The following is a 72089-nucleotide window of genomic DNA, read 5'->3' as shown; positions in this document are numbered from 1 at the left end:
ATGCAAAATCCTCAGCCACTCATAAATTACTTCAAGATAAACACCAGGCATTGAAGTGAAGTGCTGCCAGATTAATGAACAGTTCCAGAATCTAATAAGAGGTTGCTAACGTCTGGAGAGCCTCCTCTAAGGAGAATTCTCCAGTACTGGGGATAGGCCTGTTGTTCAGCCATTCGTGCACAGCACTGAGTTTCAAGCCAGCTGGTGAGAGTCAGTGAGGCAATCTGAGGACTTGGACAGATTTCTTCATGTGCAGAGCTAATTGGCTCATATGGAAACTAAACTGATGACCTTGATTTCCTTAGCCCCGCAGCCTAACCAGCTGAGCTAATCATCTTGACCACCTGAATGGACTCAGAGCCTTCCAGAGAAGAAGCATAGCACAGCAAGCCATGATGAAACAGAATTAAGAAGAAAGAAAATTCTGGAATAACATCCTTGATACTTCGCTTCCTGTCACAATAATAGCTTCGGGCTTCAAAGTAACCATCTTCTTCCTTACCCCACCCAAGCCCTGACCCTTGAGTGTATGGCAGCAGAGAGCCATAAAGGTCATGTCCTCAAGTGTCTTGCAAGATCGCTGGCACAGACATCAAGAACTCATCCAGATTTTTTACTATGATATATTTTTCTTTTGCCAGCTTCAGATGAGCTTTGCTTTTGATCCACCCAAAAGAATATAGGAGAACCGGGGTTCACGTCCTCTACTCCTCCTAAGGAAAGCCCTTCCTGACCGGATGCAGGGACTCTCCTGGGCTCTGATATGCTCCAAGGGAGATGGATTTACAGAGAGCTTTGAATGAACCAGAAATAGTACTGGGTGTTTTACGTGTTATTTAACTTAATTCAAAGGTATGGGCATTTAAAAGCTATTTAAAACACTTTCCTTCCTTTAAAACACTTTCTTCTTCTCCTTCAAGAGAAGGAGAAATATTGTATGACATCCCTTATATGTGGACTCTAAAAAGAAATGATACAAATGAACTTACTTACAAAACAGAAACAGACTTTGAGAATGAGCTTCTGGTTGCCAGGGGGAAGGACTGGGAGAAGAAATAGGGAATTTGGGGATGGGCATGTACATACTGCTATATTTTAAATGGATAGCCAACAAGGACATACTGTATAGCACAGGGAACTCTGCTCAATGTTATATGGCAGCCTGGATGGGAGAAGAATTTAAGGGAAAGTGGATATATGTGTATGTGTGACTGAGTCCCATTACTGTCCACCTGAAACAATCACAGCATTGTTTGTCAACTGACTATACCCTAATACAAAATAAAAGTTGTTTTTTTTTTTAAGAAATAAAACTCTTTCCTTCTAACCTGTCTTTAAAATTAGTCCTCAAATTTAAAGAATATGTGAGCTGGATACAATCATAAGTGATGAGAATGAGTAAGTTAATAGAATAATATATTTGCTACATAATTCTTACTAGAGATTGATTTATCAGGCTAGGCCATTGTCACTCCTGCCATGCAGGAAAAATGGTCAATGGGATACTGAGATTTTAGGGCTTTATTTATTGATATAGTTGGGCCAGCAATGTACTTAGTACTACTGGAAGCATAATAAATTTTGAAGTTGACGGGACTAGATGAGAGTTCTGGGAACCATGCCACCAGTGAGATGTCATTAGACGGGGTGATAAGAGGGCACGAAATAGGGTGACCAAAATTTCCCAGGCTGCCCAGAACAGCCTTAGTGATGCTGGCTGTCCCAGCATAATTATTCACTGTGTCCCAGTTTGTATGATCGTGGGTCAGAAGTCTCACTGTTGCTAAGATGTCAATTCTCCTGAAACTGATGTATTGAATCAACAACATTTTTGCAGGTAAAGCCTGCAAAAAAAAAAGCAGGCTTTTTTGCAAACTGTCAGGCTGACTCTAAAATGCGTACAGCAATACTAAGGGCCTAGAAAAGCTAAAATGACTTCAAAAAAGAACAAAGTGGGAGGACTAATACTACCTTAGTTCCAGACTTATTGTAAACCTATAAAACAATGTGATATTGATATAAATATAAATTTAAAATCAACAAAATAGTCCAGAAACAAACCCATCAATATGTGGACAACTGCTTTTTTTTAATTTTATTTTATTTTTTAACTTTACAATATTGTATTGGTTTTGAAATGGACAACTGCTTTTTGACAAAAGTGCAAAAGCACTTTTTAATGGAGAAAAATAGTCTTTTCAGCAAATGGTTCTGAAACAGTTGACAGTTTATATGCTAAAGAATTAAACTTTGATCCATACCACATACAAAAAGTGATTCAAAATGAATCATACACGGAAGGATAAACCTAAAACTCTATAACTTCTATAAGAAAACATAAGAGAAAAACCTGACTTTGGATTACACCTGAAAGTAAACTGATAAATCCGATTTCATCAAAACTTTAAACTTTTTTCTCTATGAAACACACTGATAAAGAATTAAAAGATCAACCACAGAAATGGAGAAAATATATACAATCATATATCTGATAAGGAGCTAGTTATTAGGGACATTAAAAAAAAAACTCTGAAAAACAAAAGTTTTTAATAGGTACTTTATATAAGAAGATATATGATGGCAAATATGCACATGAAAAGATGTTCATCCTCATTAGTCATGAGCAAAAAATTAATTAGATATTATCTCACACCTACTAGAATGTCTACAATTAAAAATATTGACCATATCAAGTGTTGAAGAAGATGTGGAAGAGTTAGAACTCTCATACACTACTCATTAGAATTTAGAATGTAAAAATAGTTCAGAAAATAATTTGGCAGTTTCTTAAAATGTTAAACATACACCTACCATAATATCCAACCATTCTACTCCTGGATATTTACCCAAGAGAAAAGAAGACATATATCTATGCAAAGAATTATACATGTATGGTCATAACAGCTTTATTTGCAAGAGCCAAAAAGTCAGAAACAACCTAAATATCTATCAACAAGTGAATAGATAAGCAAGCTAAGATATAGCCATACAACAAGGGACAACTGCTTGACAAGGGACAACTCACCAATAACAAGGAATAAAAAGATATGAACTACTGATACAACACACGGGCTTCCCAGGAGGCTCAGTGGTAAAGAATCTGCCTGCCAATGTGGGAGGAGTAACAGACTTGGGTTCGATTCCTGGTTGGGAAGATCCCCTGGAGAAGAAAACAGCAACCTGCTCCAGTATTCTTGCCTGAAAAATTCCATGGACAGAGGAGCCTGTTGGGCTAACAGTCCATGGAATTGCAAAGAGTTGAACACAGCTGAGCACTCATGCAACACTGGTACAACACAGAATGAACCTCAGAAGAATTATGCAGAGAGAAAGAAGTCAAACCAAAAAGAGTACCTACTGCATGATTTGATCTGTATAAATCTCTAGAAAATGCAAACTAATCTATAGTGACAGAAACAACAGTGGTTGCTTGTGGAGTAGGGCAGAGGACAGGGTCCAGGGAGGAGTGGTAAGGAGATGATTAGGAAAGGCAGGAATTGGGGGGTGGGGAGTATATAGGTATATTATCTCAATTGTAGTGATAGTTTCTTGCCTTCATGGGTATATACACACATCAAAACTTAAAAATTACACACTGCTATGGAGCAAGCAGGCTGCATAGCCCAGTGATTAGAGTGTTGGTCTTGTAAACTAGGGGTTGTAAGTTTGATCCTCTCTGGGACCTCTTACTCTTTCCTACTTTTTGGTTTCCCATGTGGCTGAGAAGGTAAAGAATCTGCCTGCAACGGGGGAGACCTGAGTTCGATCCCTGGGTTGGGAAGATTCCCTGGAGAAAGAAATGGCTGCCTACTCCAGTATTCTTGCCTGGAGAATTCCATGGACAGAGGAGCCTGGTGGGCTGGCTACAGGTCCATGGGGTGACAAAGAGTCAGACGTGACTGAGAGACTTTCACTTTCACTTATATAAAATAGATTAAAAAACAAGGACCTACTGCATAGCAAAGGGAACAATATTCAATATCTTGTAATAACCTATAACGGAAAAGAATCTGAAAAGAATATATACAACAAAATTTTAAAAAATTAAACCTCAAAAGTTATTCATTGTTAAACCTTAAAAAAAAACTTAAAATTATACATATTAAATATATACAGTTTATTGTATGACAATCGTTCTGTAACCAGGCTGTTAAGAAAATTTATGAGTGACTTATGCTAGTAAGTGATGGAGTTGAGATTTGATCTGAGGGCTCTGGCTCCAGAGTCCACGTTCTTAACAGTCTTAAGCCACTTAGCAGAGTCACTCAGTATACAGCAAAGTGTGGCTGTTACTGTTATTATTGTTATTTTTATCCAGTCCTAAACTTCTCCTTTAGAGATACTGGTACTGGCCCCATAGAAGCCAAAGGACTTGTCAATGTTCCTTGACACATAAGCACCAAATTTGAGACTGTCCCCTATGCTCTGACTCCCATGCCAAAGCCCTAGCCCCTTCCTCTCTGCCATGAAGTCCCTGCCAAAATCAGTAGACAGGGGTGGGGTGCAGTAAGAAAGCACCACTTCAAACCCTGGCAGCACCAGCTGAGTGACTTTGGTGTGCTTATGTGAATTCTTAGTTTTCTCATTAGTATCTGGGAAATACCCTGATGATAAGTTATAAGATCACTTGAGCATAATTTGACCCTGGGGCATAGAAGATCACCAAAAAGGAGTAGAAGACATTAAAAGGAGAGGACCCTCAAGGACCAGCGCTACCACTTCGGGACTTTACTCGGCCTGCACTCTGTGTTGCAGCAGTGAGGGGCCATGACTGCCTGTCTACCTGTCCAAATACACTTCTGGAATCCCACCACGGTGCTTAGAAATGTGATGCTCCAGTCATTCCAGATTTCACATTGACTACCCAGGAGTGGACCCACCACAGAAAGCCTTTGGGACTTCAGGGAGACAATATTTTCATAATAAGATCCAAGCTTTAGATCTTTAACAACATGGTACAGGAGAAAGCCTTTCTGGCATCTCAAGGACTCTCCTCTTCCCTCACTCGTGTTCTTTTCACTTTTACACCTTACACAGTTCTACAAATGGAGATAGTACACGGGTCTCTATTATGCTCTCTCCCAAATCTCTAGGATGCTCTCCCCTCCCCCACTGCCCCTCCCCTCCACCGCATACTCACATAGAATGAGAACTATTCCAGTAACTTTCTATTTTAGTTTGGAGCTCCCTCTTTTGAACATCTTAAGCCATGAATTCAAGGGTAAACAACTTGTTGGAGAGGGAATCCCAAGAAAAACTGCCAAGGGTATGGGGAAGTAAGATGAAGAAAGGAAGAGTAGACAGCCAATAATATGTTTGTTATCAAACAAGACACCACTGTGGATAAATGGAGCTTAATCCTGCTGATGCCTCTAAGAGTTAGTGTAGAAAATGCATCTCAGGGTTGTGTCACCTGAGTAGGGAAGGATCCAAGGTATTTATACACCAACTCCCATCAGTTACTGATTGAGTGGATGCTCCCTTGGACAAGCTTAGTCCAGAGGAGGAGACAGAATTTTAAACAGTACAAACTCCCTGATGGTTGCTATATGTCTTATTCAACTTTGAAGCTCAGCCTAACCTAAGATAGTTTCCTAGCGCTGACAGCCTCCTATGCTAAGCAAAGCAGGAGGCTAGTGCAAAACTTCAGCATCCAAAGATAGACTTCAAACCAAGAAATGCAGATGTTGGCATTTGGAAATTCACCAGCAGGCACTAAAGAGGTAAGAGTGAGGGAGGGATGTCAACAGTTGCTTTCCTCGGGTAGTACAGTATCATTTAGCAAGCACTGACGTGACATAGCTAGAGCGGCATGCTCACCAAATATTCAAGGGCTCACCCACATTTCCCAGCCATGGAATCAAAAGACTGAACAGAGGTGATATGCATCATTTCCAGGCAAAAACAAGTCAATGTACAACCCTTCCACCTTCTCTTCCCCGAGAGCCACAACCATCAGATAGCTACGGGATGTAGCCAGACTGGATCGTCGTGTTCCATTGGGAAAGGAACTGATCTGGAAAGCTGCAAGACCCACAGTCAACTCTGTGGAAAAGAGAAATAAACCTATACATGTTCAGCCACTGAGATTTCCAGATTTGTCTGTTACTGCAGCACAGCTTAACTTAATCTATCTGATAGGTAAGATCTTTGGTTCTTATGAGCTCAATTTTCATATATTCTTTCAAATAGTTACAAGTAATTCAACATATAATTACTACACCCCAGACAATATCTTTGGAACTGGAAGCAGTGAACGAAAGGACATAAAAATGCCTACCTTGGGCAGCAATGGAGATGCAGACATAGAAGACAGACTTATGGACACGGACGTGGGAAAGGAAGGAGAGGGTGGGATGAATGGAGAGAATAGCATGGAAGTATATACATTACCGTATGTAAAATAGAGAGCCAGTGGGAATTTGCTGTATGACTCGGGGAACTCAAATCAGGGCCCCTTAACAACACAGAGTGGTGGGAAGGGCTGGGAGGTGGGCTGGAGGTTCAGGAGGGAGGGCACGTATGTGCACCTATGCCTGATTCACGTTGATGTATGGCAGAAATCAATGCCACATTGTAAAGCAATTATCCTTTGATTAAAAATAAATACTTTTTTTTAAAAAAATGCCTGTCTCTGTGGGTCATAACACATACTTTTGGGAAGTAACCATCACCATGAAGGGGGAAAGTTTGTTTCTCTTCACAGCTTGTAAGAAGCCAATGGGAAATAAGCTTGCTACAGGCAAAGCTCTTCTGGTATTTGGAGGGGAGGCAGTCAGTCAGTTGATATATGTGAGGTGAGAGAAAAGGAAAGAAATGTCAATGCAAGTTTCTCTTGGCACATCATTTCAACATGTGTTGAATACCCACTTTGGACCAGGCTCTACACTAGAAGACAGAGATCAGAAGGTAAATAAGAATTCTGCTGTACTTTACATGCCAACTCTACTGAGCCGAGCAAAATGGAAACTAAATATAAATTCCGTCATGGCTGGTCTGTGTCTTATCTAACTCTGAATCTCAGCCTGACACAGATGCCCATAAGTGTTTTTAGAATGTACTAATAATTGCACATAATTGTTTCACACCATCTGAAATGAAAAAAAAAAATGTTAAAAAGGAACAAATCAATCTGTCACCCTACACGTGTTCCCCTCAGCAACTAGGGTTTTGCATTTGTGCCAAAGGAGGAGACCAGAGCTATGACCTCCTGTACCACTCCCAGAGTGGACATACACAGCTCTGCAATGAGCAGTCAACTGAAAGATTGGGCTCTGGGGAGATGAGCATCAAAGGCCTAACAGCTGCTCAGAGCTCAACTTGAACTTGAGAGCTGCATAGAAGAATCTATAAAATAGAATGTTAGCCCTAGGGACTAAAATTCAGTCATCAACCTTCCATTTGAAGCACGTCCAGTCTACACAGATCACTGAAAATCCCTGCTGTCTATTTCAAGGACTTGTGAGCATTTCAAGAAACTCTCATATTGCCCCCCCTTTTTAAAAAAAAATCCTTTGGTCACGTGGGATCTTACTTCCCTGACCAGGGATCGAACCTAGCAGCATTGGCAGCATGGAGTCTTAACCACTGGACCACCAGGGAAGACCCTACCCTTTTTTTTGTTTGTTTTCGAAGTGAAGGCACGCTGTGCATCCAGAAAAGAAGTCAAACTGGTACACTTGTTATGTCTTGAGGTCTCTGGTTAGCATACTATCACTTCAGTGCTGCTCTCAGCCATCCACATGCCTCTATCCTGCTGGGACTCTTGAGTCCTGTAATAAGTAAGCAGAGCCTAGGAAAAGTCCTTGACAGAGTCTGTTTGGAGGAAACTGACAAACTAAGACATCCTTCATGAATGACCACAGTCAAAATAAACCCAAGATGTAGAAATGTATCAACATTTACATTCACATGACCTAGAGCAAGGTCGTTCTTACCCAGAAAACAGGGCACCTTCAGCCTCTTCACTTTTTCAGATAATATTAGATGTTCGGGAAATCACTGCTTTGACAGTCACCCATCCAGGGGTCTCTGGAGAAGGCAGAGCACTAATTCCCCCAATAGGACCACCCCTTCACTGGTAAGGTGTCCCCTCTGTCCGCCCACACTGCACTCACTGGCTCTGATTTCATAATGACCATTCCATTGCTGGTAGATTAGCACTAATTAAAATATAGAATATCTGAAAGGTACCAGCCCCTTTTATCCCCTGGCAAATTCCACTTACTTAGCTCACAGCTTTGTCTGGCCAGCAAAGAGCTCTGTGAAATCTAATCCACTACGATGCTAGTCATCACTTTCTTTTAGATATATAGCCTACACTGTATCTTACCCCAACAGTTGGAAATGATATTAAATGACCCTCTGATAAGCATCAGAAACCAGTTGCTTCTCACTACTAATCATCTATTTTGGGAACTAACTGCAAAGCCAGCATATGCTCAGTCATAGCTCTGACTCTTTCAAACAATGTCTGCTGATCTTTCATCTTTCCCCATTGCTTGATTCGCTTTCTTGTCCATCCTCTCCCCTACCCATCACTTTAGCCCTAAGGAAAAAATCACGAGATTGTTTTTTTTTTTTTCAACCCCCTCCCCACCCCAAATCTCACCCTTGTAGAACAGCAAACCACATCTTACCTATGTGGAATGCAGAAGAAATGTTTTCCTTTTGATATTAAAGAGTCCTCCCACCAATTAAGTAAACACTGGCCACACCGCAGAGCTGGTATGTTATTGCAGAGCACAGGAGAGCAGAGTTTTTTTTCAGAGTTGTGTCAAAAGGAACCTCAGGCTTTGGCCTCAACTCCAGGAAAGAGATGAAAACATCATGCACGTGTCAGAATGCCAACTGCGACTGTATGCACGGATTGCTGCGGTGTCAGAGGACATGATGGAACAACAGGACCCTCTTTACAAATAGCTTGTGGGATTCCCTCTCCTTCCCCCAAGCAGGAACCAGGCTGAGATCAAACACTGTGTTCTGGGAGGTTCCACTCCATCAACAACGGGCTGACTTTTGAACGGTGTTGTCAACAGGGCATCTTCACAGTCCAGTGCTTCAGGAATTACTAAACAAAAGGCGGAGGGCCAGACTATGCCACAGGGATCAGCCAAGCTCATATCTTTCCCAAATTCTTAGAATTGTGACATTCTCAACCAGAATATGAAACAAGAAAGTGGAACCAGGGAACATTGAAATGATTCTTTTCAGCACACCTGCGTTTCAATATGGACAAATTGTGATTATTTAAGATGAAGCTTCAACATTCAGAAATGCATCACTGAGCAATGTGGTTCATTCCAAGGCTTCAGTGAGGGAATGTGGCACGCTGCTCCCATTCTGTGTTTGATTTGCCTAATAGTAATAGGAGAGTCATTTCAATTCTCTTTCTCCATTTTCCCATCCCTTAAAAGAGAAACAATTTTGATTCTTAAATAGAGCATCTAAGAGGACTAAGAAATAATAAGGTCCCCATGTGAAAAGTCCCCCAGTATAGCCATAAGGAGTAAGCCAATTATTAATAAAAACACTCCAACCAAGGTTTGCATCTTTCTCTTGATTCTGAGTATGTGGTTACTTTTGTCCATGGCATCCTAGGGCAAGTTAATTTTATTAAGAACATTTTTAGAAAGCTAGAATGTCAGAAGTTGACACTGCTCTCTTTCCAGCCCTCTATTCTTGGTAACATCATGAAGTATTGGCTGGCCCCAAAAGTGAGTTGCACCTTTTTTCAATCTAACAGCCATTCTGTGGATAGCATTTGTTTTCCATTGCTGCCAAGGAGACAATCTGGCTCTCATTTCCTTTGAAGAAGAGCCCATTATGATGAGTCAGGTCTACAGTGGGAATAATTAGGTCAAATAAATGAGCCCTTCCAGCTGCCTGTGGCATCACTCAACACCCCCATGTTGCAGATAAAGGAGACAACACTGGAGCAAAAGCAGAGTTTATCTCTTGTGAGTTCCCCTTATCTCTGGCCCAAGGGATATTATCAAAATGTACACAAGGTAATCACGGCTCCTCTCTTTGCATCTGGAGAAGTCAAAACTGGTCCATAGAATTGTGTGGTGGTCCCAGTGCCGGTCCACTCTATGAAAGACAGCTCCTGTCCCAGCTGGCAGGCTCAAGACAGCCCCTGTGATCTCCCAGTCACCTTATCCTGGGCTGTCATGTCCACTAGCAAGAGAAAAAGGAAATTCAAAGAGGTGGGGGTCATATGCTAACTCTTGTTCCTATGCAATCGAAGTTGATATCTGCGGCTCATCCTTCAAGCGAGACTCTCCGGTAGTTTGTTCAACACCTCATACACACAGGAGGAGACCAGGGTCAATCTAGAGATGCCAACCTGCTACCCAGATTGAAGAGCTCCCCTCCCCTGCGGGAAATGGGGGGTGCAGAGAGAAACAATTATAAAATAAGCTAGCCTTTCTTTCAAGAGTCTCATTACTCAGAAAAAGAATCTTTAGTTTTGTTTCTTTCTAATCTTTTTTTCTTACTTTATTAAAACATTCAGAAATTACTATAACATAAGAGCTCTCAAAAGTCACAACATCAATTTAGGATTTCTTCCCTGATGTTGGCATGGGTCACAGACCTCATCCAAAGGCTAAAGACGCATCTCACTCTACATTAGGCTGACCAAACGAGATGCTTGTTCCAAACAATACGCCGTTCTCAAGATGCTTCCACTCACTCGTTAAACCTAAACCACCATCTGAAGGCTCTCATGTAAGTGGATTCTCTTGAGTTGTAGTTGCTTTATTTCCCCCAGGGATTCCATTGGTTTGGGTTATTCCAGCAGCACAGGAAATAAGAAATCTCCTATCTTTTAAAAATTAGAGGAATTTGGCTTACATTGAAGTAATAGGTAGGAACCAAAACACTGCTCACCAGTCCTTCCTTCAAGTTGTATACAGTAATTGCTACATCTCACACTTGATGCCTGAGTAGAACTTTGGGAAGGAGGTAATAAACATGAGCCTCAAAAATTAGCACATTTTCAATGATTCTGGGGTAATAAACCGTCAAACAAAATTTATCAAAAAATGTCTTTCACACACTCATTAATTAATTAAAATATTTATTATATGGGCTTCCCTGGTGGCTCAGACAGTAAAGAATTGCCTATAGTGCAGGAGACCTGGGTTCAATCCCTGGGTTAGGAAGATCCCCTGGAGAAGGAAATAGCAACCTACTCTAGTATTCTTGCCTGGCAATTCCATGGACAGAGGAGGCTAGTAGGCAATCGTCCATGGGGTCCCAAAGAGTTGGACATGTCTGAGGGACTAACATTTGAATCCACTGTATTATTTATTATATATTTAATTTATTAGTTATAGCTAACTCAATCATTATCTATTTCTATCATCATATCTATTTCTGACATTGAAGTTATTAATTATATTAATGAATTAATTACTGAGTAACTGCGAGACATGAGGCACTTTTCTTTCCCTGCCCCACCTGCAGATGTGAACACCAGCCCTGCTGTCCATCTGTTGCACAGTAAACCCTGAATCCAAGCAGCCTCTTCTCCTCAGGCACCAGGATAAATCACAAGTGTGGGAGGTGAGGAAGGTTTGCCTTGGGAGACCCAATGTAAAATGGCAATGCTGACTGACAGTTCAGCTCCTACACGAATGCCCCCCAGTTCTGATTTCCTCCAACATTGCCTGTGGGTTTACCCAGGGAAAAGGACATCATAGCCCCAAACTAAGAACAATTAAAATTCTTAATATCTTTACAGCCTTAAAACAATTATATTCGCTCGTCTTACTCTAACCTAACTTTCTCTCTTAGGATATGCTCTCTCCTAAGTTGTAAGAAATGCTGGCATCATCACACCTTCGACTTGTGATTCCAGCACTTCCATTTCATGAGCAAAGCACAACTGTTCTCAAATGAAGCTGTATTTCACCTCCCCCAGGAGGCTGGATCCAAGCATAGTACACATTGAGAAGAGTGAATAGATGTGGGGAAGGAAGGCAGGAAGATCCGTTCACTGGGGCAGAGAAATGACTTCAGGTCCCCTGCCCCCTGTGGAGGAACGCAGCTAGATTGGCTCTGACAGCCAGTGCTGGAGAAACAGCTTATTTCTCACATGCACCAAGTTCAGTACATGTTTTGGGCCAAGGGTGGGAGTGGATGTGCTCATGCCTGCAGTCACTGAAGCCCAGTGCTGTGCTCAGTAATTCGAGGATGGGGAAGCCGAGGTCTAGCAGGACCTGTTCATTCATATGAGTGTTGTCCTAGTTGGCTGGACTGGAAATGAATTCACAGCAGAGTGGCCTCATGGCCCCTGCTGTTATAATCAGGGCGAGAACTGCAAAGAGTTTTAAGCTGAAACTCCAATACTTTGGCCACCTGATGCAAAGAACTGACTCATTTGAAAAGACCCTGATGCTGGGAAAGACTGAAGGCAGAAGGAGGAGGGGACTATAGAGGATGAGATGGTAGGATGGCTTCAATGACTCGATGGACATGAGTTTGAGTCAACTCAGGGAGTTGGTGATGGACAGGGAAGCCTGGCATGCTGCAGTCCATAGGGTCCCAAAAAGTCAGTGAATTGAACTGAATATAAATGGAACAAAATTTTAAAATACAACTTTCTCCTCTTATTCCCCTATTCTGCATCTTTAACCTGTGATTGAAAGGATATGAAGATCTTGAGTGTACCACCAGTACAGAAGAGAAGAAGGAAAATCCTGTGATGTGAAACATTCTCGAGTGAAAAAAGGGATCAGAGAGACCTGGAAAACCACTACAGCGATTTTGCCCTTTTCTTCATTTCTCTCATGCTCTCTCCAAAAGTTCTCCCCAGGACAAAGTAAACAAGGTGGTGGTTAGGAGTGCATGTTTTTACTGGCATGGAAAGGAAAAGAAAGATGTCAAAAGAAAGCAGAATGAACCCCCCTTTCCACCTGAAGTAGGACAAGATCCGTGGCTACCATCACTTGGCCTGAAGCACCAGCTTGAGGTGGAGCTGGGTGTTGCTGATAAGGTCTCAGCAAATCCCCTGTTTGCAGGATCTGAAACTCCTTAGCCTGACAATGGATGGATAAGTTCTCTTTTGTGAGACAAGAATGGGTGACCTTTTCCCCCTGAATTCCCCTCAAGGGGGCCAGGGAAGAGAGTTTAGGATCCCTTCTCTTGGCCTTCACATCGTGGGAAAGAGGGCCCAGAGTTTAAATGCCTGAAAAATGCCCTGAAACAGCTTTGAAAATCATTCAGTGTGAGTGATTGTCCCCTGATCAAATGTCTAAGTTGTATCGTGACAGGAATGCCTCTCAGGTCGTTGACCCAGCCCCAGACACAGAGCCTGTTCCCTTTGTCAGTAGATTCATGCCGCTTGTCTCCTTTCTGAAACCACTTTCTAAAGAAATTAGCTGGTGAAGTCAGTTTCCTAGGAGAATCCATCATGTGTCCCCAGCAGATACTTCCCCTCCTTGCAACCCATTAGGTAAATTTAAAGGACAAATTAGTCCACAAATTAGGCCATTCCCACCCCCATCTCCAACTCGCCACTTAAATCATGTTATCTTGTCAGTGGGTTTGAAGGCAAGCTTTCAAATCAGAGTCCTCCAACCATGAGTCTATAACTCACGAGAACAATCACCGCACAACTGTCTCTTCAGTTTCTCCCATCTGGTATCTGCTCCCTTGTGAATGAGGTACCCACAAGCAGGAAGGGTTCGAGTTAAGGTAAGTTAAGTCTTGAAAAGAAGGAGGTAAGGAAAGAGCAGCAAAATCAAACCATCCCAGGAGGCAGGGGTTGGTGGAGGGTTTGAAACCCTTCAAGTAGCTCTTTCTGATCTGTCTTGATTTCTCCCACCTCTCCAGGTTTCTGTACCTGCCCCTTAGAAGCTATGCCCTGCCATTCATCAATCAACAGCTAGGAACTTTATTTCTGTTGTTATTGTTTTTTATTGGAATATAATTGCTTTACAATTTGTGTTGGTTTCTGCTATACAATTGTGTGAATCAGCTACATGTATGCATATATCCCCTCCTTCTTGAGCCTCCCTCCCTGCCCCCATCCCACCCCTCCTGGTCATCACAGAGCACCAGGCTGATCTCCCTGTGCTATACTGCAACAGCTGGGAACTTTACTAAAGTGTCAGTTCCCCATCAGAAGCAGAACAAAACCTATTTTGATTCTGTTGGCATCCACTTCACTGAATGAGGGATCATAACAGCACAGTCTAGTAGCAAAAGCAGAGCGTTCAGGGACAGGCAAGTCACGCTCCACATTTCGCCTCTGCCACTTTGGTTAATGTGATCAAGACAGGTTCATCTCTGAGTCTCTGTCTTCTCCTGAGGAACACTGGAATCATTATACTTACCTCATTTGACTCAAGTAAGAATAAAAATTTAAAAAAGAATGAAATGATGACAGGAGTTTAACACACTGGGGACAGTGTCATAAAAAAATAACACCTACTTCCCTTCATTCTAGCTGAGACATCGTCTTTAACCAGTTCTGACATTTTGACATGTCTTGGTTTCTTTATTTATAACAATTGACAAACAATGTCAATAGCCAGTCCAGTTACTCATAGTGGTTGGAATATTTATTCACCAAACACCAAAACAATAATACATCAAATGATAAAGGCAAGTATTTCCAACAAAAGGGGAAAAAGAAAAGGCTGGAAAGAGATGAGAAGTAAATTCACAACTTTAGTAGCACATTCTCTCAGAGAAAGGAGTTTTCCTGTATCTTAATATGTCATTTTAACATCCAGTGTAACATTCAGAAGCACATTTTATTGAATTATTGAATCTCAGGGCCATTAAGTCCAAATCCTTATCTGATACCTGAACACCATTTAAAATGCCTTTTACTTTTAATTTACTTTTTAGTGCACTTTTTTAGAAAGGTTATTTAAGGATTCCATGTGATACACAAAATGGCCACAACCAAAAATAAGAGGTTAGAAGTGATAAAGAGAGGTCATCTTAAGAGAACCCTCTTCATTCTTATGTACTGAGCTGTAGCAGTACACCCTATAACTCTTCCGAAGAAATGAGTTGGAAGAAACTTACAAACCTAAATCTACTGGTTGCTCCCTGGGGGGCCTGGGCTTCCCTGGTGGCTCAGATGGTAAAAAGTCTGCCTGCAGTGCAGGAGACCTGGGCGAGGAAGATCCCCTGGAGAAAGAAATGGCAACCCACTCCAGTATTCTTGCCTGGAAAATTCCTTCGACAGAGGAGCCTGGTGGACAACACCCCATGGGGTCAAAGAGTCAGACTTGACTAAGTGATTAACACACACACACCCGAGGGGCTCGAAGCAACTGGGAGCAGATTACATAATGAAAGGCAAAATTCACTTTTCTAGTTTCTCTAGTATTTCTCAAAGTGTGGTGCACAGCCCCAAAGATACCTAAATCCTCTAGGGAAGGTGGGGTGATGATGGTGGATATTGAAAATAGGGCTTTGGGACTTGCCTGGTGGTCCAGTGGTTAAGAATCTGCCTGCCAGTGCAGGGGACATGGGATCGATCCCTGGTCTAGAAGACTGCCCCACTTTGTGGGGCAACTAAGCCTGCATACCACAACCACCAAGCCTGTGCACCACAACTAAAACCCGTGCAGCCAAAGAAAGAAAGAAGACAAACAGAAAATGGGGCTCCATCCCAAACTCCAGAAGCTTTGAAGATGGTACTGCAGTTGGCATTTTTCACAAAAATTTGCATTTCTTGTAAATTCTGAGTATGAAACCACATTTGTAATATAAGCAGTTTACTCATCATTAAAAACAGGCAAATAAATTATATATTAATGGAGAGAAAGAGGAAGAGCAGAAAGCTAGACATCTCAATGTGCTTATGTGTAAACATGATTCATTTAGAAACCATCTATGTAACTCGTTCTCAGCTCAACTGTACCTGGGAGAATTTCACCAGAAACATTACCCAGGCTTCTAAAATGACTCTCAAAGTTTAGTCATATTTAAAATAGAAAAGTAGAAGAAGAGAAAATTCATTTGCCTTAACGTATTACTCAAACACTCAATATTACATTTTTCTTAAGAGTCAAAACAGGAAGTTCTTTAGAGAAAGAAAACTCAGTGGAAAAAAAGCAATTTTGTTTTGTTGGGTATGACCAACAAAATTCTAGAAACCTGGTTAAGTTGCATTCAGTCACATGAGGATAAATTCTTCAGAAAGATTCTCAGGAGAATTGTTTAACTTAATGTTATGAACAAACAAACAAAAAAAAATTCTTAAATTTCCAAGAATAAGAAACAGCACCCTCTTCCAGTTCATCGAGAGACATGGAAAGTGTGACTAATATTTACCAAAGGCTAAGTTCCTCTTAGTCATTCTATTATAACTAAAGCTCCTAAGAATCTAACTGTAAAATCTTATCACAAGTTAAAATATTTTGAAATAAAAAGAGCAAAACTGTAACAGAGAAAAAAATCAAACTCATGAAATAGAGTCTGTAATTTCACCTTGGTCACGAGACCATGTAACCTGATACTTATCAACATTCTCCTTCCACTTTCCTTATTTCCATATCCTTTTATTCATAAATAGGCAGATATTAATAGATGCACGCTAGGTCACTTCAGTCATGTCCTACTCTTTGCGACCCTATGGACTGTAGCCTACCAGGCTCCTCTGTCCATGGGATTCTCCAGGCAAGAATACTGGAGTGCCCTCCTCCTGAGGATCTTCCTGACCCAGGGACTGAACTTGCATCTCTTACACATCCTCCACTGGCAGACGAGTTCTTTACCACAGGTGCAACCCAGAAAGCCAAATATTAATAGATAGATAGATAGATAAGAGGTAGGGAGAGATAATCACATGAATCAGACTGAAGAGATTGTGTAAAATAATGAGATAAAGGTTAAAGATATACTAAGTATTACAAGACTCTTAAAAATTAAAGATAATGCTAACTGGGGTGATCAAAGAAGACTTCATAAAAATTTTAGAGAGTCCTGATAAGAAGTGTGGAGTTCAATAAACAAGGATAAATAAGAACGGACATAACAAAAAAGCAAGAATATGAGCAAAAACATGAAGGTCAAAATTAAAGAAGGGCATGGCTCTCCTGCTGCTTTTACCAATCTCCATGTCTTATCTATTAGACTCCCTCAGCATATCTTCCACCTTTGCTTTATATTCAATTCCCTTTACCATTTTCCCCACGTGGTCCTTCACTGCTTTTCTCCACCTGGGCTACAGTGAAGATCTTCCACTCATTTTTCCTCTTCGGGTTAATTCATGTACTCCTTACACAGATGACAAACATGATTGAGTCCCCAACACCTACTGGATGAAACCCTAAGTCCCTATGTTACCCTAATATTTAATGCCCCAATTCATCATTCTAGTTTGGGGTTTCAAAATTTCTCTTAATGCAGATACACAGAGGTCAAGGAACAAGTGAAGTCAAGTCACAAGAGGACTGAGAACCAACTAGAAAGTCATGTGTGACCTTGGAGAGTCCAGTCTCAACAGAGTGATGGGACGGAACCCCAGTGAGTGTGAAAAAGCTAAGCATAAAGGGGAGCTGACGAGGTCCTCCACTGGGGCCCCCACCATGTCTCTAGTAACCCCTGAGAAGTTACAGCACGTTTTGGAAGTCCTCAAGACCAGCATCAATGGGCAGTGGGAAACTGCCCTTGTCATCATTCCAGTGAAGGGCGTGGAGCACAGATGCGCTCATGCACTGTTGAGGAAAGCAGACATCGAGCTCACCATGAGGGCGGGAGAGTTCACAGAGAATTAGGGGGCACGTGTGATCACCACCACGTAGAATCTACACCAATACAAGATGCCAGACTGGTTCTTATGGACAGAAGGACGTGAAGGATAGAAAATACAGTCAAGTCCTGGCCAACAGTCTAGACAACAAGTTCTGTGAAGACCTGGAGCAACTGAAGAAGATATGGGCCCACAGAGGGCTTCCTGCTTCTGGGGACCTCGTGTCTGAGGCTGACGCATGTGTGCAAGAAGAAATAAATGTGTGGCCTTTGTCTGTTAAAAAGGCAGGGGGTGGGGGAGCTGAAGAGCTGACAGTAGCTAGTGGACATAATTTAAGGGGGAAATTAGCCCCAAAAGGGGATATAGGCTGTTACAGTAGGGGAGTCGGAAGTAACAAGGAGTGGCTTCTTGCTGGAGTTGGTAGTAGAAGATGGTGGCGGTCGTGTTTGTGAGTGCTGGGCTGGATCAGAAGAGAGGAGATAGAGTCTCCAAGTCCCTTATCCAAAATTACAGTACAGAGAGGTGCTCACCCACAACCAGGGAAAAATGAGGAACAAGTCAAAGGCTCTCACCAAGCCAACCATCTGCACAGAAATCTTGAAAACATTTTTAAGAACCACAGCTTTGAGTAGAAAATTCATTTCAGCATATTTTTGGAAAGGAGGAGGCCGTATTAATTAAATATAAACTTATTTGCATATTTGTTTATTCCCCCAACTTGTCCCAGAAAGAATCTAAGGCAGCCACAAAGCACGATGTGCTGGATAAAAGCCACCACATCCTGGATATGAGCTAAACTCCTTTGGCCACAAGTCCTACAAGACCCAAGCAAATAGATCATAAACAAAGAGCTCAAAGCGCCAAGCTTTCAAACAGAAAGAAATAAAACTACGAAGGGCCATGATGAGAAGGGGCAGTTCCCCCAGGTGTACCTGAGTGCTGAGCTGCTTCCCACCACATCAAAAGCAATGGCACAGCCCCTAATTCCAATTGCTGAAACATTTTAACAGCTGGGAATTAAAATAAGCTGTCAGCCAGCTCAAAAAGATTTTTTAATTCAAAATAAATCAGGCTAACAACCTGCAGATGTTTGGAAAGAAACTGTTTGGGTGACTCATTTTCAAAACCCAACTCCCTAACTTTGCCATTTCAGAGTTTCTGAATGGCTGCTACCTGCCCTTAGCTTCTAATTGGGAGACAAACTGTTATGCTGGCATTATCAGACTTAACATTGGTCTCACATGTTGACAAACATCATGGATTCTGTCTGGTCCACCAAACTAAGACTGGGAAGCAAGGGCAGAGAGCTGGTCAGATGACTGAATGTGTTGTGGAGCCCTTGGTCCTCCAGGGATCCCTCAGTCTGAAGAGTAGATGGGGATAAACCATTCTGCCCAAAAGTCTTTGCACCCTGGTCTGCATGAGCTGTTTTATTGCATTTCTTAGAATAAATAGGGATAATCTCAGTTATGGGTTGAACAAGAGTAATAAAAACAAGGGGAGAAAAGGGGGGAATAAGAGACTGCAGAAGAGTGAATAATACCACAGACTCAAGACAAATGGCCAAAGGCAAGTCAGCATCTCAGCATCCAGACCAAGGATGACCATGAGAGATACATACATCAATGGCCATCAGGGGAGGAAGAAGGAGGAAGCTCCAGCCTCTCCACCTGAGAACCATCTAGGTCTATTAGGGCTCAGCTTCTTTCGGCTGTGGAATATGAAACAGACTGTAATAATACATGTGATGCTAAATCTGGGGAGCTGTTGGATATCAAAGTGCTGCAGTAGAGGTTTCAGATTGCGGACCATGAGATTTAAGACTTTCCACCCATTCCTATCCAGGAGGTGATTTTGCCTCTCCTGAAAGTCCTTGCCTTTCTCTTCTTTCCCTGTCTTAGTTTAGGCTGTGATCATAAAGTTCCACAGACTAGGTGACTTATAAACAACAGAAATTTATTTCTTATAGTTCTGGAGGCTGGAAAGTCCAAGATCAGGATGCCATGGTCAGGTTCTAATGAAAGCCCTCTTCCAGGTTGTAGATGGCTGACTTCCCACTGTATTCTCACATGATGGAAGGGATGAGGTTGCTCCCTGGGGTCTCTTTTATAAGGCATTAATCCCATAAGGCTTCACCTATGAAAGTGTCCAGGGCTCCCTCAGTGGCTTAGCGGTAAAGAATCCACCTGCAATGTAGGAGACATGGGTTCGATTCCTGGGTCAGGAAGATCCCTTGAAGAAGGAAGTGGCAACCCACTCCAGTATTCTTGCCTGGAAAATCCCATGGACAGAGGAGCCTGGTGGGCTAGTTCATGGCGTCACAAGAGTCAGATATGGCTTAGCAACTAAAATGAACAAACAAAACAAATGAAAGTCTCCCCCTCATAATACCATTACACTGAGAGTGAGGATTTTAATATATACATTGGGGAGACACAAGATTTCAGCTTATAGCACTCTCCTAGCCTCTAGTTGCCAATGCTGGGAAGCTATCTGTGGCCTCTGGGTCTGCCTCTTTGGGTTACCCATAGGCTTTTGCGTGTCCCCCACTGAGGGCTCACATAGCAAGTACAGCACTGATCTGCCTACAAGCCCTTCTCCATCGCTCACTCTTGAAACAAGAGTTGTGTCTTGTCATCTTTGTATCCCCAGCACCCAACACAAGACCTAGCAATCAGTAACAATTTGTTAAATTATTCAAGCAAGTTCACTAAATAGAAAATTATTATTTTTTTTTCGAAAGCAACATTCCTTATGGATGAATCTTTTCACCTTATTCAAAGAGGTTGTAAAGAGCAAAGCAAAACCAAGTCTTTGTTTTAGTTTTGGTGGAGCAGAAAATTATTATTTTTAAGGAGGATAAACTCAAATATGTCCAAAAAAGAATGTTCTTTAAAGATAAACATTTTCCCAAAATTTTAATGACCTCTCCTCAATCAAAATGGCCTCCAAGACTGGAAACTGAAACAATAATAGAATGTCTTGACTAAAGGCTATTTGATCATACTAAGAATGAGAAGAATGATTTCTCAGAAACAGAAAACATTTATTTCTACCTTTGGAACTCGCTCATGTCTCAATGATACAGCAAAAATGAAAGAATCTCCCCAAATTCCTTTGAGCCAGAATTCAAAACTAACAAAAGCGAAAGGCCATTGATACATGGCAATAAGAGAGTTTGCCATTTGCTTTTCTCATCACATCCACCTGATTGGGAAAGAGGTAAAGAGTCCCTACTCTGCCAACTCTGTCAGCCTGGTGGCTCAGATGGTAAAGAATCCACCTACAATGCAGGAGACCTGGATTTGATTCCTGGGTCAGGAAGATCCCCTGTAGAAGGGAATAGTAACCCACTCTAGTATTCTTGCCTGGAGAATTCCATGAGCCTGTGGGCTACAGTTCATGGAGTCACAGAGTCGGACATGACTGAGTGACCTTCACTTTCACTTCTGCCATCTCACATACATCTAAAGACTGGCTCACCAAAGAGATGACATCCTTGATAAATGAAAATCAGTCGACTACCAAGCCTATGTTCGTTTCCAGCAAGGCTCTGTGGCCAAAGGACATGTACTGAGCATAAGTCTCTTCTATTAAAGAAAATGAACTTTCTCTAGCCATGATGATGTCAATTCTGAATTGTCAAAGTCAACTCCCTTTCAGTTTGACTCTATTCCTTCCTAGTTGTGCCACCCTGGACAAGTCATGTCATTTTGTCAGTCAGCAAATATCAGTTAAACGCCTGTTCTATGCCAGGCCGTGCAAGATGCTGGTACATAATGGAAAGTGGATGGATAGATGGGGTTCCTGCTCTCCCAGAGCTTCATCGGGTCCTCCCCACCTCAGCACCCCTTATTGGTAAACATAGGCTTTTGATAGAAAAGTTCCTAATCTAATTGTTTTAAGTGTCTAATTAAGAATAAGTGAGATAACATATGTCAGATGTCAAACAGAACATGGTCAATAATAGGAGCTCATTAACTGGAAAAAAAACTGTTATAATTAACCAAATGAGATAGTGTCAACTTTTTTTTTCTTTGGCTGCACTGGTAGGTTTGCAGAATCATAGTTTCCTGACCAGCGATCAAACCCAGGCCCTAGGCAGTGAGGGTGGGGAGTCTGAGCCCGTGGACCACCAGGGAAATCCCAGTGTCAAAAATCCCACTTTTTATAAACTGCAGAGTAAATACAATTGTTCCTGTTACCATTTCTATTATCGAGGTTTTTTAGAACAAATTGTTAAAGCCAGCATATGCTTCCATCAAGTAAAACTGCAGAATTTTACGCACATCTAAACTTCATGGGAAGTAGATGGGAAAACAGTAGAAACAGTGGGCTGACTTTATTTTTCTGGGCTCCAAAATCACTGCAGATGGTGATTGCAGCCATGAAATTAAAAGACACTTGCTCCTTGGAAAGAAAGTTATGACCAACCTTAGATAGCATAGTGAAAAGCCAGGATATTACTTTGCCAACAAAGGTCTGTCTTGTCAAGGCTTTGGTTTTTCCAGTGGTCATCTATGGATGTGACAGTTGGACTGGTGAAGAAAGCTGAGCGCCGAAGAATTGATGCTTTTGAACTGTGGTGTTGGAGAAGACTCTTGAGAGTCCCTTGGACTGCAAGGAGATCCAACCAGTCCATCCTAAAGGAGATCAGTCCTGGGTGTTCATTGGAAGGAATGATGCTAAAGCTGAAACTCCAATACTTGGGCCATCTCATGCGAAGAGTTGACTCATTGGAAAAGACTGATGCTGGGAGGGATTGGGGGCAGGAAGAGAAGGGGACGACAGAGGATAAGATGGCTGGATGGTATCACCGACTGGATGGACGTGAGTCTGAGTGAACTCTGGGAGTTGGTGATGGACAGGGAGGCCTGGCGTGCTGCAATTCATGGGGTCGCAAAGAGTCGGACACGACTGAGCAACTGAACTGAACTGAACTGAAACTTCAAATATGCAATTCTGACAGCCAATGCACTAGGAAAATGCTAGAAAATGTTCTTAAGCAGCCTCAACTCCCAGCAACCCCCGCTAAGTACTCAGCACCAGCTACGCCAATAGCTTGCAGTGTCCTAATGTAGCAAGTTCACTCACTGTCTGCTGCTGTGGGATCCCATGCAGAGGTGATTTTGTGGAATCACTTCACTGTTTGTCTTCTCACCCAGAAGTCAGGGCTCTGACTTCTAACCTAAACCTTCCAGCTTTCTAACCCTAATGGCTTCTAGCTTAGTTCCTGGAAGGTAGGAAGGATTTGGTCCATAAATGTTCCCTAATTTAAAAGTAATGAAGGAACAAGAGGAAAAAAAAAACAGAATATATTACTTATGCCTTCACCATCTCCTTATATGTAAAATAAATCATGCTAGAAGCATAGCTCTTCATGCTTTCTATTCATTTGGAATTCGACATGCATTTAACAAACACAAGATTAACTATGGTGTGCCCAGCTATATACTAGACCCTATGAATGATATAAAACTCTGCACACACAGCACACATTTCAGAATGACTGCACACACAGTGCACACATTTTCAAGATTTGGAGGCTATAAAAATCTGTGGACATCATATTATTCAAAACTATTGTTCTATCAGTTATGAACTAGAGTTCACAGACTTTGACTTGTCCAAGATGTTTTTAAAAAGCAACGACAGCAAACATGTTTACTTATCTTGTGCCAAATTCTTTACAGGTATCATCCCTTTTAATGCTCAAAACCACACTATGAAATGAGTACTATTATTATCCTCTTTTCACAGATGAGCAAACTTAATATTAGGAAGATTAAGTGATTTGCCCAAGACAAAAACCAAATCTAAGAAGAAAGCCATGTCACACACACATGCACACACATATATACAAACACAGTCCAATTCCTGGGCTCCTCACCACACTAACTAAACTGAAAGATCGGAAAACAATATGTGAGCGAAATTCCACACAGGAACTCTGCTAACCTGCTACGTATCAACAGAGCAGAGCTACCCAGGCAATGGCAGACCCCCAGCTTCCGCAGTTCCCCAGAGGTCCACCATCGAGCGTGTGTGACAGTGTAGAACTTCTTATCTCTCGTTTAAATTCTATTCTGGTCACTTTCAAAATAGGCAAGCGTGTGTGAAGTCACTTCCGTTGTCCGACTCTTTACAACCCTATGGACTATAACAACTTGCCAGGCTCCTCTGTCCATGGGATTCTCCAAGCAAGAATACTGGAGTGCGTTGCCATGCCCTCCTCCAGGGAATCTTGACCAAGAGATCAAACCTGCATCTCCTGGGTCTCCTGCATTGGCAGGCAGGCTCTTGCACCTCGGAAGCCCCATAAAAGGTAAAAAGAAGGAATCTTTCTCTTTTCCCTACCCATTTCAGCCCCATCTGTCTGTCTCTGTCTCCCTCCCTCTCTCATTGTCTCTTGGGGACAAAAATAGGGGCAGAAAGCAACAGTGGGGGGGCCACAGGCCCCGAGTCAGAGACCCAAGCCACACATTCACTCACTTCACCAGACCAGGATATTCCAAGGTCCGTCCTAAACATCTGCCTTACCTCCCCCCTGCTTCCCCAACCCCTAGAAGCTATCAAAGTCCTGGGTAAGGAAATTAAACTCCTCAACGAGGCATTTCTGCCACCTAGTGTGAAGAGATATACATGAAAAGATTTGGGTGAATAAAAGAAGAAACACAATACAAACTCTGAATTGCAAAGCATGTTCAAATAAATACCATTTACTCTCCCCAGACTATTTTATAAGCTACAAAACAAAGGAGCATTCATACGTTAAATGCAGTATATTGAGACCGTGATTATAAAGCAGCTGAAAACTTTTTGAAGCTGGACTGCAAAGAATGAACCGTGAGGAGAAATTCCAAGATCTGCCACACTCAACTTTAAGATTAAAATCGTGTGTACAAACTGCCAGAAATCTCAAGTCAGCAGGGACCAATCCAAGGAGATTTTATTTGTACCTACTATGAAATTGGTTTTCCCAAGAAACCACAGTTTGGGAGAAACACATTTTTCCTAATACTGAAACATGGGAGACTCTATTAATGCTTATTTTGTTGTTGTTTTCCTGATCAGAAGACACCCTGTGACATAGATTCATGTTTTTTCCAAAACTTCCTGACAATAAACACAATATGTTTCACACAGTTGCCTCTATGTCATTCTCTCAGTGTAGACAAAATGCATAACATCATGGTGAAATTCAGTGAAATCATGCATTCACGAAGCCATAACACATTCCAGGCACATGGTTCTCTGGAGGAGTGCAGGCCAAGTCATGTCTGACTCTTTGAGACCCCATAGACTGTAGCCCACCAGGCTCCTCTGCCTGTGGGATTCTCCAGGCAAGAATACTGGAGTAGGTTACTATTTCCTTCTCCAGGGAATCTTCTGAGATCTTCTGAGATCTTCCTGACCCAGGGATCGAACTCATGTCTCTTATGTTTTCTGCATTGGCAGGTGGGTTCTTTATAAGTGATTTTATTCAAAGGCATAGTGAGGTATAGAAAGCCTGCTTCTACCTTTCAGAAAATTCTCAAGAAAAACTGTATCTCACATCTGGCCATGGAAAAAGTTTGGAAGGAAAACAGTTGAGGTTCATAACTTCTGGGAACCTTGGAATATAGATATTCTACAATTCTAGTTTATACTCATTTTGTTTACTAATCAGCCAGGAAATGGGTAAAGCTAATGACCTCTAATGCAACAGACCCCAGCATTTTTTGCATCTTAGAAGACAATTTTTCCAAGGATGGGAGTGGGGAGGATGGTTTCAGGATGATTCAAGTATGTTATATTTATTGTGCACTTTATTTCTATGATTACTACACCAGCTCGACCTCAGATCATCAGGCATTAGATCCCAGAAGTTGGGGATCCCTGCTCTAATGGAAACTAATGGGTCAAACAGGCCCTGTTTCAGTGTGGATGGACAAAAAATTTTAAAAATGGGGGTAAGTAGAGTTGCTCTTAATCAGGATCACATCCAGAGAGCTGAAATTCACAGCACTTGCCCCCACCCCAAGACGTGCCCCCTCCAAAGAGCACAGTACAAGCCGAACGTACAGTAATCTTCATCTCTCAAATTATCTAGGATATATAGACCTTTAGGGAGAAATGCTGCAAACCAGAGGACCAGTCAGATCAGGTTCACGAGCTGGCAAGCCACCAGTGACTTATGTGGGAGAACAGGAGTGAGTCTGAGAAACAAGACTCAAGCACAGGGAGTCCGGTTACATCACAGGAGGTGAAACCACTTCAAAGCCTCTATATTGGCAGGCTGAATCCCACTAAGGATTGAAATGAAATACTACCTATTTCACCAGGCCTGGAGCTAACGAATCAAGCAACTTAAATCCCTCACAGAGCCTTGGGTAATGATCAAGATGCCCGTCTCTCCCTGACCCACTCGGCATATTGAGTGCAGTTTGTCTTTATGTGTGTGTCTCATTTTTTGTATACATCTTGTATACAAGATAATGGAAAGGCATAAATTAAATATGTATTTTTAGGAGAGAAGAAGGCATATTTTTTTTAGCCCTACTACCTGCAAAATTCTTCTAGACCTGCAACCAATAAAAGCTGAAATGCTAGAAGGAAAAGAGGCAAAAAGGGAGAGCCACACTGTAAAAATAAGAAAGGGTCCAGGAATGTGGCTGGAAGCCCAAGACTTTAAACTGGTTATCTCGCACAATAATTCTTTAAAAATGTTCTACAAGGACAGAGGCTCCCATCCCTGGATTGAGATGATGCCAAGGAGCTCCTAAACCCCAATATGGCATATTGCCTTAGAAAGGTCTAGAAAGATCAAGGAAAAATAAGTTTAAAGACATACAGAAGTCCTACTGCATATCCCCCCAATATTCCTTCTACTTCATGCTCACGAAGTCCCTTCATGCTTTTTATCACCTCCTCGTCACTCTCCTCTCCAACGTAGAGTGTTTTTCTTCTTTTTTTACAACTGTTAAAATTTCATACCCAACATCTACAAGAAATTTTTTTTCTGAAAATCACATGGATTTGTAAAGCTTTCTCCTAAAGCCCTGCCATGATTATAAGCCAACTGTCTGGTACTTTAGTTTCCTAATTGTTCATATATTTGTTCTATTTCCAAGAAGACTATTTGTTCTACAAAAGTGAAACAAATTTCATTACACTTCAGGATTCCCCCCAGCAGCTACTTAATCAGACAACATAATAGATAATCGGGCTTCTCTGGTGACTCAGAAGGTAAAGAATCTGCCTGCAATACGGGAAACCCAGGTTTGATCCCTGGGTTGGGAAGATCCCCTGGAGGAGGGCAGGGCAATCCACTCCAGTATTCTTGCCTGAAGAATCCCCATAGACAAAGGAGCCTGGCAGGCCATCCATGGGGTCACAAAGAACTGGACACGACTGAGCGACTAAGTACATAGTAGATAATCAGTAAACAGTTGATGGTTGACTAAGTTGTAGATTAACTGTAGAATTTAGCCTGAGTTGGGTCTCATACCTCTAAGATCCTGGGATGTAACCAGTAGGGAAGTCGGGGAATGGCGTGCACTGGGAAATGCATACATTCTAAAGATGGAATGATTTTACCATGGTTTTTATCATTTCCCTTCCTCTAAGCTAAAGATTTTTCTTGTCTCATATTCAAAGGCTACAAATGACATCTCACACATTTAGAAAGAAAAGAACAGCTGCTTTAAGAAGGGCACAAGAAATTGCAATAAAGGACTTCCCATCCCATCTTCATCAAGTCCTAAAAAATTTGGAGCCTTTGACCAAGATCAGTACAAATATCATATGTGTGAGAAAGTCTGGCAGACTTGGGGTGATTTTGAGAAATTGGTGCCCAAGCAGACAGAGATGGGTTTCAAATGCAAGGGCCTATGTCCCAGAGAGCCTGGGAATCTGAGATGACACTGCCACCTGCTGTGGGCTAGAGAGGAAAATTGTTGTTGTTTAGTTGCTAAATCGTGTCTGAAGCTTTGCGACCCCATTGACTGCAGCCCGCCATGCTCCTCTGTCCACGGGATTTCCCCAGGCAAGAATACTGGAGCGGGTTGCCATTTCCTTCTCCAGAGGATCTTCCCCACCCAGGGATCAAATTTGCATCTCCTGCATTGGCAGGTGGATTCTTTTACCTCTGAGCCACCAGGGAAATCTCTGCACAAAAACCGATGTAGGGGAGAAGCCACATTCTGACTGAGTCAGAGCAGCCTGAGACACCATTTTCAAGAAGGCAAAGTTGGTCCTGAGCTCCCCAGCAGCACCCTTTTCTGTATCTGTCTTTCTTCTTCCTGTTTACTATCCTCCAAGTAGGCCCTCATGCAAAATGCTAGATTCTAGGACTCAACTCTGGGCCCCACCCATGACGGCTTCTCTTCTTTTATTTATTTTTTTTGGCCACACCACAGGGCATATGAGATCTTAGTTCCCCCACCAGAGATTGAACCCATGCCCCCTGCAGTGGAAGCTAGAGTCCCAACCCCTGGGCCACCAGGGAAGTCTCCATGATGCCTTTTCTTAATAATCATTCATTCCCTAACTCACTTCATGTCTGGAAAACCACCTGACAAACTCAGAGAACTGCAAACTTTCTAAGCAAAAGCATTACTTAGAGATAATGTCACCTGACCCCTTCCATCAAGTGGAGGCCACAGAGCTGTGGAGATTCGCCCCCAGTCCCACAGCTAAATAAGCAGAGGCAGAACCAGAACGAGCCCAAGCCTCCTGACCGGCAGTCCTGCGCTCTTCCTGTCACACCATTCAATTATTTATTCAACAGATTTTCATAGAGCACCAACTACATGCCAGATCCTGTGCTAAACTGCCAAATTGGGGTCAGTAAGATACTAGTTACTCCTTGGAAGGAAAGTTATAACCAACCTAGATAGCATATTCAAAAGCAGAGACATTACTTTGCCAACAAAGGTCCGTCTAGTCAAGGCTATGGTTTTTCCAGTGGTCATGTATGGATGTGAGAGTTGGACTGTGAAGAAGGCTGAGCACCAAAGAATTGATGCTTTTCAACTGTGGTGTTGGAGAAAACTCTTGAGAGTTCCTTGGACTGCAGGGAGATCCAACCAGTCCATTTTAAAGGAGATCAGTCCTGGGATTTCTTTGGAAGGAATGATGCTAAAGCTGAAACTCCAGTACTTTGGCCACCTCATTCAAAGAGTTGACTCATTGGAAAAGACCCTGATGCTGGGAGGGATTGGGGGCAGGAGGAGAAGGGAACAACAGAGGATGAGCTGGCTGGATGGCATCACCGACTTGATGCACATGAGTTTGGGTTAACTCCTGGAGTTGGTGATGGACAGGGAGGCCTGGCGTGCTGTGATTCATGGGGTCGCAAAGAGTTGGACACGACTGAGCAACTGAACTGAACTGAACTGAAGATACTAGAGACTAAAGTTCAATATTTCTCTTTAAATCACTTATTCACTCAGTAATAATTCATTGAGGAAACACCCTGGAGTAGTTTCTGCTTAAATGCTCATCTCGGGAATATCTGAACAGGAATCATTGTGAGGTCTTTGTATTTCAGCAGCTGAGGTAGGCTGGAAGTGAGTTTCCCAGAATTCCACCCTCTGTATGGTGCAGATTAGGGAACAGCCTTATTCCGTATATCTCATAGTGATTCTCCTTCCCTGATTGAACCCTGATGTAAGAAAGTGTGAAAGTGAAAGTGTTATGCGCTCGGTCGTGTCTGACTCTTTGCAACCCCATGGACTGTAGCCCGCCAAGCTTCTCTGTCCATGGAATTTTTCAGGCAAGAATACTGGAGTGGGTTGCCAATTCCTCCTCCAGAGGATCTTTCCCAACCCAGGGATGGAACCTGGGTCTTCCACGTTGCAGGCAGATTCTTTACCATCTAGGCCACCAGGGAAGCCCTCTGATATAAGAAAAGCTCCCATAAATTTCCTTTAATCCAGGACTTCTGAAGTATCAGTCCTGTTGGAACTCAAAAAATTTTTGCAGCTTCTTAGTGTTGAATAAAATTATTTTAATTGTGACCTAAATAAGTACAAATATTGATCAAATATGTACAAATATTTATATGTAACTATCAAATAAACTTTAAATTTTAATTATCAAGAAAACTCAAAACTAATGATAACCAAGTCAGTTACATGACGATATCATTTGGCTGAAATGGTCATGAATGAACCTTCAGGACAGCTTCCTTCAAGGACCTGAGATGGTAACACCAGGTATATGATGACTCAATACTTCTGGCCCTTTTCTATCCTCAAATAATTACAAAGCCTTCTTTTATACAGATTTCTGGGGTTTTATGTGGTCTTTACTTGATGCAAACATATCATTCAGATAAATTTAAATCTAAAGACCTCCCCAAGTTAACTTTGCCCTTGTTGAGGTCTCCCTCCTTGATCCCTCCCTCTTCCCCTCTTTCTCCCTGGGGACACTAGCCAGGCTTAGCTGAATAAGTGATGCTGGAAGGCTTCTCAGAGGAGTGATATTTGGCACTGAAGAAAGAGTGGCATTGAGCGTGGAGAACCAACTACTGAGAAGAGCTTCAGGGATACCAGGGGCGGTGTTTCCCCAGGATTTTTAGGTCCCACCATAAGTCAGGGTGATGAGCAATACCAGGTTCATTTTCACAGAGAAGAAAACTGAGACATCAAGGGGTTAACCAACTTGCCAAAGGTCACAGGCTGTAAATCTTGAGCCCACAAGTCCTCTGCTTTGCTACATATGGTGAAGCTAGCAAGCTGGTCACTGAATGCATACCGCTTCCCTATTGTTCTTAAAAGTTGCCACATTTTGCAGATCATTTGATGAGTCGACCTTCACATGTGAACAAAGAGTAGTTTGTTTTCTGGGCTGGTCTTCCTTACATTCTTTAGCCTCTCCTGCCCTCCAGTGGTTATACAGGGTTACAGCCATCTGGGCTTTCTTCCTATAGCTAAGGGAACCCTGCTCTAAGCGGGGTGGGTGGATGGGTGAGTGTGTGTGTGTCTAAGTGGTGTGTGTGTGTGTGTGTGTGTGTGTGTGTGTCTGTGCCTATGTATGGGAACCCTGCTCTAAGCAGAGTGTGTGTGTGTGTGTGTTAGTCACTCAGTCATGTCCAACTCTTTGTTACCCCACGGACAGTAGCCTGCCAGGCTCTGCTGTCCATGGGATTCTCCAGGCAAGATTACCGGAGTGGATTGTCATTCTGTTCTCCAGATCTTTCAGACCCAGGGATTGAACCCTGGTCTCCTGCATTGCAGGCAGATATTTTACCATTTGAGCCACAGGGAAGTCTTGCTCTAAGCATTACCAAGATGTTTTTACATACAAAGAGGTAGTGCCTGCAACTTTAGAAAGTGCAGCTCGAAGAGGAACTGAATGTCAGTGTAGATCTTGGAACCTAAGGAAGAGAGTGGTGGGAAAAGGATTGCCCTAGGCAAGACTTCTCTAAGTTCTGGACCCCATTGGCTTGTCCACCTTTGCTGAGTAGGAACAATCTCTTCAGTCAGTGATGAAATAGACAACTGCCATCCCCAGAGAGAAGACATCCAGATAAACCCAACAGGCCTGTGAGGACCAGACCTAAGTCTCAGTCTCAAACAAGTATTTGAGAAATGACTGCCAACAGCAGCTAACTACCAGTTTTGCCTTCTATTCTTTAGAATCCTTGCTAACTTCAGATGACTGCAAGTGTGAAACAGACATCGCCCCATCCCCTGGGAGGAGACTGTAACATACAGCTAACAGAGCATTTCACTATCCAAGACTTAAGACTTTTTATTGCCAGGAGAAATGGCCAACATGCATTGCTCTTAGTGGAGATGGTAGGAAACTAGATTTAAAGCACACAGTGAAGAATTTAAGTTAGACAAAAGGAAGAAATTTCCGAAGGGAGTGTGAATGGTAACATTGTATGTTGCAAAAGGAAATTGAACTTAACAATCTTGAGTGCTGGATTTTAGTTTCTGCTTTGTCACAAACTAGCAGCGTGAGCTTGGGAGGCTCCTGTCACCTTTCTCGATCCCCTCTTCTGCAAAGAGAGCATCACACTAAACAATAGCTGTCCATTCACCCCTAAATGCTTTTAAGTCTAAGCTTCTATGATGCTTCCCCTTGGAGGCTGTCAGAGAGAGAGGTAGGGAGGGGTGAGGATGGAGGGAGTGGAATATTTTTAACTGTTTCCATTGGTATGGACACAGATGTACTTGCAATAAGGGGAGTGACAAAAATGACCTTCCAGATGACCTTCTCTTCCATATTCTGGGGAATTTAGGGATGTTTCCCTCGTTGGCCTGTTGAATAGAAGTCTAGCATCTCAAAATTTTGAACCATAATGGTAATCTAACCCCCTACCTTCACTGATGTTTGAATCCTAACACCAGCGCTTCTGCTCTTTCTTAAGAACGTCCAATGCCTTGCAATTGGTTCTTCTCAAGACAATTCAGGAAGTCCCTTGAAAACCTGGGCATTAGATAGATCTACATAATCAGCCAAAAATCTGCTTTATGGTAGCTGAGAATCATTGATCCTAGTTTCTTTGTAGTTAGAATGGATCCAATTCCTCTTTCTCTTAATAGTTATCCAAGTATTGAAAGGTATTTATCAGCTTCCTGTGAGTCTTTTCTTTTAGGACCCACAGTTTTCAACTTATCTGTGTGTGTGTGTGAGAGAGAGAGAGAGACACACAGAGAGAGTTAGTTGCTCAGTCATGTCAGATTCTTTGCAACCTCATGGACTATAGTTAGACAGGCTCCTCTGTCCATGGAGTTCTCCAGGCACGAATACTGGAGTAGGTAGCCTTTCCCTTCTCCAGGGGATCTTCCCGACCCAGGGATCAAACCCAGGTCTCCTGCATTGCAGGCAGATTCTTTACTGTCTAAGCCACCAGGAAATCCCCATCGCTGTCTAGCTTGATTTTAACTCCTTTTACCATCATGTGCATTCTCTCCTGTCCAGATCTCTTCCAGGTGTCTGAATAAAATAGTTAGCACAGTGATAAAAAGCATAGGTTCTGAAGCTGTACTCCCTGGGTTCAAAACTTAATTCTTCTAGTTAAAATTTGCAAGACCTTGGACAAGTTACTATTTACATATCTTTACACTTCTAATCACGATGGTGTGATCACTCACCTAGAACCAGACACCCTGGAATGTGAAGTCAAGTGGGCCTTAGAAAGCGTCACTGCGAACAAAGCTAGTGGAGGTGATGGAATTCCAGTTGAGCCATTTTAAATCCTGAAAGATGATGCTGTGAAAGTGCTGCACTCAATATGCCAGTAAATTTGGAAAACTCAGCAGTGGCCACAGGACTGAAAAAGGTCAGTTTTCATTCCAATCCCAAAGAAAGGCAATGCCAAAGAATGCTCAAACTACCGCACAATTGCACTCATCTCACACGCTAGTAAAGTCATGCTCAAAATTCAGTGAGCCAGGCTTCAGCAATATGTGAACCATGAAAGTGCAGATGTCCAAGCTGGTTTTAGAAAAGACAGAAAGCAGAGATCAAATTGCCAACATCCGCTGGATCATGGAAAAAGCAAGAGAGTTCCAGAAAAACATCTATTTCTGCTTTATTGACTATGTCAAAGCCTTTGGCTGTGTGGATCACAATGAATTGTGGAAAATTCTGAAAGAGATGGGAATACCAGACCACCTGACCTGCCTCTTGAGAAACCTGTATGCAGGTCAGGAAGCAAAAGTTAGAACTGGACATGGAACAACAGACTGGTTCCAAATAGGAAAAGGAATACGTCAAGGCTGTATATTGTTACCCTGCTTATTTAACTTACATGCAGAGTACAACATGAGAAATGCTGAACTAGAAGAAACACAAGTTGGAATCAAGATTGCCGGTAGAAATACCAATAACCTCAGATATGCAAATGATACCACCCTTATGGCAGAAAGTGAAGAGGAACTAAAGAGCCTCTTGATGAAAGTGAAAGAGGAGAGTGAAAAAGTTGGCTTAAAGCTCAACATTCAGAAAACGAAGATCATGGCATCTGGTCCCATCACTTCATGGGAAATAGATGGGGAAACAGTGGAAACAGTGTCAGACTTTATTTTGGGGGGCTCCAAAATCACTGCAGATGGTGACTGCAGCCATGAAATTAAAAGACACTTACTCCTTGGAAGGAAAGTTATGACCAACCTAGATAGCATATTCAAAAGCAGAGACATTACTTTGCCAACAAAGGTCCATCTAGTCAAGGCTATGGTTTTTCCAGTGGTCATGTATGGAAGTGAGAGTTGGACTGTGAAGAAAGCTGAGTGCCGAAGAATTGATTCTTTTGAACTGTGGTGTTGGAGAAGACTCTTGAGAATCCCTTGGACTGCAAGGAGATCCAACCAGTCCATCCTAAAGGAGGCCAGTACTGGGTGTTTATTGGAAGGACTGATGATGAGGCTGAAACTCCAATACTTTGGCCACATCATGCGAAGAGTTGACTCATTGGATAAGACCCTGATGCTGGGAGGGATTGGGGGCAGGAGGAGAAGGGGACAACGGAGGATGAGATGGCTAGATGACATCACTGACTGGATGGACATGAGTTTGAGTGAACTCCAGGAGTTGGTGATGGACAGGGAAGCCTGGCGTGCTACGATTCATGGGGTCACAAAGAGTCAGACATGACTGAGCAACTGAACTGAACTGAACTGAACACTTCTAATGGAAAATAATCTTTCTGTTTGGTTTCCAATTAAGAATTTTATTTGATCAGATCCAATCACACAGGTCTTGAGTTTTGTGTTGTTGTTGTTAATTTAACTTTTTTTTTTAATTCAAGTATAGTTGATTGACAATGTTGTGCCAATCCCTGTTGTACAGCAAAGTGACCCAGCTATACACATACAGACTTTTTTTATATATATTCCTTTCCATTTTGGTTAATCACAGGACACTGAATATAGTTTCCTGTGCTATACAATAGGACCTTGTTGTCCATCCATCCTATATATCATAGTTTGCATTTGCTAACCACAGACTCCCAGGCCTTCTCCCCCGACCTGCCTCCCGCTTGGCAACCACAAGTCTGTTCTCTGTATCTGTGAGTTTGTTTCTATTTTTTAGATAAATTCATTTGTGTCATATTTTAGATTCCACATATAAGTGATATCACATGGTATTTGTCTTTCTCTTTCTGACTTACTTCACTTGGTATAATAATCTGTTATTGCATCCATGTTGCTGCAAATGGCATTATTTGCAGGGTTTTTGATGACTGAATAATATTCTATTGTATATATGCACCACATCTTCTTTATCCATCTGTCTGTAGATGGACATTTATGTTGTTTCCATGTTTTGGCTATTGTGAGTAGTGCAGCTATGATCATAGTGGCACATGTATCTTTTTGAATTATAGTTTTGTCTAAATACATCCCTGGAAGTAGGATTGCTGGATCATATGGTAATTCTATTTTAAATTTTTTGAGGAACTTCCACAATATTTTCCATAGTAGCTGCACCAACTTACATTCCCATTGACAGTGTGTGAGGGTTCCCTTTTCTGCATACCCTTTACAGCATTTGTTATTTGTAGACTTTTTAATGATGACCATTTTGATTGGTATGCAGTGGTATCTCGTTATAGTTTTGATTTGCCTTTCTCTAATAGTGATGTTTTTGCTTTGGCTCCATCCCTTCATTCTTTCTGGAGTTATTTCTCCACTGATCTCCAGTAGCATATTGGGCCCCTACTGACCTGGGTAGTTTCTCTTTCAGTATCCTATCATTTTGCCTTTTCATACTGTCCATGGGGTTCTCAAGGCAAGAATACTGAAGTGGTTTGCCATTCCCTTCTCCAGTGGACAACATTCTGTCAGATCTCTCCACCATGACCCGCCCGTCTTGGGTTGCCCCACAGACATGGCTTAGTTTTATTGAGTTAGACAAGGCTGTGGTCCTAGTGTGATTAGATTGACTAGTTTTCTGTGAATATGGTTTCAGTGTATCTGCCCTCTGATGCCTTCTTGCAACACCTACCATCTTACTTAGGTTTGTCTTACCTTGCGCGTGGGGTATCTCTTTATGGCTGCTCCAGCAAAGCACAGCCTCTGCTCCTTACCTTGAATGAGGGGTATCTCCTCACCGCTGCCCTTCCTGACCTTCAACGTGGGATAGTTCCTCTAGGCCCTCCTGCGCCCGCGCAGCCACTGCTCCTTGGACGTGGGGTTGGTCCTCCCTGCCGCCCCTGGCCTTGGGCGTGGGGGCGTGGGGTAGCTCCTCACAGCCGCTGCCCCTGACCTCGTTCGCAGGGTATCTCCTCTCAGCCACTGCCCCTGACCTCGGATGTGGGGTAGCTCCTCCTGGCCGCCGCCCCTGACCTCGGATTTGGGTAGCTCTTCTCCGCCGTTCCTGCGCTGTTGCAGCCTGGCACTCTCGGCGGCTGCCCATGACCTCGGACGTGGGGTAACTCCTCTTGGCCGCTGCCCTTCTGGCATGGGGTCCTCCCGGCTTCTGCTCCTGACCTCGGACGTGGGGTAGCTCCTCTCAGGGTGCAAAAATGACATTGTGCAGTTATGTAAGGGAACAACAGACTGGTTCCAAATAGGAAAAGGAGTATGTCAAGGCTGTATATTGTCACCCTGCTTATTTAACTTGTATGCAGAGTACATCATGAGAAATGCTGGACTAGAAGAAACACAAGCTGGAATCAAGATTGCCAGGAGAAATATCAATAACTTCAGATATGCAGATGACACCACCCTTATGGCAGAAAGTGAAGAGGAACTAAAAAGCCTCTTGATGAAAGTGAAAGAGGAGAGTGAAAAAGTTGGCTTAAAGCTCAACATTCAGAAAACGAAGATCATGGCATCTGGTCCCATCACTTCATGGGAAATAGATGGGGAAACAGTGGAAACAGTGTCAGACTTTATTTTGGGGGGCTCCAAAATCACTGCAGATAGTGACTGCAGCCATGAAATTAAAAGACGCTTACTTCTTGGAAGGAAAGTTATGACCGACCTAGATAGATAGCATATTCAAAAGCAGAGACATTGCTTTGCCAACAAAGGTCCGTCTAGTCAAGGCTATGGTTTTTCCAGTGGTCATGTATGGATGTGAGAGTTGGACTGTGAAGAAGGCTGAGCGCCAAAAAATTGATGCTTTTGAACTGTGGTGTTGGAGAAGACTCTTGAGAGTCCCTTGGACTGCAAGGAAATCCAACCAGTCCATTCTGAAGGAGATCAGCCCTGGGATTTCTTTGGAGGGAATGGTGCTAAAACTGAAACTCCAGTACTTTGGCCACCTCATGCGAAGAGTTGACTCATTGGAAAAGACTCTGATGCTGGGAGGGATTGGGGGCAGGAGGAGAAGGGAACGACAGAAGATGAGATGGCTGGATGGCATCACTGACCTGATGGACGTGAGTCTGAGTGAACTCCAGGAGTTGGTGATGGACAGGGAGGCCTGGAGTGCTGCGATTCATGAGGTGACAAAGAGTCGGACACAACTGAGCGACTGAACTGAACTGAACTGAACTGAATAGTGATGTTGAGTATCTTTTTATATGCCTACTGGCCATCTATATATTTTCTTTAGAGAAATGTTTGTTAAGATTTTCTGCCCATTTTTTGATTGGTTTGTTTTTTTTTCTTGTTGCTGAGTTGTATGAGCTCTTTGTATATTTTGGGATCAGGCCCTTGTCTGTTGCATCATTTGCAAATATTTTCTCCCATTCTATAAGTTGTCTTTTTTAATGGTTAAAGGAAAATAATTTTCAGTACAAAATTCTCTACCCAGCTAAACTCTCAATGAAGTGTCATGATAGGGTTACCAGTTAGCTTTTGCCATAAAAGAAATCACCTTAAGATTCATTAATTCATTTAATGAAGCAAAACATTTATTATTTATCATAATTCTCTGGGTCATCAGTGTGGTTTTTCTGCTGACTTGGTGAATCTTTCCAGTCGAGGGTAGATCATCTAGGATGGCCTTGTACACACATGTTGCAGGCTTGGAGGTCTAAAGCAGAAGGAAGAGGGGCCCTCAGTTGAAACAGCTTATCTCTGTTCCACATCACACAGTCTCTCATTTTCCAACAAACTAACCCATCTTCTTCCCATGTTGGTTTTGGGGTTCCAAAAAGCTGCAAGAGAAGACACCACCAATGTACAAGCATTCCCATTTCTGCTCACCTCATGTTTGATACTGTCCCATTGACCAAAGGGCTTCCCAGATGGCTCAGTGGTAAAGAATCCACCTGCCAATGCAGGAGACACAGGAGTCATGGGTTTGATATCTGGGTCAGGAAGACCTGCTGGAGGAAAGAATGGTAACCCACTCTAGTATTCTTGTCTGGGAAATCCCATGGACAGAGGAGGCTGGTGAGCTACTATAGTTTATGGGGTCGCAAAAGGGTTGGACATGACTTAGTAACTGAGCACAATGGTAATAATTCAAGGTGGAGAATTATTGCAGCTGTTTGGTAAACAAATTACCACAGGTAGACTAAAAACATTTTTTATATGCAAGGTCTCCCCAAATCGATCTTTCACACAATATTTTTCAGTTGTTGGAGAAAGTGCTCCACTAAAGTAAAGAAGTGAGTTAAGAAAAAAGGAGACCTGGAATCCAGAAAATGGAGGATCTATCACAAAATAAAATTAAAAAACAAAAAAAAACATTCTTAGGAGGTCACATGAGGACAGATCTATGGCAAACACAGAGAACAATCAGTTCAAATTGAAGATCAGGAAAGATTCTAAAAATGACTTTTTAACAAGGTGAATTTGATAGAACACTTTATGTATTTCAACCTACCCAGAGTTTTGACAATTAGGGGGAAATGGTTGGGGTTGACTTTGTGATATGTAAATAGAAAACCAAATGTAATAAGCAAACCAAAAAAAAACAAAACAAAACAATTTTATTAGTTCTAGGAAAAACAAACATTATGCAAGAAAGAAAAAACACTTGTTATTTGTCACCATTATAGGACAAATCAATTCTGTTCTGCATTTATTTTGGAACCAGTATATTGAGGGATTAAAATTTCCAATAAGTGGGGAAAAAACAAAACATTTTTAATCACTGTTTTCACTCACAATCTCTCAGATCTTCCTTCCCTGCTCAATAGTAAATCCTTTAACACTTCGGGCAGGTCCCATAACTTTCTATTTATGTTCAGTTGTTAAAGTTCAGTCCCATCCTGTTAACAAGTCTGGACTCATATCTGATTCAAAACTTTCCCTCCCCTTCACTGCAAGTCAGGCATTTGGCTTGAAGAACTTGGAGCAGGAAGGAAGACATTCTTTCATGGCTGCCCTTCTCCATCTGCAGATTCCAGATGCTTTGGGGACAGAAAAGGCAAGGAAGATTGGGAGGAGGAGTATTGGTGGAAGACAAACTTCTCCTTACTTAACCGGAGTCTGGCCTCTCTCTGCCCAATCTTGACTGGTCAGTAAGGCAAGGCATGTGGGGCAGACACCCAAAGCTGACTCTTTTGTGTGGTTCACGAGTGTGTTGATGGGGATATCAGAGGAGCCTCCTCACCCCATAGTACACTGATGTGGGATATCTATCCTCCCAACTCCATCTATTCTATCCTCTAAGAGGCTGGTCCATCCAACAGCCCCTTGCTTCTGGGGGGCCCTCATCCTGTAGGCAACCCTCTTATGTGAACTATCAGCAAAAGAGCTCAAGGCCACCTTCTGGATGGTATGCTCAATTCACTAGAGACTCACAGCCCCTTCCCAGTTGGTGCTGGTGCAGGTCATAGACTATTGCTGCTCCTTTTCTGCACCCTTGTGTCTCCCTCCAATTCCTGTCCTTGTCTTGGGTGTTCAGGGGCAGATCAGCAAGTCTGATGCCTGGGGTATGAGATGCCCATCTCTTTCTGCCTTGTGGCAGACACATCCAGGCTTTACAAATGAGTATCTGAGGGGTCCCTTTATTCGAAGTTAGGGAAGGAAAAGCAATCCCTCTGCTCCCCCTGGGAGAGTGGCAATGCCATCTTACCACAAGCACTGTACTCCCCATGAGGTTAGCAACTCTGAAAATTCAAGATTTCTTATGTAAACTGCCACCGCCCCCTCCCTTACCTTTCCTCCTTGGTGTGGCACCAGGATCACGGCTGGAAGTTCTACCGCCTCCTAGGAAGCCCCAGAAGGAACTGTCTGACTCCCCTCTGCCAAAGAAGTAGGGTTCTTTGAGCCTTTTACTTTCATATTGGGGTTTTAGTCACAATTCTGGGACAACATGCTATTATATCTGTTCCTATATCTGTCTCTCTGGCTAAACTATGATCTTTTAAAGACAGATGCCTTATCTTATTCCTCAAGGTATCACAGCCCTTAGCATAGCACTAGACATATAACAAGACCTCAGTAAATGAAGAGTGAAAGAAGTAGGAATGAAAGAATAATTGATAGATAAATTTCAATAGATAGATAGAACTGCTTTCCAGCTTCCACTGATATTAACAAAGAGTAAACCAGTACTGGTCTTATGTATTCATCTCAGCCTGAGACTGCAAAAGCATAGCAGTGAGAATTCCATTTTAGAGGCCCCTGAAATTGATGGTTTTAGGCTCTCTTTTCATCCTCTTTCACTCCTTTTATTCCTCATTCTCTCAGGCTTTGCTAACCTCAGAAACAATGATATTAACACCATATTAAAAAGAAGAAAAATAAACATTTTTCATCTAAAGTAACTGGATGAGAAATTTTTAAGAACCCTGGTATTTTTAAGTAGAAAGGCTTTTAAATTTTTCCACGATTCTAGGATGATATAAAATAATTCCTTAAAGCTTCAGAATTTTTCTTTGCAAATGCTTCCTAGGAGTCAGATCAGGAGAGGGAGAAAAACAAAAAGCCTAGCTTCCCCATTGCTAACTTTTAATTTATTTCTTCCCCAAGATCCACCTTCCCAGGAATATAATTCATCAGCATTTCTGACTGTATGAGCCATGAAAAAGGACCAGAAGTCTAGAATCATGGATTGCCCCGCTAACACTTTCACCAACCTCCTGTGAGACTAAGCAAGTAATTCTGTTTGGTTTCCTCATTGTGAAATGAGGAAGTTGAAGTTCCTGAATGCTGTCCCCCTCTAAAATCCTATAATTTTATGATTTATTCAGTAACTCTAAGAGCCATGAAAACTCTGACAGCAATAAAATTTCTTCTCTACAGAGAAAATAATTTCCAAACCAAATATAGTAGGCAAATAATACCCTCTCCCAAATCCCCACCAAAGATGCCCACACTTCTCTGGATTTTGTGAATATGGTATATTACAAAGAGACTTTGCAGATATAATGGTTATAGACCTCAAGATATAGAGATGGTCCTGAATTATCTGTGTGGGCCCAATTTAATTACATGAACCCTTAAAAGCAGAAAAAACTCTTCTGCTGGGATGAGAAATGTGGCACAAAGGGAAGTCAGAGAGATTCAAACAGTGAGAGGAACTCAACTTCTGTTGAGCCATATGGACAGCTTGAGGAGGACTGTAGGCAGCCTCTAGGAGCAAAGTCTGCCTGCCTCCCTCGCTGACAGCCAGCAAGTAAACATACCTCAGTCCTTCAACCCCAAAGAACCAAACTGGTCCAACAGCCTGAATCGGCTTAGAAGAGATCCAATCCCAAAGTCTCCAAAAAAGTAACACAGCCCTGCCAACACATTATTCAGCCTGTGATACCCAGAGCCAAAGAACCAACTGAGCCATGATACACTTGGACTTCCAACCCATGAAAACAGTAAGATAAGAAATTTGAATTGTAAATATCTGCATTTATGGCAATTTGCCACAGTAGCAACAGAAACCTTGTATGCCAAGTATACTTATATTTTTTTTACCCTGAATTTTCTCCTTGTTTCTGAAGAAGAAAAGAGAGGAGAAAATGATGCTCCACAGTCAGCTATTGGATAGAAATTCATCAGGCCTCACCTTCACTGCTGCTAGTTAAATGTGCTTTAGTTGTGTACAAACAGCATCCTTTCTGCTTTCCTCCTTTGAGTATTTATTTTCCAAAGTTGTCAATATTAATCATTCTGAAATCAAGCTTTAGGTTAAGAAATTTTAATTAAATTATGCTAAGGAAAAAGGAATGATGTTTTGTTTTCAGTTTTTCCAACTTGTTTGTCTCTGGTCTTCAATGATGTGCCTTAATCAGAAAGAAGAGGAAGAGGGGAAAGTGCTTTATATCATATTGGCAACCTTGGCGCTACTCTCATTAAGAAACTTTAGCATTTTTATTACAACTTCCTCTAGCCAAAGAGGAAGTTGTAAGTTCCTCTATACCTCAATAAACCTATTACATGACATCATTCCCTCCTAAGTGCAATGTTTATTCCTTATAGAACAATGACTGTATACCAGTCACTGTGCTAAGTATCAAATCTGGTTTTTCTTACTGTGGGTCCTAAATCATTGACGAATTGTAAAATTAACTTAGTGGATCATGACCAGAATTTCTTAAAATATGCAGTAGAATGGAACAGAAAATATCAGTGTATATTACACATAGTAAGGGTGACCATCGCTTCATGAAATTTTTGTTAAAGTTGTATGTTTCTCTCTGTGTGTACATTTGGGTACATTATCTAGTGATGCAAAAAAAATGTATTTCCTGCTACAGATTATAGACAAAAAATTGAAAGCATTTTTGATCCATCATCTCATTTAATCCTTGCAGTTACACTAAGACTGAAAAAAGCATGATCCTAAGCAGCATTCTTAGGATCAATGGCTAATCAATACTAGATTTGGGATTCAAATCTAGATCAGTTGATTCAAGTTCATGCCCAACCGTACACTGTCTCTCTTTCACAGGATTAAGAAACAGAACAAGAAGCCATGTTCAAAGCTATGTTCACACCTTTCATTAAGCAGTTTAATACAGAGGAAATAATATATATTTCCTAGATAGACATTTATTTTCCTAACCTCTCACTTGTGTAGATCAGTTCAGCTTCCTACCCTATGTGAACCATTTTACATGAATCATGTTTAGAATGAAGACTGATTTATGATATTTACCAAAATAAGATGTACCAGAATGAAAGTAAAATCAATGAAGTTAGCAATATACATTCAACAGGGCAGTACCTTCCCCATGACTGTGTTTATCACTTGACAAAAAGGTAGTGTCTGTGTCAAAGGTTATTTGGGATTCTCTATCACTCTCAACTAATCCTCCCATTGATTTTCTCAAATTGCACTCCATCCCCACCCCCTCCTCTACCCCCAGCCTCAATTCCCTTCTCCAACCCAGCTAGGAAGGCAGCTGGACTGGGGTGGTCCTTCTAGCTGTCAAGTATCCTGCCATGTTCCAGCTGTGTGTTACAGTCTTCATCTAACTCATCCACACTTACAGAAGTGGAAATGGAGATACCACACTCCAAAAACCTTAACAGTGTTTTTCATAAATCATACACATCCTTAGAAATAGCATGGAGTTCTCTGATACTCATCTCTGTGTTCTACACTTCCCTGTTTCCCCGGTTTGTTTTTGGCAACCTGATTTCATGAGGGCATCAGGGAGCCCATCAAACACATAAAGCCATCAAGCCACACTTATTAACATTTCTTCCACATAATTTCTATTATTGGCATTAGAAATAGACGTAGGAAAAAAATGTTTTAAAGGAATGTGATTTATTTTTCCTGATACTATCTTCTTATCCTCCCTACATTTTTTTTGTGGAGAGAACTGGCAAATATATTGAGAAGAAACCTCCAAGAATCACTTGAAATTATCCAGAGTCTCAACAGGTGAATGACAGGGTTTTCCATAGAAGTAAAACCAGTTCTTTTTCCTGCATCATGTAGCAATTTGAACAGCTTGCTGGCTTTCTGTATCGTTTTGCAGACCTGATCCAAATAGGTAAAAATAATTATAAGTATCTGATTCCTTTCACACTCCAATGCGAGTCCTGCCACTTTGCAAGGATTAAAGAAAAAACTATAAACTTTCTGCTGCAACCCTCCAATAACACCCTGTGAAAACCTGCACAGGAATAAAACCAGACTGCTCAAGGTACAGCATTTGGCACTCAAATTCTGTGCATCTTAAAGGGATATTGTATGTTCCTTTAAATTGTGTGTGTGTGTGTGTGTGTGTGTTAGTTGCTCAGTTGTGTCCAACTCTTTGCAACCCCATGGACTGTAGCCCGCCAGGCTCCCTTGTCCACAGAATTCTCCAGGCAAGAATACTAGAGTGGGTTGCCATTCTCTTCTCCAGGGGCTGTTCCTAACCCAGGAGTCAAACCCAGGTTTCCTGCATTGCAGGCGGGTGCTTTGCCATCTAAGCCACCAAGGAAGCCCTTCTTTAAATTATGTTACATTAAATAAGCCCCTGATTTCTCTAGTCCTTCCCAAGAAGGGTTGTGAGGGATGAGGGAGCCTCTTTTAAGTAAACTGAGCAAGTCTTTATTTACAACCAGAGACAAACATAGCCCCACGACAGATCCAAAGAGCCCAAGTGACTACTGGAGTACCAGCCTAGATGCCAGAATTCATCATCTACCATCCCCACCCCAGAACCCCAGAACTACAATGAATGAGCTCACCATAAAAACCATCCAAGAAGTATTAAAAATCCTCACATGCTTCTCCACTGAGTGAGGTACATCCAGTCCTTGCGCAGAATGTGCCAACAATTTCAGAGGGAGAGCACAGGACTCTTCCTGGGCTTCAGAGCTTTCTCTCACAATCCCCTGGGAATGTTCTAGAGTTACATTCAAGCAACCAGTTCAGTCATTTTGACTGAGGCAAACTAGATTATTTGGCTACAGATAAATCAACCAGATTTGATGTTCCAAATGATTGGTAAGTTCAACAAGCTCAACACAAGCCCACTGACAGGAAAGATACCTTCTTGGTTCTTGGTAGAATTCAGATGAATAACAAATATCTCAGATACAGAATAAAAAAGAAATTTCTGATACAAAAAATGGAGCATTTCTGGTAGCTAGACAGCCCATCACCACCAACCTCGAGAACAGCACTTTCTTCCAGGGGAAGCAATTATTGCTGCCAGGGGATTCCTTGGACCACGCAGATTAGAGAACTGCCACCCCAAAGTACTGACTGTACTCTGACCTCACCCTCGAGCTGCCTGGACCATTTCATTTTTAAAAACTACCCCAAGATTGTCCTAATTTTTAAAAGTGCTGTTGTAGCCAATGTTGATGCTATAGAGGAAGCCAACAAATCAGGCCACACAGATTCTGGTCCAGGAATGCAACTAACCAGAAGAGCCTTCTGCTCTAAGCAACATGGGGATACGCTGAGGAGCCTCTGTGGGGCCATTCAACCTCTTTGTAAAAGCACATCTCAAAAACAGAAAAACAAAACACAAATACATCATATAAGGGTTTGTCACACTAAGTCTCCACCTTCCTTTCTCTACCATCCTCATAAGCAATGAAAACAAGAAGCAGAAGTAAAGCTCCAGTCTTACCCATCATCTGACATCTTAACACTCCTTTAATTCTTCCAGAAATAAAGCATGAGTGTTGAATCTGCCAGCAGAGAATTCTACCCTTCTCTGACCTTGGCAACACTGAAAGAGCACTGCTTTCCCACTGATCCGATAGTCCCTATTTGAATAATTACTCGAGATAATCACTACAAATAAACTTTCTCCCTATAATAGTAGCTGTTCCATTTCTGGCTTTAATGTTATTCACCGTCTTCCAAATAAACATCATTTCCCGATGCCTGGAAAGTTCCCATCTTGTTCCAAATTTACATATTACTTTTCCATTATCTCAAGGCAGCAATAATAATAATAATAACAGTTATAACATCTTCTTTCTCCTAGAAGAATCCTGGCCACTTCTTACACTTTTCTGGTTTGGAATTCTCCTATGGGCTTATTTTTTCTTTCTCCTCCTCCTCCTTAGTGGAAAATGTTACTGCTAGCTGCTGGATTTAATTTAATTTAATTTAATTATGGTATTTTCCACACATGCCCACAGGCTCTTGGTAATAGTTGCATTTTTAATAAATCTAATATATAATAATGACTTTGTTTTTAATTTTCCACTGAGAGTTGGATCCTGAGTTGAATGCAGAGCTCCAGACAGGGGTGTCTGGTTCACTCCATGCGACTGGGTTTCAGGGAGCCAAAGGGATCCTAATTGGAAAATGGTTGTGCCTTTAGCCCTCCATCTGCACCTGTGTTTCATGTCTTCAGCAAACATCCCATGGGATATGAAATGACACAGTTGCTCCAGTCAAAGTGACCAAATGGATTATGTGGGTATTCCTCAGGCTGGCCTATGAAAGGAAAATGGAGGTGTGTGCATGGTCCCTGGCCAAGACCATTCTACAAAGAGATTTTGTGGACAGCACTGTTTGATGATGGCCTTTACCTAGTGACTTGCCACCTGTAGTCACAAGTCGCTGGGTCAACTCAGAGGTAAAATTAAAGGCCGTCCAACCAAAAGATAAATCGTGTGACCATTGATCTCTCCTTCACAAAGATCACCATATGAGCATTGTCAGTGTTCATTGATTGCCTTATGACTGTCCATGTCCCTTTAATTCAGCTACATGGTAAATTAAGAAAGCTTGGGGGTTTTTTCCCCCTTGTCTTTCTTCCCTATCCCAGGAGCTCACTGGAAAGCTCCATGGAATGTTCTCATCCATAACTAAGGCTGCATTTGTTGGGTGCTCACCATGCATTAGACACCACTGGAATATACCTGACCTGCTTCATACAGCTTTCTCATGCAATTGTCCCCAGTCTATGGATGAGGACTGGAGAGCTACAGAGGTGAGAGAACTTGCTCAAGTTCACCCTGCTAGTCAATGGCAGAACATCCAAGGACAGAGTCTAAGCCATTGACCACTAGGCTGTGCTTATTAAACAAAGCTCGCTTCCTGCACTCAGTCACTAAGTTGTGCCTGACTCTTTGCAACCTCATGGACTGTAGCCCACCAAGCTCCTCTGTCCATGGGATTCTCTAGGCAAGAATACTGGAGTAGGCTGCTGTGCCCTCCTCCAGAGGATCTTCCCGACCCAGGGATTGAACCCACATTTATGTTTCCCACACTGGAAAGCAGGTTCTTTATCACTAGCACCTCCTGGGAAACTAAAGCTCAGTGCAGCAAAATCAGCAGCAAAGCACTCAGAAAGCAGTCCCTTTTGTTAATAAAGTGGGTGCACCCTCCTGAGGTCAAGTGTAACAGACCTAAGCTCTCCGAGCCTGTCCCTGAGACCCACCCAAGGAAAACTTCACGATGGATTCCAAGCAACTATGAGAAAACCGGGCAAGCAGGACAAGCCAGAGCTCCAATATGGAGCCAGTACAGCCCTGCCCTAGCCTTTCTCACTCAACCATCACGGGGGTGGCTGCTTCAAAAGGATGGCCAAGAGCAAGGGCTCCACCAGGACACCCTGGCCACCTTCCATGGATCTGTGCAGGCCACGCAGGAAGGGCCTGAAGCATAGCTCACCCAAACCTTCAAAGAATATCTCATGATCCCCCTAGAATACAAGAGCATGGGAGGCCTGAGACAGGCAGCCAAGAGGCCCCTGCCCACTCACCTCCAAGGCTGTTGGGAGACAGCACTCCCAGCCTCCCAGGTTCTGATGAGGCCTAAGGCTTTTTGGCCTGCCTCCATCGGAGCAGAAACGCAGAGAATAAATCCTCTAAGGTCCTAGGATGTGACAGGTAAGGGGCGGAGGAGGAGGGGAGGGGAGAGGGGGTGTGCCCAGGAAAATAGTTGCGCCATCTAAAGAAGGAACAAGTTTTCCATGGTTTTTATCATTTTTCCATGGCCTAAGCTAGAGATTTTTTCTTGTCTCATACTCACACTTTCTTGCAGCTCACGATTGGCTCTGCGACAACGGGGACTTCCAGAACCCATGTTGCTGTGGTCCAGCCCCTTTTATTCGAGGCTGTGTTTTTAGGTTGGGGAAATGACCACAGGGAGCTTAGTGCCATCAGCTGTTTTCCCCTTTGCTGAATATATGAGTAATAAATGTTCTAAATCTAAAAGCAGCTCATTCTATCTTTACCTAATCAGTCAGGACCCTGGCCTTACCTGGTGTCTTGTGTGTGTTTGACAAACTGTCCCATCAAGGATGTCACCTACTCAGACAATGTAAGGAAAATCAGCCAAAAAGAAGTTTAAATAACATCTCTCATTTACTGCCTGCCCAATATGTATATATAAATACACACATATCACACACACACACATATAAACAAACATTCTTCTTTTGAAGGCATCCCTGAGAAAAATAGAAAAGTCACTAACCAAGGAGCATTTGCCTCTGTTTGCCTTTTGTTAAGCAAGCTGGTGGTAATTTGGGAAAATAAATGCAAATGCATTCAGTTTAACAAAATTAATATGTATTTTCTATAAACCAACTCAGCAGAATCCTCGGTGGGCACATATTTCAACATCAGAATTTAAAATTAAGTATGAATTCCGTATCTCAGAATCTATATGAATCCAAATGCGGAGACGTGTATGAGGATGGATCCCATTCACTCATCAAATCCCAGACGGGCCATAACAATAAAAAAGAATGCAGGAAACTCCCTGTTACCTGGCAGGGCTTGAGAATGGGCTGTTCTGGTTAACAAGTACACAGATTGCCAATTTTCAAATAGCTGGGTTCAAAAACGATGTGGAAAAGGATTAACACTAAAAGTACCATAAAGTTCTTTTAAACTTCTTTGGATTATTCAGGAGTCACTCATAAGACAGAGTAAATGAGTAATTATTAAGGGATTTAATTACTGTAGAGGGCTGCTCTGGTGGCTCCGTGGTAAAGATTCCACCTGCCAATGCAGGAGGCTCAGGTTCGATCCCTGGGGGATAAGATCTCCTAGGGGAAGAAATGGCAACCGGCTCCAATATTCTTGCCTGGGAAATCCCATGGACAGAGGAGCCTGGTGGGTGACAGTCTATGGGGTCGCAAAAGAGTCAGACATAATTTAGCAACTAAACAACAACAAAAATTACTGTAGAATACTGAATATATATAATAAGCAGAGGAGACAAACCTCATCCTAAAGTCCCAATCTGTTGAAGAGGCAAGATTTTCATTAATCACATTAGAAAACCAAGGTACCTCAGAGGCTTCAGAATTACCTCTGGGAAAACCAATTCTCACCTATCTGGCAGGGGCAGTTAAAGATTATCCAACGAAAGAACAACAAACAGCCATATTTTCATGTTACAATGTTTTCAAATGTCTTTCCATTTTCATTCAGTGGATCAGCCCTTATAAATCCCAGGTACAATTAGCTTCACGGACATCGTAGACAAAGGAAAGTTAAGTTACTCCCTTCTGCAAAATGTGAATGTATCTAACATGCCCAATCTCACTGGTCTACTCACACACACAAAAAAAAGTTACTACAAAGTCATCAACCTTTCCAGTTGGACTCCTCAACTCTGTTTTATTAAGAATGATGTCATCATGCACTACTTCTTAGTTTACTTTTTAAAAATACATTTCTTTCCCCCTAGAAGCATCTAACCATAAAGACAGTCTACAGACTAGAGTCATTTGAAACTCATCCATCAGGTTGCAAACACACAAGCGAGAAGCCCAGAGGGGTGGAGAGGGGCCTGTTGGCACAGATGATCATAACAATAACTTTCATTTAAAAGCACTTCAGTGTGAAGGCACTCTGGTAAACCCTTAACAAACACCTAATTTAATTCTCACACTAAGCCCAAGGGCTAGATTTTATTATATCCATTTAGTGACTGGGAAGATGGAGCGTAAGCAGTTGAGTAATTGACCCAAGATCAAATGCTTCACGCCAGGTCTAGGTCCCTCACCCTGGTCAAGTCACAGCGACTGGTACCCAGAACCCAATGAGAAAGCTTCAGCATGCAGATGGAGCCCAGGATCAACAGTGAGGAGGTCACCGCCTTTGAGCTCATAACTCTTCCGCGGACCTGAAGTGGGGAGCAACCAGTGTCACAGGACCTGCAAGAGACAGGCTGCTGGCATGGACTAACCTGCTGTTTCTTCTCACTAAACCGCTAACCCTTTAAGGACAGAGTCTGTCTGCTTAATCTTCATCCTCCCAGTGCCTAGGATGCTGCCCTGTGCAAAGGAGGCTTTAAATAAACCTCCTTGAGCAGAACTTCATAATTCTGTTCGTAGAACAGGTTTGAATGGAAAACAGTTGGTTGTAACCAAAACTCAGCTTCACTCTTTTCCCCATTTGCCTCTTCAAACCCACCTATGACCAAGTTCTTTCTTGGCCTTAGGCAGATCCCAGAACTTTCTCAAGCACTCTTAAACAATGTAAAATGTGATCGACTCTAACAATCACCCAACCCTAGTCCAGACTGACGCTATATCCAAACTCCAAAACAGTCGGGAACTTCTCTCCCTCATCCATGCACCCAACCCAGGCCTGTTGCAGAAAGGCGGACCCCTTCCAAGGCCTGAAACTGTGCTCTTGTCTAACACTCAGAAATGAATTGTCTGAGGAGACACTTGTGCTGACAAAGCAAGAGATTTTATTGGGAAAGGGCGCCCGGGTGGAGAGCGGTAGGGTAAGGGAACCCAGGAGAACTGCTCTGCCGCGTGGCTCGCAGTCTCGGGTTTTATGGTGATGGGATTAGTTTCCAGGTGGTCTTTGGCCAATCATTCTAATTCAGAGTCTTTCCTGGTGGCGCACACATCGCTCGGCCAAGATGGATGCTAGCGAGAGGGATTCTGGGAAGTGGACGGACACGCGGTGTCTCCTTTAGACCTTTCCCGAACTCCTCCGGTTGGGGGTGGCTTATTAGTTCTGTATTCCTTATCAGGATCTCCTGTAATAAAACAACTCATGCAAATGGTTACTATGATGCCTGGCCAGGGTGGGCGGTTTCAATCAGTGTGCTTCCCCTAACAGACCCACTGACCGGAGAGGAGAGGATGCTCTTACTCACAAATTCTCCCTCTGCCTCTCAGCTGACCCTGGTGCTTCCCTGTGTGCCCTAGGGCACAGGGTAGCATGTCTCTCCTCTTGATAACTATGAGAAACAAACTATTTTCCAATGACGAGTCTCCTGATCTGTTGGTCTTATTATACCTCACATTTTTTATGAATACACTGTATTTTAAAGCAGGAAGGCATCAAGATAACTAGAGGGTTATTATCATACGTAAAGGGCTCAGAAATCATAAGCATACTGGGGCCTTGAAGATATAAGACACTGACTTCCTAGTTACACATGGGACAAGACACACCTAGCAGATACATCATTAAAATGCACCGAATCTCAGGACTTCCCTGGCAGTCCACTGGTTAAAATTCTATGCTTCCAATGCAGGGGGTGCAGGTTCAATCCCTGGTCAGGGAACTTAGATCCCACACGCTTTCGGGCACAGCCAAAAGATTTTTTTTAAAGTACCTAATCTCTAATGTTTTCTTTAGCACCCCAAGCCACTTGCGGACAAAATCTGACTTGACTTCAAAAATCCATCCAAAATTAATAAGCACCTTCCATATTCAAATACTAGAAAAAATATATATAAATAAGATGTGGCTCCTGGCCCTCTAAGAGCTTACAATCTAATTTCATCAAGTGGAGAGTGCGGGGAGTGAAAATAGATACTTTTTTAAAGTGGAGTATCATTGCTTTACAATATAGTGTCAGTTTCTACTGTACAAGGAAGTGAGTCAGCTATATGCACACATACGCCCTTTCCCTCTTGGATCTCCCTTCCACCCCACCCCATCACACCCCTTTAAGTCTTCCCTGAGCACCAAACTGAGCTCCCTGTGCCATTCAGCAGGTTCCCACTGGCTATCTATGTTACACACAATGATGGACATATGTCAACGCTACTCTCCCAGTTCATCCCACTCTCCCCTTCCACTACTGTGTCTGCATGTTCATTCTCTACATTTGTGTCTCTATTCCTGCCCTGGAACTAGGTTCATCTGAACCATTTTTCTAGATTCCACATATACGCTTTAATATACAAGACTTTTCTCTTTCTGACTTACTTCACTCTGCATGATGGCTCTTGTTCCATCCACATCTCTACAAATGACCCCATTACATTACACTTCTAATGTGCCACTGCTGCTGCTACTGCTGCTAAGTCACTTCAGTCGTGTCCAATTCTGTGTGACCCCATAGACGGCAGCCCACCAGGCTCTGCCGTCCCTGGGATTCTCCAGGCAAGAACACCGGAGTGGGTTGCCATTTCCTTCTCCAACGAATGAAAGTGAAAAGTGAAAGTCAAGTCGCTCAGTCGTGTCTGACTCTTGGCGACCCCATGGACTGCAGCCTACCAGGCTCCTCTGTCCATGGGATTTTCCAGGCAAGAGTACTGGAGTGGGGTGCCATTGCCTTCTCCGAATATGCCACAGTGAAGATAATCACTGCAGTACCTCCAAGGTGATTTGAGAGTAAAGAGAATAGGCAAACAGGGTGAAGAAGTCTTTATCAGAAAGAGACAGCTTTGTCTTGAAAGATGAATGGGAATTAACTTGCAACAGGTGAAAAGGAACAGGTGACAGAGGGCTGCTTCAGACAGGAGACAGGACCTGAATCTATTATCAGGTTCCATGTCCAGAACTACCAGTCATTTGATCTCCTGGAGAGTCAAATTCAAGGCAAGGGGCAACCAGTGAAAGAAGCAGTCTGGGTAGGAGCAGAAGTTAAGCCACATTAGACAGCTTCAGTTTATGTCAACTGCAACTCATGGGGAATTAGTGAAAGGCCAGTGAGCGATGCAGGGAGATTAGCATCTCCTCAGGGAGGAGGAGTAGAAATTGAGCAAGGGACTTGAAGAGAGTGCAGGCTGGAACATACGTGTTCAAGCGTAAAGTCCTGTTAAGCCAAGCTTTTCCAAACATATCAAGTCAAATTCCCATTGTTTGTCCCAATTCTTGTAGTTCTGTGAGCGCTGGGGATACAGTGAGGAGCATAGCTGCCTTCCATCTAGCTCTATGAATTCTGGAGTCTGCAAAGCAGATTGAACTGGTCAGGACTAAATTAAGATGATCTTTTAGTCAGTTACCCTAACAATTTTGTATATTGAGATTACTGTGTTGTATGTCAACCTCTTGAAGGCATCGATACATAACCAGGAAGGAGAACTCTTCAGTTGAGTTTCAATCCTGGCAAATCCTTCTTTGCTAGTTTTTTCCCTTCACAACTTGGCTTATTAAAGATTAATCTTCTATGCAACTTGAAGTTCCTTAAGTTTAACTTGAAAAAAAGAGGAATTAATTTTGAAATTTAAAATTAATAAGAAAACTGTTAACAATCATAAGGTGAACAATATAGAAACCACTGCATTTCAAAAGCATGTTTTTTATGTCTAGCTGTCAAAGACTTCTACGGGAGATGAATCTCATGTTTCACCTCTACAGCCAGAGATTTCAATTAGTGCACAGGAAATTCTACATATAAATGTGCTTTGTACACTTGAAATATTATTCAGATTTTAATATCTATTATTATTAGTATCCTATGACTGACTAACTTCAGTAACCATGTCTATATATTTTGCAAGTAAAAACAGAATATATCTGGTCATTATCTTCCTTACTAGTTTTAATATGGTGGGAAAAAAAATTTAATTACTTGCTAACTGTAGTATCTCCTCCTTTAAAGTATAATAAAGATTTAATCCAGGAAGTTCACCCTGCCCACATTCATTTCATCACCTTTCATGAAAATTGATTCAGGGAATAATTTTACTCAGTGGTGGAAATTTTTTAAAATTGTACAGGCTGGAAAATTCAAAACCCATCAGCCAAAAGGCAACTGGTTTACAGTATGCAAATATCTTAGCCGGAATCTCCATGGAAATTATTTCCCCTTCTCCTCTTTGAATTAGCCCTTTGGAGCTTTAAACCTTAAAGTCAAAAGTTCCCTTTTAACAAAGGTCAACCCTGGAAAATCGCTCCCTACCCCACAAAGCAAACTCCCTTTTGGGATTCTCAAGCTGAAGTTGATTTCCTGAATTTACCAAATGCTTAGTCTCATTACTGTTTTATGTCCTCTAATTGAGGAAATTCTCCCTTTCCAAAGGCGTAACTATTCCCAACAAGATCCCACTGCTTCTCCATGACAAGCATGCCAGGAAAATCACTGCTATACATTTAAGTGCTTTCTGATTTCTGCCAGCAGCAGGGAGGAACTTCCCCAACATCATCCCCTCCCTTCATCAAGATTTCTTTATTTCCAAATGCAACCCAGGCACTAGCAGAGAACAACCTGCTGATTCCCTTGAAGCAAGAGGATTGTAGGCCAAAATTTTTAACTGCTGCTATTTATTCCTTCTTCCATGTATTATAAGACATATCCATATTTATCCCTATGTCCTCACTCACACAAATTAAAAAAAAAAAATTGTCTTGGAGTCAAGGGTTGGGAGTGTGGGGAGTAAGACATTGTCAAAGAACACCAAATAACCAAAGCAGTGTATCTAAAGAGAATGGAACACTTCTGATTTAGGGTCAAAAGTAGGACAACTATTATTGTCCTATTAGATCTGTGTAGAAACACCATGCTCAGAAAATGAAAGAAAAGCTCAGAGAATTAGAGACCTACCCAAGGCCATGTAACTAGACAAAACCAAGTTATGGGTCTGGAGTCTCACATTTGGGGACTGCCCGGCTCCTCACCCCACGTTCTCCCCAGGGTGTCTGCCATACTAAAGGAAGCGAACTTTTGTCCTGCTGAGATCTATTGGAACGGTGGTGGCATACACGATACGTTAATAATGAGTGCTATCAGATTATATAAACCCAGGTTTTTAAAAAACCATCTCAGCCATTACATCTTATGATCCTATGTACTTTATTACTTCCTAAATAATGCCGTCCTAAACTGGAATGTCAACCTTTCATAGCACAATTTCACTATTTAAATAATTTTACTAACATCCCATTTTCAAATGACAAAGTCCAAATTCCTTGATGGTTAACAAAGCACTTCATTTGTTTTGGTTTTTGTTTTTGCCCACATCACATGTCATGTGGGACCTTAGTCCCCTAGCCAGGAATTGAAGCAACGTCCTCTGCACCGAAAGTGCCAAATCTTAACCATTGAACCGCCCGGTTCCTCCAATTTACTAAGCTGGAGAAGACTGTAGTTAGCCAAGAGATTAGGTCAAAGCAATGAAAGCTACCTTCTGTCTACTGTTGGTATATTTGAAATTTTACCATAATAAGAAGTATTTTTTAATTACATTGTAAGAGTACAGTATTTCCCAAATTTCAGATTCCATGTACCACCTTCATAATTTGAACCATTTCTGAGTAATATTACTATATAATATCATGTATAATATTTTTCTTTTTATTAACTTTAAACTGATCAACTGTTTTACCAAGACCTGTATTAATACTAGTATGCATGAAATCACAATTTTAATGTGTTTGCGCCATCATTTTGTAACATATATTAAAATCAGCATATTACTATCAAAATATTTCTACACATGCCATCCACAGCAATCCTTGGTAACAACAAAGGTATACAGATCCTACTTTGGGAAACATCAAGGGGAGAAAAAGTATTGAGGTTTGGCCTTATCAAGAACAACAAGTAGTTCAATTACACGGAAACAAAAAGAATATTGAAAAGAAAAATAAATACTGCCTTTGTAAAGCTTGAATGAGGCCAAGCTAAGAAATACTTTTTTGGTTTTTGTTTGCTTGTTTTGTTTGGAGTATAATTGCTTTACAATGTTGTTAGTTTTTGCTGTACAATGAATTGAATCGGCTATATGGATACGTATACTCCCTCCCTGTTGAACCTCCCTCCCACCCACCCCCAGACCACACATCCAGGTCACAACAGAGCGCCAAGCTGAGCTCCCTATGCTAATTTATAGTAGGTTCCCACTGTTGTTTGGTTTTCTGCATGCTCAGCCGTGTCTGACTCTTTACGATCCCATGGATTGTAGTCTACCAGGCTTCTCTGTCCATATGATTCTCCAGGAAAGAATACTGGAGTGGGTTTCCATGACCTCCTCCAGGAGATCTTCCTGACCCAGGGATCAAACCCACATCTCTTATGTCTCCTGCATCAGCAGGTGGATTCTCTACCACTATCGCCACCTGGGAAGTCCCCCATTCACCAGCAAATCCATTCAGTTCCACTTTCAAAATAAAGGCAGCCATTTCTCACTATTCCACAACCATGCCTCAGAGACCCTTGTTTGTCTCTTGCTTGGATTATTCAAATAGCTTTCAAATGGCTTCCAACTTCCATCTGATACCCCTATCATCTCTTCTCTACAAAGCAGCAAGAGGTATCTTTTCTTGAACTAAATTGCTCAGCATGTATTTTATAAAAACATCATGGCCCTACATAACTACGGCAAAGTTATCAAAATCCAGACAATCAAATTGACACAGTACTACTATCCAGTCCTCAGTGTATTCACTTTGCATCAACTGCACCAATAACGTCCTTGAATAGCTATTTGTTTCTTCCCTGTACAGGATACAGTCTTAAATCACATGTTACATTTAGTGGTCATGCTGCTTTAGTTTCTTTTAAACTGAAACAGTTCCTTAACCTTTTTTATGTTTCAGGAACATGCTATTTATGAAACATAAAAGCCAGTTCATCTGCAGAAGGCTTCTTAATTCGGATTTCTCTGATATTTCTTCAAGATTTGATTGCATTTTGGTGAGCACTTCCTTATTTCCTGCCACTATAAGATCCTCCAGGCCAATCCTGTATTTTCCCTGCTGTCTGCCTAGAACTAGCCATGTTTCCAAGGAGCCTGATTCCTTTAACTGGAGAATGGTATTTAGAAAACAAGATCTGGGTGCCAGTTGTGCTCATGCTCCTGGAGTGGTTCTGATTCTAAACCAAGTGGCTTCCTCTTAACACATAAAAGAGAATGAGCAATGGTGGGAAGAAACGAGAACTGAGAAATCATCAGGTTTATGTTGTACTTATGCCAGTCATGGATAAAGCAGTGATTTACCTTCTGACTCCTTTTGGAAAACATAATAAATCCTACAGACCAGTTAGCTGGGAGGAAAAGTGCATGTAGATGAACCAGAGGATGCCAGAATTTGAGAGAAATAGAGGGAAGAGCAGAGTGACAGGCAATGAATGACCATTTGCCCTGGTTTGCCAAGGATGGGCTAAAGCATAAGCCTATTGCTCAAGAATAATCATCAGTAGCACCCCTTTCACTCTCAAAAACGTCCCAACCTGGACAAAAAAATTATCTGTTCACCCTAGAAACAGCCATAAGATTAAGATTTGTGGTAGATGAACCACAATGTGATATTTAGGGGGTTTGCTATGTCAAACAATATTATCAGTCCTTTGTACCTCTTATAGAAATATCCATGAAGATTCAACCACTTGGCAGTTTTCCTTGGATTTCCAACGTGTCTCTATTAAACTTTCTTTCTGGCTTCTAGCTTACCTTCCTGGACTATGGCCCCCAGTGAGGTCAAGGGCAGGGCATCCAAAAAGGCTAGTTTTTCCTAGTCAATTAACCCCAGCAATTTTGCAACATTTATAATCTCCCAGCTCCCTCCCCCAAGGCCCCTTTGGTCCCCTAATAGCAGATACTAGAAATAAGAGGAAAACTTTTTACCTTCTAACAATTTATTCTCGCTTTCCCAATCCTGTCTCAGCCCACTTTATGCCTTAAATCTTCACCTTATAGCCATACCTTTCTCTAGTGTGTCCTTGTCACCCTCCAAGGTCCCATCCTAAAGGCAGAGTAGAATGGGATGTAAACCTGTCAATAACTCAGCATCTATGATTCAGATTCTGATATTTGGAATTGATATTTATACAGAAAAAAAAATTTTCCTCTTAGATAAAAAATGAATTTTTTAAATTACAATTACACTATGTAATTTGAAAACTCCAATTGATCACCCAACAATTTAAAATTCCAATATCTCCTGTCAATAGTAGAATACAGGAAAAATGCATATAGAGCTTAATTTGGCATCTAGAATGAACACGTACTTTTAAATAGGTTTTACAAAGCAATACAGGTTCCAGGAATTGTGGTCCTAGAAAATTTAATCAACTGCAGAAGAATCGTTATAGTTTGTGCAAGTTTGATAATTAAATGGCTTGAAATAGTTGGACTAGAAGGGTCTCCTGGTTTCTTTCAAACTGAGTGCTCCATCAAGGGTTACCTAAGTGCAAGCAAACCCAGGTGACATTTTTATATTTCCAGGAAACTCTCGAGCCAAGATTCAGCCCATGGAGAATGATCAAATCTTCATTAAAATTCCCCAGAGTAGGAATGGAGACCAGGAAATAAGACTTTCTCACCTCACCGATGTGTTTAGCACCAGAGCTCAAACTGTGAGAGCTGCTCAAGAAGCACGTCTCAGTTTTGGCTGAGGGTTCTTATAAAACCCAGGGCTCCCGCAGCTGCCACCCGGCTTCCTGCAGTGAGGAGAGGGGTCGTCCCCAGGTCAGCAGGCAGGTGTGACACAGCCTTGATGGAGAGGCTCTCTGGCATTCTGAGCGGCCGAGAATGTGGGTCAGAGCGCATCCGGGGAATATCTGCGGACTCGGCCTGAGGCTGGGAGTGTTCCCTCACCCCTCTACCCCCTTATCCACACCCCCACCCCACTTCTCTCCTCCCGCTCAGGGTCTGGCCCTACCCTGGAGGGATCTTGCTAATGGTCTGTATCAGACTCACCTCAGAAGAGTCTTTACGCTGCACACACCTGCTTCCACAATTCAGAGCAGAAATTCCAACAAGAGTTTCACCCACTAATTTTCCCCGATGCTGTCACTGTTGGGGTTTGAGCGAAGTAGGGAGGTGGTTGTGACGTGAACGCCAGATTGTAAATCAGGAGACTGCTCTTGTTGGCATGCTCCTCTTCACTTGCAGACATCAAAAGTGGACAGACATTGCTGAGCCACCCTGGGATTCAGTTTTCTCATCAATAAGGGAGAGTTTGGAGAAGTATAGTGGAATGGAAAGGTCGTGGGACTAGGGGTCATAAGTTCTAATTTTAAAACCTCAAGCATGTAATTTAACCTCTCTGCGCTTCAATTTTGTTTCCTTTAAAAGGACAGGAATACCTGTACTACAAGGCTGTTTTGAGGGTCAAAAAAGATAAAGTGAATGTTCTTTAAAAACTGGTTTTTTTACGGTTCTTTTTGTTGTTGTGGATCATTTTTTCAAGTGTTTATTGAGTTTGTTACTGTATTGTTTCTGCTTTATGGTTTGTTTTGGTTTGACTTTTTGACCCAGAGGCATGGGGGAACTTAGCTCCCTCACCAGGGATTGAACCTGACCCCCTGCGTTAGCAGGTGACATCTTAACCACTAGACTGCCACGGAAGTCACTAGAAACTTGTTAAATGACACAGGTATCCATCTTTATTCCAGTTGTCTCTGCTCTACCATTATCTTCTAAGTATTTTTGTTTCCTAAAATCACGATTTCAAAAACTTTCAAAATGAAACAACAGCTACTATTCATGATACTTCCATGACTCTTCCATAGATTTTCCCCTATTCTTCCTTGAAATGGGATCTCCGAATAAATGAACCAAAAGCCAGCCCACAGTCATCTCTGCCGTGAGGAAAAAGAGCCCTGCTTGGGGCACATTGAAACCATGTAAGTCCCAAACTGTCCACCAGGGGGCAGGGTGTTTAAAAGGGATTTTTCTCATGTTCCACCTTAAGAAGTGCTTCCCAGGTGGTGGGTTCGATCCTTGGGTCCGGAAGATTCCATGGAGGAAGGCACTGGCAACCCACCCCAGTATTCTTGCCTAGAGAGTCGCATGGACAGAAGAGCATGGCAGGCTATAGTCCATGGGGTAGAAAAGAACTGGACGGGACTGAAGCGAGTTAGCATGCACACACTCCTTAAGAAAGGAAGAGTGTCCATAGAAAATACTTAATGCACTCAGAGAGTATTAGAAATAGAATTTGGATGTTGGTATATTCTGAATGTGTTGCCCTTAAAAGCACTGAAACATGGCAGTGTTTTTCATACTTGTAGAACTCAAGGTCCGAAGTTGTGTTCCTGCTTTTAAACTTTAGGAGGTAACAGATAACATTCTTCAGTGTGGTGATAGGTTTACAGGTGTGGGATTTGTCAAAACATATCAATCAAAGGGGCTTCTCTCATGGCTCAGTTGGTAAAGAATCCACCTGCAATGCAGGAGACCCTGGTTCAATTCCTGGGTCAGTAAAATCTGCTTGGAGAAGCGATAGGCTACCCACTCCAGTATTCTTGGGCTTCCCTTGTGGCTCAGCTGGTAAAGAAGCCACCTGCAATGTGGGAGAAACCTGGGTTTGATCCCTGGGTTGGGAAGATCCCCTGGAGAAAGGAAAGGCTACCCACTCCAGTATTCTAACCTGGAGAATCCCATGGACTGCATAGTCCATGGGGTCACAAAGAGTCAGACATGACTGAGTGACTTTCATTTCACTTCATGAATCAAAGAGTGTGCTTTAAACAGGTGCCATTTATTTTATGCCAGTTAAATCCCTTTAAAGGTGTTTTTGAAAGAGAATGTATGGTGTTCAGTGTAGCCAAGAAATCTTAAAGGATTTGTTCCAGCTATTAACAGAAGCTATGGGAATGGAAGATTTTGGTACATCATGAGAGAAGCACAAGAGAAAGGAGGTTTGCTTTTTTACTTTCATATACTTCTGTATTGGTTGATTCTTTTAGCATGATCATATATTTCCAGTTTCAAATTTTAATACATTTAATTTCAAACTTTAACAATTAAAATTGACTTTTAAGAAGTTGCATGCTTATTTTAATATATTTACCTTCCAGTTGTATAGATTGCTGCTGCTGCTGCTGCTGCTGCTGCTGCTGCTGCTGCTGCTGCTAAGTCGCTTCAATGATGGCCGACTCTGTGCGACCCCATAGACGGCAGCCCACCAGGCTCCTCCGTCCCTGGGATTCTCCAGGCAAGAACACTGGAGTGGGTTGCCATTTCCTTCTCCAGTGCATGAAAGTGAAAAGTCAAAATGAAGTCGCTCAGTCAATGTCCGACTCTTAGCGACCCCATGGACTGCAGCCTACCAGGCTCCTTTGTCCATGGGATTTTCCAGGCAAGAGTACTGGAGTGGGTCGCCATTGCCTTCTCCGACAGATTTCTGAGAGGGAATGAAATATTGAGAGAGATGCTTTGCTAAACCGGAGGAAGGGTAAAGGAAAAAACTGTATCACAATGAAGGACACAGGGTTAGACCGGGGAGGGGTGGCAAGACCCCAGATGGAGGCTTTGAATATCCAGGAATAGCCTACAGAACTGCTCCAAAGCAGCTTCAGGACTCGAATCAAGAGCCTCGCTTCTTCATAGATTCTACCACCAATCATTGATTTGATTCGCAGGTGGGCCTGGGGTGGGAATCAGAACCAGAATTACACCTCTCCACGTGATTATGAGGAACCACTGGGCTTAGGAATCACTGTTTTTAGGAGTCTAGAATGTTGATGCTCAGTTCTATTTAGAATAAAGACTGTCCAGTAGATGGCGCTGCTGTCACTGAAACGGAACTAAAACAAAAAATGTCCGCATCTTTCCAACAAAATGAAAATTTGGAGACAATGGTTGAAGCCCTGCTGTGGAGAGCATTGACTGGCAATCAGAGAAGTTTGAGTTTGTGTAAGTTCATCAACTATGGCAACTGAATAATTGTGGATGAAGGTTTGTGAAATTATACAGGAGGCAGTGATCAAGACCATCCCCAAGAAAAAGAAATGCAAAAAAGGCAAAATGGTTGTCTAAGGAAGCCTTACAAATAGCTGAGAAAAGAAGGGAAGTGAAAAGCAAAGGAGAAAAGGAAAGATATAAGCATCTGAATGCAGAGTTCCAAAGAATAGCAAGGAGAGATAAGAATGCCTTCCTCAGTGATCAATGCAAAGAAATAGAGGAAAACAATAGAATGAGAAAGACTAGAGGTCTCCTCAAGAAAATTAGAGATACCAAGGGAATATTTCATGCACAATAAAGGGCACAATAAAGGACAGAAATGGAATGGACCTAACAGAAGCAAAAGGTATTAAGAAGAGGTGGCAAGAATACACAGAAGAAGTGTACAAAAAAGACCTTCATGACCCAGATAATCACGATGATGTGATCACTCACCTAGAGTCGGACATCCTGGAATGTGAAGTCGAGTGGGCCTTAGGAAGCATCACTACGAACAAAGATAGTGGAGGTGATGGAATTCCAGTTGAGCTATTACAAATCCTAAAAGATGTTGTTAAGGTGTTGCACTCAATATGCTAGCAAATTTGGAAAACTCAGCAGTGGCCACGGGACTGGAAAAGGTCAGTTTTCATTCCAATCCCAAAGAAAGGCAATGCCAAAGAATGCTCAAACTACCGCACAATTGCACTCATCTCATGCTAGCAAAGTAATGCTTAAAACTCTCCAAGCCAGGCTTCAACAGTACGTGAACCGTGAACTTCCAGATGTTCAAGCTAGTTTTAGAAAAGGCAGAGGAACCAGAGATCAAATTGCCAACATCCACTGAATCATTTAAAAAGCAAGAGAGTTCCAGAAAAACATCTACTTCTGCTTTATTAACTATGCCAAAGCCTTTGACTGTGGAAAATTCTTGAAGAGGTTGGAATACCAGACCACCTGACTTGCCTCCTGAGAAATCTGTATGCAGGTCAAGAAGCAACAGTTAGAACTGGACATGGAACAACAGACTGGTTCCAAATAGGAAAAGGACTATGTCAAGGCTGTATATTGTCACCCTGCTTATTTAACTTCTATGCAGAGTACATCATAAGAAACCCTAGGCTGGATGAAGCACAAGCTGGAATCAAGATTGCTGGGAGAAATATCAATAACCTTAGATAGGCAGATGATACCACCCTTAATGGCAGAAAACCATAGAAGAAGAAGCCATAGAAGAAGAAGCAATAGAAGAAGAACTAAAGAGCCTCTTTATCAAAGTGAAATAGGAGAGTGAAAAAGTTGGCTTAAAACAACATTCAGAAAACTAAGATCATGGCATCTGGTCCCATCACTTCAGGTAAATAGATGGGAAAACAATGGAAACAGTGTGAGACTTGAATTGATGCTTTTGAACTATGATGTTGGAGAAGACTCTTGGGAGTCTCTTGGACAGCAGTCCTGAACATTCATTGGAAGGACTGATGTTGAAGCTGAAACTCTAATCCTTTGGCCACCTGATGCAAAAAAACTGACTCATTTGAAAAGACCCTGATGCTGGGAAAGATTGAAGGCAGGAGGAGAAGGGGACGACAGAGGGTGAGATGGTTGGATGTCATCACCGACTCGATGGACGTGAGTTTGAGCAAGTTCTGGGAATTGGTGATGGACAGGGGAAGCCTGGCGTGCTGCTGTCCATGGGGTCACAAAGAGTAAGACACAACTGAGCTACTGAACTGAACTGACTGATTGGGGGTTGTTGACAGTGAATGATTGTATGGGTATGGGAGGGCAGTGCTGTACTAGGCTTAGTCGCTCAGCCATGTCCCACTCTTTGCGACCCCATGGACTGTAGCCCACCAGGCTCCCCTGTCCATGGGGATTCTCCAGGCCAGGATACTGAAGTGGATTGCCATGTCCTCCTCCAGGGGATCTTCCCAACCCAGGGATCGAACCCAGGTTGCTGCATTGGAGGTAGATTCTTTACCATCTGAGCCACCAGGGAAGCTTCATGGGAGGGGAAGGATGTACGGAAATTCTGTGCTTTCTGCTCAGTTTTTTTGTGAATTTACAATTGCTCTAAAAAATAAAGGTTATTAATTTTTTTAAAAAAAAGAAGTTTGACTTTATCATATATTCAATGTGAGCTCAATCCATGCTGAAAGCAAGAGAAAGAAATGAGGAAAGGCATTTACTGGAAAAGTTAATTTGATATAAAGCCAAAGGATGAGTTACAGAGGACAGTGAGTTGTTCAAGATGGAAAAAACAGAAGGACCTTGAGCTCCAAGAGTTTACAGACAAGGGATTATTGATAGTAATAGTTACTGATAATAATAATCAGTAGTTGTTTAAGAATAGATAATATAATAAATAATAGTATTTGTAATGATATATAATATTGTTAATAGTAGATAGTAATTAATATATTAATGAATAAAGGTATTAATATCATATATGTGTGTGTGCTCAGTCGCTCAGTTGTGTTTGACTTTGCAACCCCATGGACTGTAGCCCACTAGGCTATTCTGTCCATGGGATAGAGGCAAGAATATTGTAGTGGGTAGCCATTTCCTTCTCAAGGGGATCTTCCTGACCCTGGGACCATGTCTCCTGTTTGGCAGATGGATTCTTTACCATTGAGCCATCTGGGAAGCCTCTAATATATAATACCATATCATTTATTTATTATTATAGAACACTCATTCTGTGCCACAGAGAAGGCAATGGCACCCCACTCCAGTACTCTTGCCTGGAAAGTCCCATGGACGGAGGAGCCTGGTGGGCTGTAGTACATGGGTTCGCTAAGAGTCGGACATGACTAAGCGACTTCACTTTCACTTTTCACTTCCATGTATTGGAGAAGGAAATGGCAACCCACTCCAGTGTTCTTGCCTGGAGAATCCCAGGGATGGGGGAGCCTGGTGGGCTGCCATCTATGGGGTCACACACAGTCGGCCACGACTGAAGTGACTTAGCAGCAGCATTCTGTGTCAGGTGCTCTTCTAAGCACTTTACATAATGTTAACTATTTAGTCCTCACAACAAAGCTACATAGCAGGCATTATTATGAACCCAGTTTCACAGAGAAGTAAACTGAGATTGAGTAACTTGCCCAGAAGCACCCAACTAGTGTAAGTGGTGGAGCTGGTGCTGGTGGAGTTGATGATGATGAAATAGTCAAATGTGAGTGGTCTGGCTCCAGTGTGCTCTGATCACCTATACTAAATGGTTTTATGTTTCCCAACATCAGTGGTAGGTAATAATCACAATACCATGGCACAAAGAGGGCCATCATGAGAGATGATTTGGAGATGAGGATAAGATCATGAGTCCAGTCTCACCCACACTGAATTCAAGGTGAGGACAGGGCTTGTGGCCTTGGCTATCTGGTCTACCCTCACTCAACACAGGATCCCTTTATGAATTTCTGGATGGTTAGAATAAAGTCTAAAATGGCAAGTAGGGTCCCCTTCTCTAAAGATCCTATCTCTTCTTCATAAGAAAGTTCTTCCCTAATTATCAGAACAAAAGTCGAGTTACATTTCCTTGTGGCTTCCTCCATATATGAGAACAAAGTGTTCCTCCATCTCTGCTCTTCCGCCTGCTCTATTTTAACATGGTCACATCCTGACATGTCCCAGAAACAAGGATAACCTGGAGGTCGATGGGGAAAAGGTTCTGCGGACAGTGTTTATTCTATATGTAAAAATACATTTGTCAGCTTTCATCTGCATTTTCACTTGCATTTCATTGCAAAGTATTCAAGTCACTTTCTCCTGAAAGAGCGAATCTCCAGTGGACCGTAAATTGGTAAAGTATCTAGGTAGAATGAACTGCAGGAACCTGACAGTAAGAAGGAGAGGACCCACTCTGGAATTGAACTGGTCACTGACCTACCCGAATAGCAAGATATAAACTGGAGGCTTAAGGATCTCTATCCCAAGTCCCAAGAGCTGTTCCTTCAGCTCCATCAAACTAGTACAAACTCATGAAAATCTCCTAACCAAAGATCCTAGAGATACTGGACTTCCCAATATATTTAACTTGAGATTTTTCTGTTAGAAAGTTTTATATATATATATATATTCAAATCCTTGCTGATTATAAAAATTGGGGCACGATACTTAAATGTCTTTGCCTCAGTTTCCTTGTCTAGGAAGAAGTATTGCTCCCCGCCTTGTAGGAGAGTTGACATAAATCAATGAAGTAATGCTTGCAAAGCAGTGAAAACCTTGCCTGACACATACTAGATACTCAGGAAATTGTAGTTGTTACGTTTATATAGCATGTTATCTCATTTGAGTCGCCTAGCAACCATGAGATAAGATGGGTGCACAGTATTATTTTTATTTACAAGTGAATTTCACAAAGGTTATAATACTTTCTGAGTCATCCAGCTAATAAGTCTGTGAAAGAATTGGAAAAAACCATTTGACATATAGTAGATGGTCACTCAAAATTTGTTGTTCCTGTCATTGTGACTTGACAACGTTGGGTTTTAACCACAGATTTTCTTTGTTTGGCTGCTCTGAGTCTTCATTGCTGCATGTAGACTTTCTCCAGTTGCTTCAAGCTGAGGCTGCCCTCTAGTTGCCGTGTGCACTTTTTTTTTTTATTATTAAAATGTAGTTGCTGTACAATATTATTTAAGTTACAAGTGTACAGTATTGTGACTCACAATTTTTAAAGCTAATGCTCCTTTTATAGTTATTGTAAAATATTGGCTATATTCCCCCTATTGGACAAGAGAGCCTTGTAACTTATTTTATACATAAGAGTTTGTAGCTCTTAATCCCTTTCCCCTGTATTGACCCTCCAACCTTCCCTCTGCCCACTGGTAATTACTAGTTTGTTCTCTGTGTCAACCACAGATTTTCTGACTCCAGTCCCGAGTTGTTTCTCGTTCTTTCCTTCCTTTGTTTTCTTCCTGCTCTCAAGTGTCTATGGTGAATAGCAATAGAGTTTAAAACCGGAGCCCTAGTCATATCCTATATGTGACATCATTATTTATAAAGCATTTCAAACACCCAGGTTATCCAAGTCTTAATAAAGCAAAGTAATTTAATGCCTCAAATTAAAACCAAGGCTTAAAAATTCAGATAGCACAAAATTCATACTCAGGCCTTTGATCAGCTTCAGCTTTTAATTTTTATTTGGAGGCAATGCATTTTTTTTTCTCTATACTTTGAGAAGCAGACCAAAAATGTTCATGCTAATAAGTAATGCATGGTTATTTTTTATGACACTTCTTTAGAATGTTTATGGAATTGGAAGAAATAATATTGAGGGGTGAGGAGAGTATGGGGGAAAAAAACCATGGGAAGAAAGCTAAGTACATGTACGCTGAGTTTGAGACAAAATCACACTTTTCAGTAATTCTGAGAAGACACACCAATCACTGCATTACATTCCAGTCCCCTGAGATTCTAAGTATTTAAAAGTTAGGTAGTTTGGGTTCCTGTGAAAATCAAAGGGGACCATATATTTATAGGTGTTTTGATTTTTTTATTTCAAATCATTAGAAATAAAAACGTTGCTCAAATAATAATTATGATAAACATAGAAATCTTTGGTAGACTTCTTAAAAATAAATGTAATGCTAAAATATTAAAAATATCACTATATTAGGTTTTCCATTTTACAAGGATAAAAAACTATGATTTACTAGGTACTCAGGGAATATAATTTGACTCAGTTTTCTGAGATCCTTTGTAAAGATATTTAATATATATTTTAAATGTATGCAGAATTTAGTCCTTTAAACAAAATGTAAGTTGAATTTGGGATAAATCTTAAGCATTGTATATGTTTTCTGGTGTTGGCAATTTTTATATATAGAAAACCTACACTTTCTATTTTCTGTCCATCTCTAAATGCTAGATATGAGTTTTAATCTGTACACAGTAGTCCAAAATGCAGGACAGGTGGGCACTCTTTCTGTAAGTAACAGAGACACCCTAAGATAGATGGAATGTGAAGATGGACAGTGTGGAAGAGTCAGAGAAACCATCTTCTTTCCAGGACAGTGATGAAGGTGGAGGAAATCAAAGTATTAGGTTGGACAAAAAGGTTGTCAGATTTTTCCATAACATTTTACAGAAAGCCCCGAACAAACTTTTTGGTGAATGCAATGCATAACTCAGCATTCAGGGCCTCTGTAATATGATCAAATCTAAGCTCTCTGCCATTTTGATGTAATTTTCCCCCATAAATCAATAATGTGATGCTCAACACTCATGTAAGTATCTCTAAAAAGTAAAATATAAACCCATTTCTTTGAACTTATCTACAAAAGAGAAACAGACTCCCAGATAGACAGAACAGACTTGTGGCTGCCAAAGAGGAAGGGTGGACTGAGAGTCTGAGATTAGCAGCAAACTATTTTATATAGAATAGATAAACAAAAAAGCCCTACTGTATAGCACGGAACACTATATTCAGTAGCCTGTGATAACCAATAATGGAAACAATACGAAAGTATGTGTATTATAACTGAATCACTTTGTTGTACAGCAGAAATGAACACAACATTGTAAATCAACTATACTTAGATAAAATAAATGTAGAAAATTAAAAATGTGTTTAAACATTTCTTTCTCTTTTGTCAGAAAAAGGGGACAGTATTTCTTTGTTCATTTGTTTGGAATTTTCACAATTCAACCAAGAAATGAACATAGACGTGCCACTAGAATTAAAGCTACTTAAGCAACCCAAATATTTATCCTAAGAGTCAGCAAAAGTAAATCTTCTTCCCGTTGTTTCTAGGCACCTTCGGAAGCCACCCTCCCTGAGTCCAGGAGGCCTTCTGGCTCCATCCTTTCTGCTTTTCTTACATCCTACATCCATGCATTCCTTTCTGCTGGCCCACCCAGGCCACAAGGAGGTTTCCAGGCCATCATGCACTCCCCTCTGCTGACCTGGGCCTCGGGGGGATGAGCCACAGAAGTGAGTGGTCTCAAGAACAAAGACTGGGTGTGCAGACTACATTCCTCCAACCACCAACAAATCTGAGAGGAAGTGTGGCCAGTAAAATGACCCTATTCAAATAGACTCAGCTGTCAACACAGGGTTTTTTTTTTTAGGACACTGTTTTCTTTATAGATGGCCCTTTCAAGATATTTGAAAGTCATCACACAAAGGGAAGGCACTGGAACTGTGATGTCCCATTTATCTGGCCCTCTGTCTGAGTATCCCAGGCTTACTCCTCCTACCCTGGAGAATTTGCTTTTAAGGAACACCTTGAGCTGAGTGAACTGACAGCCAGACTCTATCTCCTGGGTAATTCCAATTCAGCAGCTTTTTATGGGGCTGTTATCACATTGGAATCTCCCACTTAAAGTCACCAAGTCTGTCTGTTATTACCTCTAGTATTTGCTTTGGCAAACCTTGAATGTAAGGTTCATTTGGTTACATATAATCAAAACATAAGTTATGTATTTATTTAATCAGGCAAAGCTGAATTCACTCTTCCCAGTTAGAGATCATAACTACTGTCATATTCAAGGAGGCTGGACCTCAGGCTGGGATGTCTTTGTAATGCCCACACACCCCAACACCACTTCCAGGACATGGCCCAGCATCTTTACATGGTGGGCACTCAGACAGTATGCCATGAGAGACTGAATAAATGAGTCTCTATTTCTAATTAAAAGAAATGATTAATTTTAAGTTTCCCTGTATTTGTTTAATAAATAGATAAAACTCCAGAGTAAATCTTGTCCTGTGGTGGACTCAAGCATATTATGTGCAACGCTGCCCTGCTGCTGCTAAGTCACTTCAGTAGTGGCCGACTCTGTGCGACCCCATGGACGGCAGCCCACCAGGATCCCCCGTCCCTGGGATTCTCCAGGCAAGAACACTAGAGTGGGTTGCCATTTCCTTCTCCAATGCAGGAAAATGAAAAGTGAAAGTGAAGTCGCTCAGTCATGTCCGACTCTTAGCGACCCCATAGACTGCAGCCCACCAGGCTCCTCCGTCCATGGGATTTGCCAGGCAAGAGTACTGGAGTGGGGTGCCATTGCCTTCTCCAAGGAGTTCTTAAAATCTATATCCGTGGTTGTAGACGAGAATGTGTGGTTGAGCCCGTGGCCAAGGGTGAATAATGTCTCTTTCTCCTACTACACAGTGACTCTAGGAGCCTGGTTGGTTGCTTAAGAATCTAAAGAAAGATATGAAAAAACTAGAAATCTCATATTGATGTCAAAAGTTGAATATTCCTTTCCTCTATTCAGAAAGAAAGTTCTGGCCAGTCAGAGAAGTCAAGAATTCTGGACAGCAAAGGAGAAAAGTGCATAAACGTATTCCAAGATATAAATCTGTATGCATGCTAAGTTGCTTCAGTCATGTCCGACTTTTTGCAACCCTATGGATTGTAGACCCCCAGGCTCCTCTGTCCATGGAATTCTCCAGGTAAGAATACTGGAGTGGGTTGCCGTGCCCTTCTCAATTCACATATTCTCATTTTGTGTACAGACACAGTGTTGGAGGGTGGACGATGTACAGAGATGAATTAGCAATGTTTCTTGGTAAGATTCTGGTCACCAAGTACAATGTGTGTTTGGGATGGGGTGGGACACAGGGTTTCCACCACCAGCGAACATTCAACACTAGCTCTGTGTGCTACAGTGTAACTCAAATCTGACGCTATGAACCCACAGATCGCATCAGGTCCCACACGTTAAGGACTCAGTCCAAGACTTCTCCCCCCACACCTCAGACTCCAGTCACGTGTCCAGGTTGTTGCCTGAGATAGACTGGAGGCTCCAATTACTCCCTCCTTGGGTTGAACTAACTTGCTAGAGTGACTCACAGAACTCAGAGAAACATTTTACCGGTGAGACTACCATTTATTGTCAAAGGATATAACTCAGGAACAGCCAGGAGGAAGGGCAAGTTATGAAGAAAGAGCACAGAGCTTCCATACTCTCTTGAAGTATGCCTCTCCTTAAGTGGCATATGTTCCATATGTTCCATATCTCCATATGTGCACCATCCCATAAGCTCTCCAAAACTAGTCCTTTGGCATTTTTTGAGTATTCTTGCCTGGAGAATTCCATGGACTGTAGAGCTTGGCGGGCTGCTGTCCACGGGGTTGCAAAGAGTCAGACACCACAGAGCAACTAAGCACATACATGTTACAGAGGCATGATTGAATAAATCATTGCCCATTGGTGATTGAACTCAATCTCCAGCCCCTCAGCCCTCCCCTCATGTCAGGGAAGTAGGATTGCAAGTTCCAATCATCACTTTGCTTGTTCCCTTGGCAACCAGCCTCCATCCTTAAGTGATGTCCAAAGACCATCTCATTAACATAACAAGAACGCCTTTCATCTCTTAAGAAATGTCAAGGGTTTCAGGAGCTCTGTGCCACAGATGGGGACAAAGACCAAGTATCTATTTCTTATAATAAATCACAATATGGGACACTTACCCTCAAAAATCTTCCAGTACAATAAAAGAGATGAAAGATGCATAGCATACTACAAGGTAAACGACAGTGGATGATGACAGAATAAAACGAAAAGTCATGAATTATGACATCAGACTCGATGGATTTCAAATTCCTACATGGTTTGAGTCAGTTAATATGTCTCCCTGAATCTGTCTCATCATTTATAAAATAGAGACATGATAACCATCTCCTAGAATGATTTTGAATATTCACTTAGCAACCATCGCAGTGTCCGGCACAGAGCGGTCAGTCTACAAATGGCAGGTGTTCCATTTTTTGCTCCGATGGTGAGAACATGAGGAGGAGAAAGAGGAGAAAGAGGGTGACGAGGGTGAGGAGGTAATGGATGGTGTTACAGAGAAGGACAGATGAGGTGGTCTCAGAGAACGGTTACTAGCAAAGAAATTAGAGAAGTCTAAATACAAGACAGGCATTCATGATGAATCCTGGCTGCCGCCACTACCAACCACAACGCCCTCACTCCATTGGCTGAATTGGCCTCTCCCATCATAAGCATCAGACCCTGGCAGAGTCTCCATCGCACCAGCCTCGGCAGAAGCCCCTTCATCCCTGGGAAAGCCCACCAAGCCTACAGAAGCCTGGGTACCTCCTAGCACTTCTGGACTTAAATCAAGTGTCACAGCACAGGACTTGGGATACAGTTTTCCCAGGAGGGTCCAGAAGGGGCCTGATAACACAACATAGGGAAAAAGGGGGCCGGATGATACAGCACAGAATGAATGCACCATGAGCGGACTCGGACCAGTGGGAGAGGAGTCAGGGGAAAAACAGTAAATAAATTGCTCTTCCTTTCGTCTTCTGGTGGGGTTTTCTGAAGCATCCAGGTCCTGTCATAAAGAGTTGAATCTATTTCCACATGTCTTAAATCTCAGCTGGTCCTATGACTTTATTCACTCAACAGCATACAATAGAAGTGATTTGTGCTGTTTTCAAGGCTGTCTTTCAAAAAGCCTTACGTACTTCTGTTCTTCCTCTTGCCCCTCTGCCTCACCATGGAAACAAGACCAGGCTGGCCTCCTGGAGAACAGGTGGAGCACCGCCAAGTCAAGTAGTTGTCCCAGCTGAAGCCCCAGATGCATCGTCCAAAACCAGCAAAGTCACTGGGCTGACTGAGAGCTGACTTTAGATGCAGGAGCCCTGCTGAGCCCAGCTCTGAGCAACAAAAGCAGCTGATCCACAGAGCTGGAAGCAGAAAGAAATATTTGCTGGTGTGTATCATTGGGGTTTACGATTCTTCATACAGCACTGCTGTGACAATAGATAACCGATTCACAAATTGGTACCAGAAGTTCACTGCTGCCATCACAAAAACCTAAAATATGTAACACTGATGTAACAGTGACTTTGGAGACTGGAGAGTGGGAAGAAA

Source organism: Bos grunniens, chromosome 16 (assembly GCF_055505025.1).
Source record: "Bos grunniens cultivar Pamir isolate PY7600 chromosome 16, Bosgru_T2T1.0, whole genome shotgun sequence".
Classification (NCBI taxonomy): Eukaryota; Metazoa; Chordata; class Mammalia; order Artiodactyla; family Bovidae; genus Bos; species Bos grunniens.
Note: the sequence above shows the minus strand (reverse complement) of the source record.